This window comes from Rattus rattus, chromosome 2, assembly GCF_011064425.1.
Source record: "Rattus rattus isolate New Zealand chromosome 2, Rrattus_CSIRO_v1, whole genome shotgun sequence".
NCBI classification, from domain to species: Eukaryota; Metazoa; Chordata; class Mammalia; order Rodentia; family Muridae; genus Rattus; species Rattus rattus.
In genome coordinates, this window is record NC_046155.1 from 10677945 (window position 1) to 10749085 (window position 71141).

Below are 71141 nucleotides of genomic sequence, written 5' to 3' on the forward strand. Positions count from 1 at the left end.
GGTTCTTCATACATATTTGTTGAAAGAAGAAACTGGATTTTGAATAAGTCAGCAAATGGCATTTAGCTATGTGATTCTTCTGAAAACCTTGTTTAGAAACGAGCCCCTACCCTCCACTATATGAATCAATATTGTTTACTGAATTAATAAAACCAACACAAATGTATTCTACTCACAGTAAGTCCCCATAAAGAAGTTCCCATTTTGTAAGTTAAAGGTTCGTAAGTTCCAAATACTCCTTTAATTTGTCCCACATATAACAGCAATAGGAAATACCACATGAGTACATGATAGATACCAATCATAATCTGGATAACCTGTGAGAAGAGAGAGCCATTAATATTGAAATGATGTAATGGAAAACACAGCTTCAATAAACATAAGAAGCACATGTTTATAAAAGGTGGACGTGAACTGGTCATGCATTAACTATGGAGTTCTCATTGGTTGTACCAAACAGGATTAAGCCAAGGTTTGTGAAGAAGTTTTCTGGTGTATGAGGGACAAGCTCAAGTTTACTTATGGAAAAGCAATTCTTGTTTTTTTGTTGTTTTTGTTTTTAAATTTTTTATTAGATATATTTCTTTACTTACATTTCAAAGGTTATTCCCCTTCCTGGTTTCCTGTCCATAAGCCCCCATTCCGTCCCCTCCCCGTCTCCCTCCCCCATACATCTCCCTTATTGCCCCCCCCATATTCCCCTGCATTGGGAGTGCAACCTTGGCAGGACCAAGGGCTTCCCCTTCCCCTGATGCCCAAACAAGGCTATTCTCTGCTACATATGCAGTTGGAGCCCTGGGTCAGTCCATGTGTAGTCTTTTGGTAGTGGCTTAGTCTCTGGAAGCTCTGGTTGGTTGGCATTCTTGTTTTTATGGGGTTGCAAGCTCCTTCAACTTTTCAATACTTCCTCTAATTCCCTCCAAGGGGGTCCTATTCTCAGTTCGGAGGTTTGCTGCTATCATTGACCTCTGTATTGGACATGCTCTGAATGTGTCTTGAAGACCCAGAAATGAACCCACACACCTATAGCCACTTATCTTTGACAAAGGAGCTAAAACCACCCAATGGAAGAAAGAGAGCATTTTCAACAAATGATGCTGGTTCAACTGGTGGTCAGCATGTAGAAGAATGCAAATCGATCCATTCTTATCACCCTGTACAAAGCTGAAGTCCAAGTGGATCAAGGACCTCCACATCAAACCAGATACACTCAAACTAATAGAAGAAAGAGTGGGGAAGAGTCTCGAACACATGGGCACTGGGAAAAGCAATTCTTAATCCAGAGCTTGTCACTGGATTCTAGAAAGTCTCACTCATACCCTCCTGCTCACCAACCATGCACCAACCTGCCTGATTGCAAAGGATGGGGTATGCATGTGTTCTGGGAGAGCAGATTAAGATATTTCATTCTGTTTCCAGAGTAGTTTGTCACTATAGAGCTAAGGATTCCTGTGCAGCAGCTTTAACAGCTGGTCTGCATGGCCTAAAAATTCAAAGGAAAAGTTGGAATCCTTGAAATGGTTTTTTTCCCCTGCTAGCTATGAAATCGTGTAGTTTTCCTAACTTCTTGGTGTTTGTTAATAGCACTAGGAAAGCTTTAATCTCAGATTCATAACTGAACAGAACAGTGTGTTCATCCTACTCATTAGTACAGGGATTAAGAGAGATTGCTGATAGACCTCTTTTAAACTAGCAAATGCATGGATGCTTTTAAATTTGACAATTCATTCAGATTGCTGGATTTCCTTGGGTGTGGCAATTCAGTTGATATGCTCATATCTTGTCACATGCTTCTTTGTGAAGGGTTGGGAGACCAGGCAAAAGCTACACAACACAATCAGCATGATTTAAAAGCAAAAAACAAAACAAAACAAAACAAAATCCATTTTGCCTCTTAGCTATTCAGATCCACCCCTTTCTAGATATAAGATCACCCTTTAAGAAACTGACATCATTGAAACATTGAATTTTAGTCGATCAGAGCAGGAATGTCACTGCTATGATTTGAGAGTGGAACCTTCCACAGGATTGATCCCATGTTTGCTTGCCCTAGCTGGTGGTGCTGTTTGAGAAGATTGTTGAATCTTTAAGAGGTGGAGACTCACTGGAGCAAGTTAACTATTGGAGGTGGGCATTGAGGCTTTGTAGCCCAGCCCCTACTTCCTGTTTATGCTCTGATTTCTGAATGCAGATGCAATGTAACCAGCAAGTCCAAAGCCTCCTTTCCCCACTGCCCATGCTTCCCCTGACCACTGTCATATCCTCTCCACCACAATGGACTAAATTCCTTCAAGAATGATCTGCCAAAACAAACCCCCTTCCGTTCAGTTACTTTGAAGGAACTTTATCTCAGTAACAAGAGAGCACAACACTCACCCCTAAAACAGCGGTATTTGCTGAAGATATTTTTGAATTTTTACATCCCATACTTTCAGAATTTCCTCTGGTTGATTTTGTTTCTAATCTTTGGTGATATCTTTATTACCAAACTTCTACAAAAGAACACAAAACACACATGCATGCTCTTTTTCAGGGAAAACTCATAATTTGATTCTTGGTGTTTGACAACAACCTTAACAAACTCAGAGGCCACAGCATTTTTAAAAAGTATACATTTACTTATCGCAGTCCTAAGTGCTGCATGTCTAAACCTCCAGAATTAAAAAAATGTCTCTTTCAATGACTAGGAAGTACTGATATATTGTACATGTCATCTCTTCCTACTTAACTGTTTCTAGATGATAAGGAATAAAGGTCAACTAGAGAATAGTATTAGAGAATTTCAGTAAAGTTTCAATGATTTATTTAAATTCACAATCAACTTAATGCTAATCATACTTTGCATTTCCTTTTAAAATTTGAGAATTTCACATATGGGTAAAATATATTTTATAATTTCTATCTCTTTTTTCCTTCCACTCCTCTTGTGTCCTCATACCCTCTTGAATTCATGACCTCTTCTTCTATACTTAATGGTGGTATGTATATATGCATATATATACATACACATATGCTCCTAAAGTAAATGTTGTGTTTTCAGACACCATCTCTAAGAAGCAATCAAGAGTTAAGACGTAAAGGCAGCTAAGTTTAATTTCTCTGCCATGATCAGATATCCACAGAATCATAGAAATTGTATAGAGAAATGCTGAAATGCTATATTAAGAATATTCCTCTTTCGGAAGACAGAAACATAAGTCATGTTGTGTTTATGGATAGATTTATTCAGCATACCAGTAGAAGCACTACTACTTTGGGGAGTAAAATATTTAATGTCTCTGTAATCTCTGCAATCTCTCTGAGGTCCATAGTAAAGTCATCCAAATGAAAAATTCATAAAAATGCTAATCATAAAAAGTATGTTTGCATTGCTTAATTGCTTAAGACGCTCAGTTTAATTGCTGGAAGAAAAAATAATGAAATAACTAGTTAGAATTCTTTCCTTAAAAAAACTATATTTGACTACTCAGCAATCTAATTAAGGATCCTAATTTTGTATAAATAAATAAATAAATAACCATTACTTGTTTTTATTTTCTAGTGATCCCATTGTTAATCTAGAAGTGGGTGAAAGACAAGTCACTTAGTTATTATACCTAGCCCAACTGTCACATGCTAAAACTTGCACAGATATTCTGGAATAATGTCTATTATTTATCCTGAGCATCTTTAGCAGAGATAAAAACCCATCATATAAAGGTAAAGTAATTGAAAAATGATTTTTAAAACGTAATTAATTTTTAATTTTAGGTAGTTTCTTTTATATGTATAATGAATTTTAGTTATCTTCCTCTATTATTCTGTTTTATCTGCTCACCTTCTTTTGCTAAAACTCTTTTTCTTCACAAGTCCCTTCATTATTTTCCTTTCTCTTAATAGGGTTGCCCTGATGAACATGGGGGTATGTTAGTTCCTGAGTTCTAGGTTATACCATTGAAGAAAGTGATACCTCTTCCCTCAGACACTATTAACTGTTAATAATCCCTCAGGGTGGGGTGAACCCTCCAGAGCCCTTCCGGTCTCTGATGAAGAAGTTGATGACTCTAGTCTTGGGTAGGTGACCAAATCTGTAGTGAGTTCATGAGTGCATCACCCATGTTACATTCAGAGGACAATGTTGCATAGTCCTTTCTACAACTTCTGACTTTAAATCTTCCTACCCTCTCTTCTATAATGTTCCCTGAGCTTTGGTGTGTGTGTGTGTGTGTGTGTGTGTGTGTGTGTGTGTGTGTGTGCGCGCGCGCGCGTGTGCGCATGTATGTGTGTTCCAGAAAAATAATTTAAACCATCTAAAATTTTACTTTAAAATAATTGTGTTTCTGAATGTGTGTTTGGATACCTATGAAAAAGGATGTCACATCCCCTGGAGTTAAAGGTGGTTCTAAGATGCCTGGAATTAAACTCTGGTTCTCTGCAAAAGCAGCAAGACTCATGACCACTGAACCATATCACCAACCATATATATACATACATATATATATATTAAATACTCAGATGTTTATCTTAGCATTTTGCCCATAATTCCTGCCACAGTGTGTTCCAACTTTTGATTTTCAAGACTGACTTCAAATCACTTTGAGTCCCCAGAAATTAAAATGTTCATTTCCACGTGTTTGTGGCCAGTCCCGCTTAATTCCCTGGCCATACGCATTCAGCTATTCCCCTCTCTCCTCCCCCTTTTCTGACTGATATTTTAAGTGAATACTTTACTTAAGGCGACTGGTGGGGAACCTTGCTGTTATAACATGACTATAGTCATGTTAAATGCTTTACTTTCCACCTTACTTCACAATACACCCATAAACCAGCAGTGAGTACTAGATGAAATCTAGAAGGAGCGGGTAAGAACGAATAGCTGCTAGCAACTACTTGTGAGGTCAAGGCAGGGGGATTGCTCAGCCCAGGAATTCAAGAGCAATCTTGGCAACATAGTGAGACCCCACTCACATCTCTAAAAGTAAATAAAAATAAAGGTTTTTTTTTTTAGATCAAACAAGAGGGTATAAACGATGGAGATGGAGATGTGCCCACCCTCTCTCTCCTCATATCCCTTTCTCCAAAGAGTGTCCATTTCGATGCTTAGCAAAAGAAAGAGGCACACTGTTACCTCGCATTTCACCAGTCCCAAGGATCCAGGTTCACCCTATCAGGTCCAGGCCTAGGCTGAAGAGAAGGATCACGGTGGATGGTGCTCTCAGCGCTAGACCTGGCTGCATTGCCATCAGAGGCAGCAGCACCCAGTCTAGCTCCCAGGTGGTTGTCAAGCTCCTCAAGCCTTCCGGGTTGTCAAGGGCAACAGCCCTCCCTCTGAGTAGGGGGATGAGAACCAGCGCGCAGACTCACTGGGGCCTGCGGGCCACGCCCTGGTCCAACACCTCAATCTTGAATTTCTAGTAATGGCTTCCTTGGACATGGCTCAAACGCTGCCTCTTCCGGGATGTTTCTCCCAAGATAGAATGGTTGCAGATACCTGATCGTTTACCACACGTTTCAGAAGGTTTCAAGCTGTAAAAAGGCAAGTATCTGAGTTAAGAGTTCACTCCTCCTCCACTCTCCTCCAAATATAAATGGCTAAAGAAATTAACGAAAAGACTGTTTAGGAAACAACCAAAATGACTGCTTTGACCCACTCGTTGGGAACGTTTTACTTTGCATGGTGTGCACTGTATTGGCTTTGTATTTGATGTGGGGCAGTAGTTCAACGTTGTGAAGAGAAGTGTATAGAAGCATAGTTAGCTGTGAGAAGATAAGGAAGACTCTGATCCCGGAGGGCAAATGGGGAGACTGAGGAAAACTAGTCTTCTCTGGTGAGCACAGGCTACCTGCCGAGCACTGAGGACTTCCTGAGAGCTTAAAGACACTGGGCTGTAGAGGCTCCTTCAACATATAGCATGCTGTGAGCATTTCCTGCAGACTGCATTTGTTCTTTTTTTGCTCCTAATTCAACTATAGACATCACATTGCCACATGGTGACTGGAGAGTTTTCCTGGAAAAAAGATTTAAAATTTGACTTTTTTTTTTTTTTTTCAGGAATATGTTTTTTTTTTTTTATTAACTTGAGTTTACATTTGCAAATATTTAGTGAATGCTAGCAGGAAGGGCTTCTCCTTTTGCTCTTACTATAAGGGTCAGAGATAATCTTTAGGTAGTGGCTTAGTCCTAAGCTCTGGTTGCTTGGAAGATTTAAAATTCTGACTTACATTGCAAATATTTAGTGAATGCTAATCCTTTTATAAAGGATAATCTTTTTATAATATATTTTTATATTATTTATATTACATTATATACTTACATCGTATACGTAAAATAGATAGGTATACATGAATATATTTTAAATTATTTATTTATGTCTATTCATATTTATTATAAATTATATATTTATATAAATTATAAACATATAAATTATAAAATTATATGAATCATGTAAATTATAAATAAATATAATAAATATATTTAATTATAATGTATGTTTATATATTATATATATTTATAATATATAATATATATTTATAATATAAATATATATATAATATAAGTATATGTATATATTATATTTATATGGAGCTTTTAAAATTAATATACTATATAGTACTGTATAATATAATAGCATATAATGTATTATATATAAAAATATAAAAGGATAATCCTTTTATAAAGGTTTTTTTCCTAAGTATTTCTAGCACTCCTAAAACTTAATTACTCAAAAGAGTCAATGAGGCTTTAAAGTTACTGAGACATTTTCCATGCTTTTTATAGCATTAAAAGAATGGACTAGAAATTGAATAGCTTCGTTTTTTAACTTCATAGCTAACTTCTTTACCTTGAAATTCTGAAGACCTTTCAAATAAGAGAAAACAAAATGCCAAGGTTCTCTTACTGTTTGATTTATGTATTGGTTGGTATATCATTTAAGAGCTGTTAGTTTTATCATTTTTGCTTCAGTGTGTGTGCCATAGGTGTGTGTTGAGTTTAGAGGACCACTTGCTAGTTAGTTTTCTCCTTTCACCATGGAGGAGCCAACTCAGGCTTGGGCCAACTCAGGCTTGGGCCACCTCAGGCTTGGGCAAGTGTCTTTCCCTGCTGAGCCATCTCACAGGCCCTGGTTTGGATGTACCTTGAGTAATATAGTACATGAGCGTTTTCACAGGAGCATTAGTGCTCCTCTATGTCTTATGGGTGAGAATGAACAGTGTTAGGTACACTCTGTGCTCCAGAGAAAGCAACAAAGTTGAGTGCATCTTCAACTTGAGAGTTATGGACTTAGTAGGACTCTCAAGTAGTCAGTTCTGAAAAAGATGTACCCTTCTTGTCGCGCACTGCCAAGATTGGTGTCTCTTTTCTTTTCCTCTAAAGTATAGCCAATACTATCTGGAAATTACCTTGGATTTGATCATTTTGTTACATGGGCCCAAATGGGTATTCGATATGGGTGTTGGCAAGAAGAAGGGAACTAAAGCAACAGAAACGCTAAGTATACATCAGTACTTCTAAATCCATGTGGTCATGATCCAGGTCGGTAAAAGAACATCGATTTGTCTCTGCCTGCCACCAGTTTGGAAGTTTGTAGCTCACGTCTTTGTAATTGTTATCCTTTGGGTTTCCCTCCTTTAATGCAAAGGAGCCAGGCAGCCTAGTCTGCCCAGCACCTTTGTGACTTTAAGGATTTCTTCATTTTAACTTATCTTGAATTGGTTCCCAGGATACATAAGACATTAAGCAAGAATGTGTTGGAATCACCATGCCCTCTGTAGTGTCCTTTCTATCATTGTGTGTAGGGGTCTACCATCAGGATCCTGTTGAATGTCAGCCCTGATAAAATAAAACCTGTCCAAGTTGCTATGAGGAATTTCGTCTCACAGATACACAAGACAAGCCATATATTTTGTCTGTGTAAAAACTGGGAATCTCTCCTTAAGAAAGCAGAAATTAGCCTCTCTAGACTGGGTATTGTGCCATATGTGTGCTGTGCTTACAGAAACCGGAAGAGGGTCTCTGATTCCCGGAAACCAGTTGTCGAAGGTTGTGAACCACCGTGTAGATGCTCGGAATCCAACCTGGATACTCTGTACGAACTACGGAGCTGTATCTCTGCACCCCACGTGGTTTCATTCCTCACTTTCTTTTTATTGAACTCTACCAGCTCAGCCGTGCTCCACGTAAACTCTTTTGCTACAATACATGTTCTGAGGTGATCACCACACCTATAGTTTCTCATATTCCTTTGGCTCCTCCAAGCATTCAGCAGCACTTCAGCATCTGATGTGGACTTCTAAGCTGAGTGTTAGTTCGTACACACAGTCAGTGCTCCATGCTCCCACATCTAGGTTAAAGTCCCATTTTCACAGACGAGAAAGCTAGGCTGGAGAGTTTCCCAGTGGAATAGACACAGCCAAAACTGGTGCAGAGAACCATCCCTGGACCTTGTGATTTCTCCATAGCATTCTTTACACAATCCCAGGACTGTCACGAGCCAGAGCCTTTCCTAGGTATGGCGTGGGGGATGTAAGGGATGAGAGTGTGAATTCTGGAGCTCCATTAAGATTGCTGGAGTAAGATTCTCAACTCCACTATCGATAAACTGGGTGAGGGTGGGAAAGACCCTTAATTCTCTCAAATCTCTCACCTTCAAACATAGAAAAAAAAGTGAATGATGTGTGCATCACAAGGATACCAAAAAGCAGAAATATAAACAGCTCGCAGTATTCAACATATTTCCCTAACATTGTAGATGCCAAAAAGGAGGAAAAATGTAAGCAAGTAGTTAGTATTTCATTACAGAATAGTATTTAAGTGATGTATTTAAATGATGTAGATATGACAAGAAAACTCAAATTTTATATATATATATATATAGGCACTTACGTGAATTTAAGAATGCTTTCTTAAAATATGACAGAATGAAAATAGCAGCAATTACATAACCTCTATGTTGGGAGATATTTCTGTTCCAGTCAACTTCTCAGGTATCAGAAGGCAAAAGTTTAGAAGGCTTAAACACATTTGCATGTTTAACCTGATCTTATTGCTTATAAGTTTATGCACTACTTGTTTAATATTGCTTTATATAATATTACATGAAATTTTACATGTGGTTATTTATTTTAAAAGATTGTTTGTATATTTAGCTTTTCCTGCCTTTACTTTTCCACTTCTAGCATAACATTTGCATGATATAAGCTTCTGATGATAGGAGAGTGTTTTTCTCAAGCACAAGAAACACTTCCCTCTGGAGTAGGGGCTCAATAACTACTCAGAGTGGATGGAAGGCTGTCTAAGCGCTTTATCCTTCACCATGGTTTAATTTGCTAGACTAGGTAGCCTCGTTTATCTGAAAAATAGCAAATGCAAATCTTAGGTGTTTGAGACCCAACTTTATTAGCATCTTTTGATGATCCCGTACAAAAAGAAGTTGGTAAGTTGAGGACTGAGAGGTCATTCGACATTCTAAGGCAGTAATTCTCAACCTTCCTAATGCTGCAATACAGTTCCTTATGTGGCAGTGACCTCTAACCATAAACTTATTTTTGCTGCTACTTCATAACTGTAATTTTTGTATTGTTAGGAATCATAATGTAAATATCTGTGTTTTCTGATGGTCTTAGGTGACCTCTATGAAAGGGTAATTCAATCCCTAAGGGGTCATGACTCACAGGTTGAGAACCACTGTTTAAGGTATTTAGGCTGGAGATGCTCAAGAGTGATTCACAGGTGATGGTAGCTTTCAGAAAACAAATGTGGAAGTAGTAACATGTTACTCAATATAACTGCCCCAAAGGAGTGGGAGCGAGACCTTCCACAGTTACTACAAGTCTGCTCTAGGGAAACAGTCTTTGCCCACTTACTTGTTTCCTAGCTGTAAAACTGATTATTTCTAAATAAAAAAATTAAAGGTCAGGAGAAATGGATGTATGTAGGTGCCAGACTGCTTGTGTTCAAATCCTATTGGGTACAAAGTAATTCTCCCTTGAAATAATGCATCTTACTTCCCAGATGCAAAATTTCTCATCTGCTTCTTTTATCACTTTTATTTCTCTACCCTGATTGTCTGTCTGTCTGTCCATCCATCATGTATCTGTATTTATATCTCTCTAATCTAACCTAGTTTTACCTATATAAATCTATATAACTACATTTATATCTATTCAGGTCTATTTCCTGATGTTTTACATTTTAAAACTGCCCAAACAGGTAAGCCTCATGTTTATTCAAACTATTCCCATCTAACATTATTTCATTTGCTCTTCAACTTTTGTTTGCTACATGTGTTAGGACAAGGTCACAAACCTCTTCACCAGAGTTCTCTCATCTTAAAGACATGTTAATCATAGAACCCACATTGCTGTGTTGCTGTACCAAGCAAACTGACATAGATATGTGTTCAGAATGTGACCAGTGTATACAGAGAGCTAAATATTTGCTATTACTATTGTTACAACTATTAAAGAAACATAAAATATAAAATATATCACATGCTTATTTTGAAAGTCAATCATGCTGAAAATTTTGTTCTTTGAGGGAAGTGCTACTTTTGTAGTTATTTTATATATCTAGACATATATCATTCTCTAGATATGTGAAGTCCACCCATTTAATTACTAGATCATCAAGCTTTTACACACATTTTCCCTTTTGCTGGGTTGATGAATGTCTTCATAATGGGCACAGTATTCCTGATTACCTGTGTTGTTAAATGGCTGGCACCCAGGCAGGCTACCAACCTTGGAATCATGCAAGTCTTACCTGATGTAATGCATCTTTTTGTGATATTAATTCCTCTTCTTATCTACTTCTTCCACAATATCATTTTTTCTGTCTGTTCTTTCCTCACACATATATTTTCATAAGTATATGTGTGTTTTTCCTCATGTGACTTTAAAAATTTTTATACTTCAAATATGAGCAACTCTTGGCTATTTTCAACAAACACTCATTTGCTCCTCACAGAATTCACCCCTCAATCCTTATACAGCTCAGATCCCAGATTCCATTATTCAAATAATTTTTGACATTCCCTTAAGCTTTCTTGGTCCTTGGTTATTGTATTTATTTATTATTAAAGTTGTTATTTGACATAGTCATACATGTATACAACAGTATTCAGACTACTCCACCCCCTTACTCTCTTGCCTCTTTTCCACCTCCATCAACCCTATATCCTTCCCACAAGTCAGTTTCCATATCTTCTATGTGTCTCTGTTTTGTTTTGAGAGTCTTTTAACCAGTAAGTCTTTTAACTGGGGCCCCCTGTGTGATCGTGGGTTTGGAACTCTCCAGTAGAGCCTGGTATGCTTACCAGTATTTACTTGACTGGTGGCAGAGACTCCCCATTCCCAAATATTCATAAATGGTCACTAGTTCAGTGAGAGGAGCGAGGTCAGGGACCACTGAGCCCCTCTCCCATCCATGGTTGGCTTTTGATAGGCTTATTCTTACAGAAGGGGCTGTATAAATGTTTTGCTTCCCACTGAGTCCTCTGCTATTTTATCATACTATATAGACAAGCTCTTATTAGTAGACATTATTAGATGACATCAAATAGAGATGTTCTCAGTACCCTCACCTTAGCACCCAAGCCCAGCTGTTTGAACTGTGAAACTGTACACTCATCCTTTCCCCTCAAATATGCCCTCAGTGGAACTAACAATTCTCCCTTGGTATATATACCAATTTATTCTTCACTTTCATGGCTTTTAAACCTTACCTCATCTCAGTGGAAAGCAAAAACAGTTCAACATTCTGGTTCTATCCATGCCCTCCATCTTGATGCTGTCCATTTTGGGGCTGACTTTATTTTTCTGACAAGGATGACAGAAGCCATCATATTGGAAGCCTCCTTACGGCCACCATATGACTCTCTGCAGCAACTGCATCAACCTTTCATTCTGAGGTATTGAGAACCTACCTTTGTAGTCATTCACCACCTCTGGCTCTACACTCTTTCTGCCTTCCCTTCCATCGTGATTACTGAACCTTTGGAGAGGGTATAGCATACATGTTCCACTTATGGCTGAACATTCTGCAATCTCTTATTCCATGCACCTTAGCTAGTTGTAGGTCACCATTTACTGCAAACAGAAGTTTCTCTGAAGAGATGTCTTAATGTATGAGCAACTGGCAATTCCTAGCTGATGGGAGAGGAAGAGTCAGTTTTCTGTAAGAGTGTAGGCCCCTGATGCTCCAGTGGATGACCACACATCCAGGAATATTTGGGCAGCACAACTTGGCCTGGATAGGAACAAAAGTGCACCAAGTAGGGTGTGAAGTAGGGTGAGAAGGGAAGGAGTTATGGATCTGGGAAGAGTTGGGGGAGGGACAATGAATATGGTCAAAACATACTATATTCTCAAAGAATTAAGTTTAAATACAGGTCCTTTTAAACAGCTGCTGGCACACATTTTTCTTTAAAGGAGTGAAGTCACTGGTTCCAGATGGTTTGGAATTGACTAAGGGTCTGACCTTTGTCAGACTCTTCTCTTGTGTTCAGCTACCCCTGGCAGAGAGCTGTCAATCAACAGCCTCTCTTCTGATGATGAGTGCCCTAAATGTTAGGGACTCCCCTTGCACTTGAATGCTCTAATAACATGTTAAGGACATACTACTCCACCTGCAAGGAACATTGTATCGAAGCCACAACCCTTGTTTCTCTGGTTTCTTGTTTGGTCATGAAGCAAACATCACTCAAGAAAAGACAAGAATACCCTTTTCGTAACCCTGATCATTCTGCACTCCCAGCAGCTGTTCTTCCTTAGGCATGATGGGAGGGTTTAATTGATGCCTCCAGTCCTGTGACTCATGAAAATGGAAGCTGAGCAGTGATTGGTGGAAATTACATTGCTTCATTTGCATGTCACAACACTTTTCTGGATGTAATACTAAGATATTTGGTTCACTTTGCAAGTCAGCCCAAGGGTACCCTCTTGTGCCATACCTTTTTTTTGAAACAGTAAACCTCATTTCAGTTTCTGTTAGAATGATCTTTTCTTATCCACTTGTGATCTTTATCATGGGTGAGCATGCTAAGTTGTTAACACAAAGAGGAGGGGCCATAGGAGAGAACACAGTTAAAGAGTTACAGGGAATAACCAGAGACAGAATCAGGAGGGAACTGAGGCAGCTGAGATGATACAGGATGGTGGAAGAAAGCAAAAAGTACTCAGCAACCAAGACTGTGGAAGGCTATGAAAAGTTAAAGATTATGAGAGACTGTGGGCCCCAGTTGCTGGAAGAAGTCCAAGGAGGCAGCAAGCCATAAAGGGCCAAAGTTCTGATCTCCAAGGCCCAAGAGATATGATAGATGCTATTAGGAGCCTCAGTATCTGAAAGCCAAGACACTGGTTCTTTGTCCATTAGTGTCAATATTGGCTGCTGAGAGCCATTGATTGCTGGTCACTGAGTATGGGGTTACTGACAATGGAGACCCAGAGCCATAAGACCCTGGCATGAGTACCTAGAACTATAAGTCCATTACCTTGGATCCATATTCCTTTATTTTTCAGGACTAAAAGAGATAAGTCTCTGGATCAATTAGACCAGTTCACCGCTTCTTGGCATTCAAAGACCCAGAATTTCCTGTGCTGAAGAAGCCACCCTTTGCTTTTCCATGGCTTCCATCTGCATAGGGCAAGGGAAGCTCAGGATTTGGGCAGACCAGTAGAGACCAAAATAGGGGAGAGAAAAGTGATGAGGCAGGATGGATGTAGGCAAAGGGGCACATGGGACAGATACAAAGAGGCAAAGAGACTGAATCACTCACAAGGAGTCAAGGGTAATGGGAGGAGAAGGAGAGGGAGAAGGTGACTCTATTAAAATACCCTTTTTCCAAAATACCACATTGAGAGACTGTTTCACAGCAGACTTCTTGGTATTGTGACTCTTAACAATCTAATCACCCCCTCTTCCATCTTGTTCCCCGAGTCACGCTATGATAAAGGTGTACCTACTGGGCTTGAGAATACCCGGGATCCATTGTTCTCTGCATTGTGCTCAGGTGTGGTTCTTTGCAATGGTCTCCATTTGCTGTCAAGATAATTTTCTTTGATGAGGGATGGTAGCTACTTGGTGAGTATAAGCATATGATTCAGAATATGTTAAGGAGTTATGCTAGCCTTGTAAAGTGATAGTAGTCAGTTCTCTTCTAAGATCCATGACCTTAACATTCCTGAGAAGTTGACTGGGTTTCTAATACCAAGCATGATTTCTCCTATGTTGAGTGGGATGAAGTCCAGTTAGGCAGCTGTGGTTACCACCAAGAGTCAGTGCCATTTGCTTCACCTGTATGGGTATCATGCCATTGTTATGGTTCATAATTGTCACAGTTGGGTAGAACTGTTAAATGCTTCCCTCTTTCAGCACCTTATGCAGTGTTTTCTGATACCATGGCTACATAAACAAGATGGGAACAGTAGAAGGATTAATGGACATGTTAATATGGAAGTGGGGAAATCTCTTGAGGTCCTATTCCTAGACAAAGAATTAACTTTTCTCATGGATGGACCTCATAATTGGTTAGCCATACAAAGTGATCAGTCCTGAAACCATACACACACACACACACACACACACACACACACACACACACAAAACCCCAAATACGACTAAGCAGGTTACTGTTATGTATTTGTACACACAAATTCATATACATCATATATGTAACAACAGTAATAGAAAAAAGGCTATCTATTTGAGAGTCGGAGGGGACATAGGAAAAGTTAGATGGAGGGGACCTAGGATGGGCTGTAGTAAGGAAAGGGAAAGAGATGTAATTATATTTTAAAGATGTATTAAAAGCAATTCTCTTAATTCCATAGTGATATTTGTAGAAGAATTTTAATCCAGCAACATGGCTGCTCTGTCAGGGATTTCATCCAAAATACCTTCTAGGTCTATATAATCTGGCTGGAATGCAGATATACCACGGATTACAATAAGATCTGGCTGGAATACAGATATACTCTTAATACACACCTTTAATCCTAAACAATGAAAGTAAGGTTAGTTTATAGAAGGAAGCAGCCAGTTTGGTTTGAAAGTGACATCTAATTGAGGGAAAGACAAAGTGACAAATCAGAGAAAGATTTGACTCAATTAGTCAGAGATAGGCTATATCCAGCTCTCATGAGAGCAGCATAGGAAGGAGAGGTGACTTAAGAGAACTTCCTAGAGAGAGGGAGAGAGGCAGTTCAGTTGAATGTGGTTAGGTATGGTACAGTTCAGAGTAGAGAATAGTTGAGTTCCATTCAGTCAGTGCAGTGGAGATCTGTTCCTTTGTGAGTTTGTGCAGTCCATGAAGATCAGCAGAGGCAGTTTTACTGAAACAGTTTTACAGAGACAGGTTGTAGGTGAAAACAGAACAAGTCAGAAGATTAGAACAGATTCCCAGAGTTAGTTTGAGGCCAAACACAGCAATTGAGTGAGAAGTTGTGAGAAACCAGTTTGAATGAGTCAGCTTGGAGAGGAGTTTGGGCCAGAACAACTAGCTGAGTTGAACCAGTCAGCTAAAGTTTAGAAAGAACTAGAAAGGGTGAGCTTATTCAGTAGTAGGCCTCTGAGACGACAAGTATAATGGGTGAATAGAAGTTACTTTTAAGATACTTAATACTGTATATGGTAATTTATAAAATTAAAAAAATTAATAATAAATAATAGTCAACTGGTTGGTAACAATATTGATATATAAAATAATATGGGCCCAAAAAAGCATGATTGGACCTGTGGTTTCTGAACAGAACATGGGGGAAGATGACCCCGAATTCCAGTGATTGGACACTGTAAAAATCTTTAAGAAATATCAACCTTGCCAGTGTCTGTCAGATTTACTTTATCAGAGCATAGCACATGCAGAAAGATACCCAGAGGCTGTGTTCCCCATGACATTTTATTGTGAAAAAGATAACGAGAAAAGAATGTTTGTGATGCTGAGAACACTGCAGTTAGGTTTCGGCCCTCTTGTCTTTCCTCTGTGGTGGGGTAATGGTAAGCAGAAAGAGGCACTGATTAAAAACCCAGTGACTGTTAGCCATGAGCCTAGGAACAAATTCCAAATACAGGCACTAAATAGATTTGCACCATGGGCAGCAAAATAACAGCTTATTTTCAGAGAAGGTTTACTACATGAAATTGTACCAGTGATTCTTCATGCCTGTTACTGCCTAACAGCATAATCTGGAACGTTGTCATATATAGGAGAAGCTGGGGACGACTCTTGCATCAAGTGGTTGGCCGTATACACAGTTGGAGCAACCAGGACAGACTAGAAAGGGTAAGAGAAAACAAGCAGAGTCGTTACACAGTTCAATCACTCTCCTCTGTCCCAGCAGAGTGGAGGACAGAGAGCTCGGTAGTCAGCTCCCAGTGGGGCTTGGCAGACACTCAAGTCCACACTTCTCCAGCAAGTATTCAGATTCTTTTTACAAAGAAGAGAATCAACTCACTCTGTTGCCATGGAGGATAGTTTGGTATGCAAAGTAGGCCGTGGCCCACGCTATGCTGAATTCCAACAAGGAAAATATTGCCAGCACACCTGCAATTCCTCTCCCAGAAAGCTGAAATCATAAACAAATAGACCGTTAGGCTGAACAGGAGGCTCTCAGGGCGGACTTCAGAAACACCCTGATTCATCGAAAGTGCTATCTTGCTAATGTTCAACTTACTCTGTGAGTGACTTTCTTTTTTTTTTTTATAACAACAGTGAGACTGTTGCCGAGAAAAAAAATCATTTATATTCCATTATTCCTAAGTAGTTTATTTGCTGAAAGAAAAAGTCTTCTGCTATTTAAAAAAAATCAAAAGACATTTGTATCTCTCCAAAATAAGCATTTGATGACAATAGAGAAATAATCAGGGGTGATTGCACACGCAGACAGTCTTCCTGTTTTCATGGTAAAAAAGCCACGTAAGACATGGCTATTGTATTTATGCAGAATTTCAAATGCAGAAAAAAGAAATTCTGCTCTGTATCTATTGAGCCTATGGTGGTGATGGGGTGGTTGTTCTGACTTCATCTATCCGCAAATATAATTTTTCACTTTGTATTAACAATCACATCCCTAGGAGTAGGGTTAGAAATGGAACTTTCTCAACAGAACCACTGTTTAATGAATAGGAGACAGCAATGGATATACTCTGGTAGTGAAAAAGGAACCGTCATGTGGCTAATGGAAGGACACTTACCACCATCCAGTAGTCTTGATAATAGTGGCCATTGTTGTTCAGATCACACAGAAACAGAACCACTCCAACAAAGGCAGAAATGATGCTAAAAATGTTTATTATCAGGGTACTCTTCACCTAATAGAGGTAACAAGAACAGTAATCCATGCAAAAGGCAAACGAATTTAAAGGGAGTGGGAGTCTTTCCAAGTTAATGTTTCTTAATTATTGGCATCTTGTTTTAGTTTTGACTGTACTGAGGATTGAACTCAAGGTTTGATGCATCCTAGGCAAGTCCTTTACCACCGACCTATATCCTTACCATGAAACAATATTCGAAATTGATATAACATCTTTCTTCTGCCCTTCTGAATAGTTGTGAAAATTACACTGTATTCCAGCTATCAGTCCCCACCCCCCAAGAAGCTGTAAATATTTTAAGTAACAGAAATATAAGAGACAATATAAATGGAATTTGAAGCAGAATGCCGTCCAACACATTTATGTAATGGCATTTGTTTACAATAACATCTCCACGACATAACTGGAAAATGTGTAGGGAGTGAAAGACTTGGGAGCACTCATTTCTGCATGGAACATCTTCATCAACTTCTTAAGGCTCAAGATCTATGGGGAAGATCTTGTTATCCACCCTTCTCTCTCTCAAGACAGAAAGAACACAAAGTTGGGTGGATAGGGAGGTTGGGAAGATCTGGGAGGAGTTGGCAGAATGAAGAAAAAATATTCAAAATATATTTTATGAAAACTTTAAAGAACTGAAAAAAACTCTACTTTAAAAAAGAACAAACTTAAGGGCTTTTTTTTTTTTTTGGTTCTTTTTTTCGGAGCTGGGGACCAAACCCAGGGCCTTGCGCTTCCTAGGCAAGCGCTCTACCACTGAGCTAAATCCCCAACCCCTTAAGGGCTTTTTTTTTAAAAAAATTGATTTAATTTTATTTTTTATCTGGGTGTTTTGCCTGCATGCATATCTTTGTAGCATGAGCATGCAGTGCTCACGGAAGCCAGGAGAGAGATCGAATGCTCTCCCCTACGAATTATGGAGAATACAAGTCACTGTGTGAGTGCTGGGAATGAAACCCTGGTCCTCTAGAAGAGAACTTAAGTCTGCTCTTAACTAATGATCTACAACTGCAAGAACAAACTTTTAATTGGCATTCTGTGATAGATATTTTGTTAAATATTTAAAATGATATAATTTTTAACTCTTACAGCCACTACACATGGGATGGTCCTAGTATCTGACTTTATACATTCCTATCTAGTTGTACAATCCCAAGAGGTAGAGTCTCTTTCTACACAGCCTGTGAGGGACGGGACCTATATAGAGAAGGATGCTCTGTTTTGTTTTGGATTACAATAGATGCAACTAATCAGACTAGGCTGATTTTAATTCTAGCATAACTCACTGTTTTATCTTGAGAGCATGAAAAATATGATTCCATGTTCCTATCTCCCTCCTTTGTTCTTGTGCATGATCTCATATAATATTGAGACCATTTCTGGTCTAGGTTTATGCAAAAGATATCTTTCTCCTGGTTTGCTACTAAAGTAGGAAATTATAACATGGGGCGTGCTGAGGCTGGGAGAACGGAAGCCCAGTCTCTGTGGTCATTTCTATGTGCTCTTCCTATGCTCTAAACTGGTCGCTCTCGTGGCGATTTAAAGAACTGACAACAGAGACAGTCTGAGTAACAATAGGAGTTACACACCAGTGAAAAGTGAAAATACAAGATGGAGCTGAGGAATGGCAGTGAACACCAGAACTTTGTTGTTCAAGTGGCTTATAGGTGGTTGGTTTTTGGCTCCTAGATTCTTCCTTGGTTTTCCCTGAATGCCATGTGACCCAACAGAACCAGTGTGCCAGCACGTGAAAGCTTAAATAACACTTGCCTTTACTGATTCCCTCTCTTGTGCTTTCAAGAGCATGAAACTGAGTGCTCTGTTCCCCTTCTCCAGCACAGGCACTGCCCAGCGGCTGGCAGATATTTTGAGAAAGAACTTCTTTTCATCCATACTCTTCTAATCTATCATCTCAGGTTTTCCTTGCAAGTAAATCAAATCAATCTTTAAAGGAATTTAAGAAATTGAAATAAGTTTTCTAACTTACCAGACGGTCAGAGAACTTCTTGAATGCTGATACGGAGAGTGAGCCAGAAACAATGAACTGTAGACATAGAGAAATCCGTGAATGGTAGGTTCTCTGCTTGCACCTGGGAATGTCTCTTTGTACAAGAGATTGGTCCAGTTATGTTTGTTTGCTTGTTTCCCTCACATACAGCATACTATTTTTTCTTTAGATTAACTCTTGGGGATACATCTCTAATTCCCCACCCTCATTTTCTTGCATGTAAAGGACTTGGTAACAGATGACTCGACTTTGCATGACAGCCTCCTACTCAACCTCATCTTGTGAACGGTCTACCTTCCACATGTTTTGGATCATCCCCTTTCAAGACCCTCCATCCTATACATTGGCTTTGTATTAAGAATGAGTTTAAGCTGCAGTGGAGTTAAGTCTGAAGTGGGGAGTGGCAGCCTCCCCCCCCCTTTCTGATCAATCAGAGCTATTATTTCTAAAAACTCTCTAGCCATTAGACACAGAACTTTCCAAGAACTTGCTTTGAACAGGCTGGGGACACCTACTCCTGCACAGGGAGAGTTGTCCTAGCAATCTACTCACAAAGACTCCACCCCAAAATGGATATCCACCAATAAAAGCAGTAGAGTAATATGCCCAAGTCTTAGAGTAAGAGGTGCTCAGTAACCCAAGAACAACTCCGAAGCCAATGTGCATCAATCCAATTGTGATTTGCACTCCCTGAAAAAGAAACCAGAGAGACATTTTAAAATCACCTTTTTATTGGTAGCCTGTGAAATGTTACAACCAAAGTCATTCCTTTTTATTCACTGTTCATGTAACCAGGATCCATGAGAATTCACCTAAACAGTTAATATTTTGATGTATACTGAAACATCAGGGGAGGAAGGGCTTCAGGTGAAACCTTTGTTTGAGGGGCCAGTGAGCTGGTTCAGTGGGTAAGGACATTTGTTGTCTTGTCTGATGACCAATGTGTGATACTCAGACCCCGTGTAGTGGAGAGCACTGAGTCTTTCAAATTACCCTCTGACCTCTATCTATGTGTGCATGCATGCACACCCGCACTTGTACACATACACATACATATGTAATAAACGTTTTTAATAAATTTTGTTTGATTTCTTCATGACCTACAAAGAGGTCTTTAGGAAGTGTGACTACTTAAGCACCTCCTAGTATCCCTGATGAGTATATTTGTTCATAGACTGCTGTGACCGGAGTGACAGCGACTGTCTTGTATAAGTAAAGCAGTTCTCTGTCCAGGCAATGCTAGTCATAAGAAAAGGAATCAGTGGAAACCAAGTCACTCCTAGAATATTAAGCACATGCCGGATAACACTCTAAACATCCTGCACGTATTATTTCAACATGTCACTGTGCCAACAACTATATGGAGACACAAAGCCATAAGAAATCAAGTGCCCAAGGCACGCCCAGAATGCATGACCTGGGACTGACTCCAAAACTCATTTACAACCTGTCCTTTCCGGCTCAGCCTGGTTCCACCCATTCTGAGTTGCCCTGACTGTTATACTTGTCAAATGGATTTGCTTTTTCCTCTGTGAATTCCTCTCACATTTTAAGATGTAAAATCCATGGCATTACTTGCTTTTATATCTCATATATTTTTTAATTTCAAAAACTATTATTATTTTATTTTCTGTGCCTGGGTATTTTGCCTATATGAATGTCTGTGCATCACAAGTGTGCCTGGTGGTGTTCAAGGATGTCCAAAGGGGTTTGCGGTCAGATACCCTGAAACTGAAGTTACAAGCAATTATGAGCCACCATGTGGGTGCTGAGAATGGTAATGTCTTCTGCAAGAGCAGTGAATGCTCTCAACCACAACACGGTCTCTCCAGTCCTCATGTTGCTTGTTTTTTTTTTTTAAATGCTGGTATACAACCGTTCTCATACCAAGTAAGAGATATTTTACCAGTGCTAAGGGATAAATCTTTTACTTTGTAACTCTTATCACAACTTTTGTTGTAGAGTACACATAGATTTCTGAGAAGCAACAGTTGCTATATTGGTCCAAAGCTCAGAAATATATCCATAGTTCATTTTGTCCCAGGTTTATGATTATATCTTATTTATCCAGGAAGAGTGTAGTCACAGAAACTTCTGTGTTTATTTCCTCAGTGGATAGGTACCAAGTAAAATTAAATTGAATTAAAGGAAAAATAACAATTTCATAAATACTCTAAAACAATAATGTATTGTTGAAATACACTGAACCTTGTAAAAGCAACCTTGGGGGTGGAGTGTTTATTTTCAGCTCACAATCTCAGTTTATAGTCCATCATTGTAGAGAAGTCAAGGCAGAAACTTCCAAGAACTAATCATATCACATGAGATAGGGGTGTATGCCAACCTACTCACTGACTCATGCTCGGCTTGATTTCTCCACTCTCATACCACCCAGAACTCCCTGCCTAGGGAATGGTGTTACCCATGGTGGGTTGGATCCCCCCATATCAATTAATTTAATTAAGATAATCCCTCAAAGGGCAGCATAATGCAGGCAGTCCTTCATTGAGTCTCTCTTCTCAGGTGATTCTAGGCTGTGCCAGATTGACAATTAAAACTGACCATTCCAGTGGCTTTGAGTGGAGGGGACAGATATTTTACCCTAACCAGCTGTGGTCCCTGAAGTATTGTGACAACTAGGCATGTAGCTTCACAATCTTCATAGAAAGGACCCAGAATGGTCTAATCATGTTTTTTTAAAGCAGAACATTATCTTTTCTTTAAATATATTTTGATTGTTTATGTCTTTTCTACAAGGCAGAATGCTCCAACTGGATCATGTTCCACACAGTAAAATCCAAAGCTGTCTGCTCCAGGTATGCTTTCCTCCTCCCCCCTGGCCACCTTCCCACTGGTCCTTGCTTTAAGCATTCTGTTGCCCTTTATTGACCTTCTCCTGTTCATCAATACACATACAATACCATCCACATCTCATCTGAAGACCTTATACTGCTCATTTTCTCTTGTTCTGATATTAGGATGGCTCATTGTGAACATCATGCATTTGAAATGTCCATCTTGATCAACTTCAAGTCACTAAGTATTCACTGTCTGCTTCTTCTTCCCTGTACACTCCGTATATTACTTAATTTTTTTTACTTAATTTTTAAGTTAGTACATAAGGTACTAGGATTCGTTACACATTTCCAAATGGAATTATTGTTATGTCCTTTCTCTTTTCTCCTCATTTATTTGCCTGCACCCTCCTCATACCCTCTCACCCTCAGAAGCGTCCACTCCTCAACACCTTTTTCTGTTCTTGTGGTCTCCTTTCTAGCTTTATAGTCCATGGCTACACTCATTAACCCCCCACCCCCCACAAACAGTAAGGATGTGCATATGAGAGAGAACAGAAGATTTTTGCCTTTCTAAGTCCGGGTCTCCTCACTCAGTATCACCTTGCAACATATTCTCTAGTTTGCATCCTTATTATGTGTACATAGCTGGGTCATAGACTACCTGCAGGCAGAGAGTGTGCCTGGCTTGGGCTTCAAGATATTTCCAGCAATTGTATGGGGTTGGCTTTGTGAGCTGTGAGTTTACAGGGATTGTACTCCACTTGGAAGGGGAGGATTCAAGGAGCCATCTTTCCAGTGTAGATTGGCTGCTTGAGTGGAGCGTCGGGTACTGTTCATTTTTATTTGCCTGAAACACTGTGACTAAACTAGACTACCCAAAGCAGTAGCTGCTAAAATGGGCATCTATTGTCTACTGACTCTCGTAGCCAAGATTTTGGAGCTGGATACAGGAAGAGGCATGGCACAATTTGGTGGGAGTGTGTGAAGAGGCATGGGGAAAGCTTAACAAATGACAGTCAGTTCTGTCTAAGCATGTTGAGTCTTTACGTCATGTGTGCTTTACAATGCTTAGAGAAACAAGACTGTGTGTGTCCAGTCAAATCAACTTTTGTAAGCAAAGCAACAAAGACATAGAATTTCCAAGAGTTTAAAAAAAAAGTTGCTTCCCTCAGACTGTTTGCCAGTATCTCAATTCCCTTTAAAACAGTTATCAATGATTGCTCTAAAGTTAATTCATCTTTATAGAAGTATAGGTTAATAACCAATCCAAAGACAAAAGTAAAGTTGTCTAAAAAGACTTTCAGAGACAGTGAAATCAAGCAAGAAGTATATTGGGCTCCTGTCATGTCACCATTCTTGATCTTCCTGCTTGGGAGAGCCTTTTGTCAACTCTTAGACTTGTGTCTGAATATAAAATAAATGAACCCAGGGTGATTCATACACATATTGATCATTTCTTTTGAGAGAGACACAGTTAGCAGAATAGTCCTTACAATGTGTTTGCTCATTGGATGATATACTATTTATAACCGGCAGATGAATACAAGCCTTGCAAATGCAACATTAAAATTCTAGTGGCAAATCCACTCACCCCAAGTGCTACTGCAGCATCTTTAACATTGCTGGTTGCTGCTCTTGGTGCTGGATTTACCCTTGGCACATTTTCTCGACCCAGCTGATTGTTAGGGAAGATTCCTGGAGATGTAATGAAGGAAACTTGCCCAGTCTGTACTTGGTTTCTTACATTTGAAAAACCCAGAGGTTGTTGAGGATGAAGACCCATGGAACTTGTTGGTGGGTAAGGATTCGGAATGGTGCCACGCATTCCAGGGTAGGTAGTCTGGAAAGATGTCCTTATGTCCCCTAAGCAGTACAAAACGAACAGAAGTAACGCAATTATCAGGAAGAGAAATTAAAGGACATCTTGTCATCAGTAGGAATATGATTCTCGATTGACCTATATATTGTAATCCTATATATCCCGAGGTTCAAAAGTAAAGGAGGAGATGATGGGAAGGCATTTAGTTCTCAGTTCTTCATATTTAGTTTTGCACACGCAATGTGTGTGTGTGTGTGTGTGTGTGTGTGTGTGTGTGTGTGTGTTTTCCTGAGTTCATTGCTTCTGAAAGGCAGCAGGAGGCAGATGGTGACTGAAATGTCAGGAGTTTATGAATGCGTGGTCTGAGTGAGTGCCCCCATTAAAATGCCAATGGTTTGATGCACTAGTAGGCTGTTTATTTAATTCATGCTTTAGACAAAGGGTGAAGACATCCCTGCTCCTGGGCTCTTATGACCCCTGTGAAGTACAAGAAGATGGTTTGCAGGGAAGATCTCAAAAGTGAATCTAAGGGTACTGAACACAGTAGGCTTTGGTCAGGAGTTTTTGCCTTCCTTCTTAAAGGATTATTAATGATTTTTGTCCATATTTAATCATGGAGATTTACTTCCAACAAAATTCCCTTGGCCACATTGGACCTAAGATGCTGATCGAATAAGAATCCTCAAGAGTGATTTATTTTAAATAGAAGTAGGGAGACCTAACATGAATGACCGTATGTGAGTTAGCAACTTTCCCTAACAAATAATTTTAATCTTGGACTAAATTCCTTGCCATCTTATTGCCTGACAGACACCAGTATAGTTTTCTGTTCCTCGACAACAAACTAAGAGTGAGATTGTAATGCCTTTCCTCAGCTTCAAGTGAGCTCCTTAGAATAACAGTCGTTAAATAGCACAGGGGCTGTGTACTGTGCTTAGTTACAAATATCAATTTGGGCTTAGAATTCTGGTTCTGATACCAGCTGTGTGTTTAGCAAGTTTGTTGAACTTTCTTTGCTATTGTGTTTGCAACACAGTGTTAAAAACGATAAAAGAATAGCTTCCCCCTAGAGCTATGAGAGGCGATCCCGTGACATGCAAAGAACTGCTGAAACGGGAGCCATGCGTTCTGTAGACCCAGTTTCTGAGACTAAATTTTATTCCGCTCTTTTTAGTCTCCAACCTGGTACTTCACCAACTGTGGTACCTTGAGCAGCTTTCTCAATCAAATTTCCGTTAGTTCTTGTATCTAAGCTGTAAAAGGACAGAGGTTGCCATTTAAATGGCCCGAATAAAGGTTGAATGATGACAATTTTCATAAAGGCATTGTAAGAGTTCCCAGCACAGGTCAAGAGTCCTGTGAATGGTGTGACTATTGCATTATTAGAACCCAAAACCATCTATCGTATTTCAAGTAGAGGATGTGTGTCCATTTGGTAAAATGGGTTGAACTTCAAAGGGTCAATGCCAAGAGCAAAGAGACAGAAGATGGGTGTAGAGTAATAAGTCAGAACAAGGATTTTCCTGGGCTTTAAAAAGTACAGAATTGCTCTTTCCTGTCTTGCAAGATGGCGGGCGAAAAGGCGGAGAAGCCTGATACAGAGGAGGAAGAAACCTGCGGCCAAGAAGGCTGGAGGTGATGCTGCTGCCTCTCGTGCCCGGCCCGATGGTGCAGTCAAAAAGGGTAGCCCTAAGGTTAAAAAGCCCAAGAAGGGCAAGCCCCACTGCAGCCGAAATCCTGTCCTGGTTAGAGGAATTGGCAGGTACTCCCGATCTGCCACGTATTCCAGAAAGGCCTTGTACAAAAGGAAATACTCTGCTGCCAAGACAAAGGTTGAGAAGAAGAAAAAGGAGAAGGTCCTTGCTACTGTCACAAAAACAATTGATGGGGCCAAGAACGGAGGCACCTGGTATTATCCTACTGAGATGTGCCTCGAAAGCTGCTGAACCATGGCCAGAAGCCCTTCAGTCAGCACCTGAGGAGGCTGCGCTCCAGCATCACTTCCGGGACTGTCCTGATCATCCTCACTGGGCGACCCAGAGGCAAGAGAGTGGTTTTCCTGAAGCAGCGGGGCAGTGGCTTGCTACCTGTGACTGGAGCTCTTGCCCTCAACAGAGTTTTTCTGCGCAGGCCACACCAGAAGTTTGTCATCACCACCTCTACACAAGTTGATATCAGCGAGGTTAAAATCCCCAAACACCTGACTGATGCTTACTTCAAGAAGAAGCCACTTCACAAGCCCAGGCATCAAGAGGGCAAGATCTTCGATGTGGAGAAGGAGAAATAAGAAATTTCAGAGCAGCAAAAGGCTGATCAGAAAGCTTTGGACTCGCAGATTTTGCTTAAGATCAATGCCGTTCCTCAGCTCCAGGGCTACCTGCGGTCTCAGTTCTCCCTGACAAACGGCATGTATCCTCACAACCCGGTGTTCTAATTGTTAACAACCTAATTAAACAGCCTCATAAGTTTAAAAAGAAAGTATAGAATTAAATGATTGTCCTATAAGAGGGGAAGGAGAGGAAGGGACACGTATGCACGCACGCACGCATGCGCACACACACTGTATTTTTTTTTTTTTTTGCCTCTGATCATTTTGTTAGGAAATTTTAAGACTTTTCGATTTGTGATTTCTTATCTGCTATCTATCTTTGAACACGGAACACAGACTACTAACACCTGACTCTATAAAACCCACCTCAGGATGGATTGTGTCCAATTTGCTGAAGTTTTGGAAAATGATTAGGAAATGACCCAGTTCAACATTTTTTGGTTCCTATCAAAATGACCTAGTAGTATGTCGACGTGGGAGTGATGCCAGGGAAACAGGCTTAATTGATCCTTCAATCAAAATGAGGATCCTTAGGAAGGAAGACAGTCAGCTCAGTGCTGAGTCTATTTTCATAGTTTCTTTTTTAAAAAGGAGTTAGCACATTTTTTCCTCTTAGCAATTAATAAGCTACTTGCAACCAGTTGTTTTTATTTTTCTAAAAAATAAGAACTACCACAACTATTTTAAAGCGCATGAACACCTAAAAACACCAGAGTTCTGATGAATTATAAAGCACAGGGACCATAGCAATAGAAGAACCAGTCGGTGAGCTAATCTCAAATAAAGATGGGGAAAAATACGACTGTAGTTTCTTTCTACCCCCTTTCCTCCTTCGTCAGAACAGAACAAACACGGTACTGTTGTTTAGAATGTATTATGTAGAATATAATGAAACCTCACAGTGACTCATAGACACTTCCAATAGAATCATGCCTGAAAACATCATCTTTCAGAAAATATTTAAAAAGGTGACCTAGTGCAGGGTGATTTCCCGCCCTTATTTTCTATAAAGAGGCCTCTTTAGTGAGTCATATTCAGAAACCAAGTGTTTCAATGTCTCTGTGTGGATCCTTGGTCACCACATTATCAGCAAGGGTTCCTGCTTGGCGGTTACTATGCATGGACTTTCACACATCTGCATCCATTATTCTTAGCACCAGATTTACATATATGGGTGTTTGTCTATAGATACACTTGAAGTGCCTTTAATAACAAGCGTAGTAATTGTCTTCTTTCTCTCTGGGTTTCTCTCTCCTTCGCCAACTGTCTCAATACAGATTCAAGAATTGGCTTCACCTGTCCAACCCAGAGAGAAGAATGTCCGCAAACCCACCCAGACACATCAGCCCGGCTTCATACCCATTGAGAAAGGCGGGGTGGTCTCAGTGGACTTACGCAGCTTTCCCAACACCGCAGGGCTCTCTCTCTCTCAGCTACAATCTGATCTGCTCTTGGCCATTTATCTGGAGTTTTTAAGCACCTTTACTTCCTTGCTTCAAATGAGCCTATCCCATCTCTACATAGTTCCAAAGTCCTTTTGCTGCTCACTTTCACCCCATTTGTAAATCTGAGAATGTGCTGTTTGCATTTCGTGCTGGGAAATGTGTTCTGACTCATTCGTGCTGGGACGTGAGTTCTGATGCTTCCAGTCACTTCCTCTTCCTTTCTCCAGCCCCTTTGCGTTCTCACCCTCGCCAAAGCAGTGCCACCCCCACATCGTGCCTTTTAAATCAGACAAGCACAACTGCAAACCTCAGACAGGGAAGAGCAGAAAGAAGAGGAGCAAAAGTGCGCATGCTCCGGACACCTGGACGCTGCTACTGAGGATGATTCATCAGGATTCATTTTACATACAGACGTATATGGTTTTATAAAAACTCACTAAATCAAGGTCAGATTGAGTAGATTTTCTATAATAAACCCTTTTAACTTACCGTTTCATTAACACCTTTACATGTCAATCAACCCTTATAATTCTCAATACTGGCGTGTTATAATTTTGGAGGCATTCTAACTATTAATGTTCAATTGCATCTCAGAGGTGCAAACAAGTGTCCTAAGATCAGAGATCCAGTGTGTGCTCTTGCCTCCAAAAGCCCCAGGGCTGGCAAGTTTCACATATGGTGAGAGCCACTGAGTGTTTTCGAATAAGCAAGTGGGGTCAGGGTCAATTCTTTTCACTTACACCCCACCCCACACCCACATATGCTTGCTCACTCGTGCATACACACACCACCACTGTGTGCACACCACCACCACCGCCACCGCCACCACCACCACCACCACCACCACCACCACCACCACCACCACCACCACCACCACCATTTTTCTTAGAAAAGAATGGTTTTTGAAAATAATGTTTTTATTTATTCTTTGAGAATGTCATACAATATATGCTCACACAATATATATGGAAAAGAATATTTTATTCTTTTCTCTTTTCTCAACTCCTTCCAGATCCCCATCACCTCCCCAACCACTGGACTTCATGTTCTTTCTCTCCCTAAAAATGGACAACCAACCAACCAACTGTGGAGCCTGAGCAGGTCAACTACTCCGAGCATGGGGCCTGCCCTGGAGTGTGCTTGATGTACCCAGGGCCACTCTGTTGAGGAAAGCGTATTTCCCTTCTCCCAGCAGCATCAATCATGGAGTCGGACTTTTTAAAGTGTTTGCTTTTAAATTATCTGTGTGAATTAATGGTAGTTTCCTTTCCCTGTGGATTTGTATTTGTATGTATTTTTCTAAAGTAGACAACAGGATGCTGGAGCGTTTATGATGTTATGGACCTTAGAACGTGACAGGTTGAGTCAATGGTTTTGTTCAAAGGATGGGCATCGTTAAAGGAACAAGAGATCAGAATTGTTTTAGAAGGACAAAGGACTCGTGGTGGCTGTCTGAGAAGGAACCCTGTGGTCAGCTTGATTCATGTCAGCTGGGCAGTAAGGGAGTGAAGCAGACAATGAGCAGTGCCCTTTAAGTCTCCTGTCCCCCTCTGTTGGCCTCATAGACTTACCTCTAGCCAGAGTCTCAGCATAAGACTCAGCGGTCAAGTGTAGGAACATCTGTGTATAACAGAGTGAAACATTAAAGTGACTGGTGTCAATAAACATCAAGTTTTGACATAAAATGTGTATTTCCTTTCTGTAAAAACACACAGAGAAAACTTTTTTTTTTTTTTTTTTTGGCAAACTGTTGCATAGCTCACCATACAGAATTCTGGAACAGTCCTTAGGTCAATCAGGGTTCTAGGAAATGTTTTTCCTACATTAAAATAGTATCACTAACTAGCTTAGAAAAGTTACACTGGTGGCAGTCAGTGTCCTGTTGCTATTAGCATGCATGAATGCTGCCCCTGGCTAATGTCACTAGGAGCAGACAAGATGTAATGGGAGACTATTACAGACTTACTTTTGAGAAGCGAGTTACAGGAAGTTAACTTTCTCAGGGACTATAGCTAGTAAGTGCTGAGGAATGAGATCTCAGGATACTTCCTCCGCATATGTGGTGAGAACTTGCATTCCTTACGTGGGCTGCTTTCTGACTGGAGTGATTTTTGTGGAAAAGCAAGACGCTAGCCCGTAAGCATGCATACACTTTTGGTATTTTGACACACACCTGTAGTAACCTGGGAAGAGAGAATCTCAGCCGGAGAATCGCCTCGATCACATTGGCCTATAGCTATGTCTATGGGCAATTCCTTTATTTTATTTCTTAATTTTTAATTTTAGCTGTATGGGTGTTTTGCATGCATGTGCTTGCGCATTATGCGTGTGAGTGCTTGCAGGGGTCAGAAGAGGGCATCATATCCCCTAGGGCTGGAGTTACAGATGGTTTTGAGTTGTATTGTGGGTGCTAGGAATTGAAGCCATGTCCTCTGTAAGAACAGCCAGTGCTCTTAACCTGTGGTGCGTTTTTTGATTTGCTAATTGATATACAAGGGCTCAGCCCACAGTGGGAAGCACTATCCCTAGGCGGGTGGGCCTGGGGTGTATGAGAAAGGGAGCCAGGGAGCATGTCAGAAAGCAGTGTTTCTTTTCCATCTCTGCTTTTGTTCTCACCTACAGGATTCTGCATTGAGCTTCTGCCCTGACTTTCCTCAGTAGTGGACTGTAACCTACAAACCTTCCTCTGCTAGCTTGTTCGGTTAGTGTTTTATTACAGCAATAAAAAAACATCTCTTAATGAGGCTCATAACTTACTGAGTTAAATAAGGAAACTAATACAATTTCCTGATTCATACATGCAAATAATGTGTTTTGATTAAATCTACTCTGTTTCCTCCTGCCCTTTCTCCTACAGCTGTCCCTTCCCAAGTCCATGAACTCTTTTTCAAAACCCACTGAGCCCACTTAGTATTGCCAGTACTAATCTGTTGGCGTAGGGGCAGCCTCTCAGGGGCTGCAGACCTGAGGAAACCTGACTCTTCCTTTTCTGCAGTTACCAATAACTCCTTAGCTAGGGGTGGGGGCTTGTGAGTCCTCCCAGTCCATCATGGAACCCTTTTAGCTGGCTTGTTCTTGCACACATATGCAGGTCGCCACAGCCACTGTGAGGGTCTTCTGTGCCAAGACCCTGCCATGCGCAGAAACAATGTTCTACTGGCGATTCTGCCACCAGATATTGCTCTTCATGCGTAATCTCTGTCCCTCCTTCCACCCAACCCCACTTGCTTTGGATAGTTATACTGAGATTGATTTCTTTCCTTTTGCATCCAGGAAAGATAACTTGGAACTGTGGAGAGGCAAGGATGTGGTTGATGTCTATATGCAGGTGAGGACAGGCACAAGATAAGGCAAGGCTTGTGATTGGGCAGTGAAAAAGAAAGGCGGGGACAGAGTTTTTGTAAGGCAGGAGAGAGGAGAAAGGAAAAGGGAGAACCAAGATGGAGGAAGAGAAAGATGACCCAGATCTGTGTGGCCTGAAAGGGCCACAGGTAGTTATGAATATTTCCTAAGGGATGGACTTTTATAGGACAATTTGTCTTACCTAGGTGGGCAGTTTACACGAATATTAATTGGTTTAGAGTTTATTGTGTGGGCGTTTTGTGGGGTGAGGATTTACTGATGTAAATCTCATTGCTAAATTACAAGCTTACTGAGTTTTTATTTTAATAGATTACTGGGAGTTGGGACTACAACCACAGGCCCAGATGCTGGGAATGTGAGAAGAGTCCACAGGAAGAGAGTTGCAGGAGGGCAGCTGCTGCTGGGCTCAGAGAGAAGCTGGAAGCAGCCGGGGATGCAGATTGCGAGCTTAGTGGTTGAGATGCTTTGTTGATTGAGATGAAAATATCCCATAGATGCCACATGGCCTGATGGTGATGGCACTGGCATGAGATGGTGAGACCTTTTTTAATATTTGCAACACAAGGAAATGTCTCCTCTCTGAAACCATGTAACTTCAGAATGTGACAGGCAGTTGAGAACTCCACATCAATACTTGTCTAGTGTGTCTCTTTAGGACAAAAATTTTGGCCTTAAAGTATGAGCCTGCCGAAGAGCATAAATTCCCAACAATTAAGGATTAGTTGCTCTTGTGTCTAGCACTGATATTAAAGAGCAGAGCATGTTTGCACACTCACTAAATGCTGAGGCCCAGCTTTATGGAGGTCAAAGTATGGTAATTGAATGAACATCGGAGGACTTGCCTGCTACCCCTCAAGGCTGATTTCTTTAGGTCCTTCCCCTCCCCCTCTTTTCTGTCTGTGCATAAAACCTACATCTTCAGCCTTAGGATCTCATCATCAGAGTCCTTCCACTTCACTGGTGATCTGTATGGAAGGGTAACAGTGACAGATGCTTTTGTGTGTGTTGTGTTTATATTAGGATAGGGAATATTTCTAACACGGTAATAACTTGCATTTTACTTGCAATATGGTTGAGTTTCAAAAAAAAAGTCCGACAGCTATTATTTTAAGTACAAAGGCGTCTGATACTGCTCGGTACCAATAGCCACTAGAGAATGCGTTTCATGACCAGAAGGTTGTTTCACCATCTTCATTCCTGATCACAATGGCAGCTGGTCAGAAAGTATTTAGCATCAGCACTGTGTGCATTTAAGCACTTCGACCGCAAACATTCTCAGAGCCAATCTTCATGTACGTGTTCAGAGTAAGTGGATACAAAATGAGATCCAGAATTATGAGTTTTACATTTCACTCCTAGTTGAAGAAAGGCATCTTGCATCTTCAGAATCACTAGATTACTCTGACGGTAATGAAGCACAGGAGAGTAGAACTCTGTGAGTAGCATCAAGGCAAATTCTAGAGCTATTCAATAGAGCTACTGAAATAACAAAGAGTAATGCATGTTCTTCATACACGTATGCATCCTCATTGTACATAGTATTGGGTTTCCTAAGGATAATTTCCTCTAAGCAAATCACTTACTTAGACCATATACACCTCTATTCCTAATTCTTTATTCCTCCACCACTACTTCCTACTAGACACTCTCTCTCTCTCTCTCTCTTTCTCTCTATCTCTCTCTCTGCATATGTGTATGAATGATTTTGTGCATCTATGTAAAATACAGGGTTTACAAATGAGAAAAAGACAATGTTTATCTTTCTGGATCCCATTTATCTGCTGATGAACACCTACGCTAAACTCTAACTTGGTTCCTATGAACACTGCTTCCCTGAACCTGGGGAAAGCAGAAGGGTGTCCAGGAACTTCTTGTATTGTTTTAAAACTGCAATACATGACTCTAAATTTATTTCCATAAAATAAAATAAATAAAATAATGGAAAATCTAGACAGATGTGAGGTCATACATGGGAGGATTAAAAAGAGTGGGATCTTTTTTAGAGTAAAATGACTTTTATTTGCTCATAAAGTCTGATTTTAGGTTTCTTTAGAATAGTTCCATTTTAGTCCTCAGAGCCTGAGCCATCTTCATCTTGACTATTCTGGAAATAACGAAGTTCGTAAGTCTTGTCAGATTCAACCACACATGAAGTCCATCATGGAGATTATTCTTCTTAAGGCATTTCTTGGCAAGATACTTCAAATACCTTTTTGAGAACTGTTTATCAGAAACAACTGTGGTTTTATTCTTCAGATGTTCAATGTGGACAACATTCCCAAGATTTCCAGTTTTCCATTGACTTTAGCCTTCTCCCATAGAAACTGTTCAAAATTTCCAGAATCTTCCAAGAAGGCCATATCTCCTAATCTTTTCCAAACAGTTCTACCAACTTTTAACCAAGCATTCAAGTATATAAACCATTGGGGATCCTTCTCATTCAAACCTCCATACTCATTGATTCTTCTCTAGTTCTGAGCCCCACTTATTAAAAAGAATGAGAGCCCAGAGTCTTGGTAGTCATTTTTCTTATTCATCTTTGGGGTTGGCAGGAAAGGAATGGAGCCCTATCCTATCTTTCTGTCAGAGAATAGAAGTGAGGGATTAGACTCAGGGCATCCTTGACCTGCCTCATCAAATACCCTTTCCACTTCCCCCTACAATGCATTGTTCTCTGCCCAAGAGGTGAAGATGGTTCAGTCCCCTCTTTGGGACATTTTCCGTTATGGCCTTTCAGCAAAGTTAATATCTGTCTCTAAGTTATTATTATTATCATTAAGAACATCATTAAATATCTTTTCTAGCACCTTTTTCCAAGTGTTAATCATGTACCTAAATACTTCATTGAATCTTTAAAATAGGTTTGTTAAGATATGCCATTATTTTGCTTAACTCTAAGATAGAAAAATTTCATCTACGATATAATAGAATTTTAAACATGTTACAATGTGAGAAAAATAAGGAATTAATGCAATATAATGCATCTAGGAAAAAGATGTTCAAATTACTCTTGCAATTCTTTGTAGTGAAGGGCCTACAAATACATCCTAGAGTGAGCTTTACTTACTGTTTTTTACAAGCACCAGAATCAAATTTATTTAAAAGAAACTTCTGTGTTGGTTGGTTGAAGAAGTTTTAATAAAGTTTTGTAACATATTGCAGCACACACACTCTTCCTGTCATGCTGAGATTCACTGCAGCTGTTTCCTGTAAGATGCAAAACCCAACTTTTAACAAGTTTCATTTCCTCCAAAGATGAGGGCAGAGCTGTGCTGGCTCCAGCTGTGGGTGGGCCCTTACTGTGGGAGCTAATGAGGAGTCTGAGCTGTTCCGTGTCTGAGCTGTTCCGTGTCTGAGCTGTTCCGTGTCAGAGCTGTTCCGTGACCAAAGCTTTTGAACCTTTTGCATCCATTCACCTCTCAGCTGCTCCCTGGAGCTGTGTCCTCGCTGACTGTATAGCCATAGTGGTTATTCCTATCAAAGCTGAGGATCAAGCACATGGTGAATGCCACACACTACTGTCAGCATGCTTCTGGGATGATCAATAAACCAGGAGTGACATGACTGATCTTTAGAGCCAGGAATGCATGACATACCTTGCTTGAACCACTGTGAGGAAGATGCAGACTAACACATCTGAATTCTATAGACCCAATGGAATCTGTTGGCACTATTCACATCTGGTCTCTGCCCTCAGGATGATACCACATAGTAGCAGGCAATATATTTTATTGATTATGCTAAAAGAGTTGGCCTTGTACCTATCCATTCCAATTTCTTGCCCATCATTCCTTTAGAGTAAAGATATCTCAAAGGCAGAGTCAGCGCTTGGTGTGAATTTTCCATAGCACATTACTTTCTACAAACTGTACTCTGTCTTTTCTTATTAATGTTTTCTCAAACTTGCTTCCCCAACCCTGGATCCAATGGCCTCTGCTCAGATCTCATTCTTGACAGTCTCTCTGCAGCAGTATTCTGATTTTTCCTTGCCCCTTGAGGCTTTTTCTCCTCAGCTTCTTGTGCTGGTTTGAATAGAATGGCTACCATAGGCTCATATCTTTGAATACTGGCAACCAAGTTAGTGGAATTCTTTGGGAAGAATTAGGAGGCATGGCTTTGGTGGCCTCACTGGAATCAGACTTGGAAGTGTCAAAAGACCCTAGCTACTCCCAATGTGCTCTCCACCTCCTGCTTGTAGATGAGGTGTGAACTATCAGCTGGTGCTCTAACTTCCTGCTGTCCTACCTTCAGTTCACCATCATAAAGAGAAAAATGACTAAGACACTTCCTAGTCCTTGCCTTACTTTCTTAGGTGGCCTCAGCTGTGCCTTCATAAATTGCCCTTTTGCTGACAGGTAAATGCAGGTGTTCCTAATGAAGTGTCACTGTACCTGGGGAGACTCTCATCCATCCCATCATATCAAGTGACTAATTTATGCACTTTCATTTCCTTTTTATATATGATAGTCTTTTCTGTTTTTCTCTTTCCATGTATTTGCACCTATTTGCTAAGACTCAATTCAAATTTGAACTGAATGGAAGCAGTCTATGAAAGGCTATGGCAAGCATATGAGTTTCCTGGAGATAGCCCACCATTTTTCACTGCGATGGATATACTCTGGAGAGGCATAGCCCTAGAGACTTCATCCCAGGACTGCTTCTCACTGATGATCTGCCTTTTCTGCTATTAATACATAGCCTACTGATTCTTGGGTGTCAGCCCACTCTATTGGGCAAATTTCCTGAAGGTCAACATGAAGATGAACTTTCATGAAATGATGTTTAGATGAATTGATGACTTTATAGCATCCTTGATTTGATTCCAATAATTTTAGGAAAATAGTTTAAGGAGATTGTTTTAGTTGTTTTGCCAGAATGATCTAATAAAGTTAGAATCAAGAATAGAATGTGATCCCTCCTGATAGAATAGTAGGTAAAGGCTGCATAATAAGGAATACAATGAACTTTCGTAAATTACACTAAACAGAAGAATAGGCTTGGAAAAAATTTGTAATCAAGGAAAAACATTCATTCTAGGTCGGGCCTAAGGATAAAGCCACACTGTGATAAAGTCCTCCTTAGAAGGGGGAACAAAAATATTCATAGGAGGAGATATGGAGACAAAGTTTGGAGCAGAAACTGAAGGAATGGACATTCAAAGCCTGCCCCACCTGGGGATCCAGCCCATAGGCATACAGCCACCAAACCCAGACAATATTGCTGATGCCAAGAAGTACATGCTGACAGGAGCCTGATATAACTGTCTCCTGAGAGGCTCAGCCAGAGCATGACAAATACAGATGCAGATGCTCGCAGCAAACCATTGAACTGAGAATGGGGTCCACTTTGGAGGATTTAGAGAAAGGACTGAAGGAGTTGAAGGCGTTTGCAACCCCATAAGAACAACAATACCAACCAACCAGAGCTCCCAGGGACTAAACCACCATCCAAAGCATACACATGGACAGACCCATGGCTCCAGCTGCATGTGTAGCAGAGGATGGCCTTGTTGGGCATTAATGGGAGGAGAAGCCCTTGATCCTGCCAAGGCTGGACCTCCCAGTGTAGGGGAATGTCATGGTGGGTGGCGGGGCGGGAAGGAGTGGATGCATGGGGACAGGGAACATCCTCAAAGAAGAAGGGGCAGGGGGCATGGGATAGGGGGCTTATGGACTAGAAACCAGGAAAGGGGATAACATTTGAAATATAAATTAGAAAATCCAGTAGAAAAATGTCAAAAAAAGAATAAAATATATAGAATCCAATCTTGGAATCTAGTACCAAAACAAACAAACAAACAAACAAAACAAACAAACAAACAAAAAACACCGCAAACAAACAAACACCAAGACTGATTCAAGAGATTGAGGGAAACATCAGCACTCTATAATTCCTCAAACAATTAGTATCCATTCATGATTTTCTTCTACCTTTGGTCTCAGGAAACCACTGTGGGCATGTCACGTAAATGGAATCAAACAACGTGTGAACTTTTAAAACTGGCTACTTGTTCCTTAGCATGATGTCTTTTAAGTTAATGAGATGTGCCTTCTTTTCCTTTGGTAGATGAGTAATTTTTCATAGTTTCCCCTGTTTACCCATTAGTTGTTAGCTATTTGAGTTCTTTCCAATTTTTAGTTATTTGTCTATGGACTATTGTTCTCAAGTTTGTATGTTAACATTTCTATCCTCCTTGGGGTCTGCCTGCTAGTGAACTTCATGGGTCAAACGGAAACTTTACATTTAACATTTTAATAATGAGCACTTTGATTCCACAGATCCTTAGTAACACTTTCTTGTTTCTTGCTGTTCGTAGCCAAGCTCATGAATGTGAAGCTGTCTCACACTGAAGTTTTTATCCATATTTTCCCAGTGTATAATGGCTGTGAACAGTTTATTTGCTTATTGGCTCTTTGTACAGTTTGCTGGGAGAAGTATATGTTCAAATCATTTGCTAACTTAAAAGTCTATACTACTTTCCCCCTAAAAAATTAATTTAAGCTTTCTCTCTGAATTCTGGGGACAGCCCCTTTGTCAGATTCAGGATTTGTAAATGTTTTCCCCTTATGTGAGTTGTATTTACATTTTTAAAATTTGTGTCCTTTAAGTCATAAATTTTCAGGGCCTAAAGAGATGGCTCAATAGTTAAGACTGTTTGCTGTTCTTGCAGAGAACCTGGGTTCATTTCCTAGCACCACATAGCAGCTCAAAAGCCACTTTTATCTCTAGTTCCAGGGGATTTAGCACCCCTCCCTCTGGCCTCTGCAGGTCCCAGCACACATGTGGTCCAAATAAACTCACATAGGCTCATATAAGTGCACATAAACAAAACAGTTTTTAAAATTTTTAAAATATCATAAAATTTTAAAATTTTGATGGCATTTAATCTTCATTAGTTGCTTATCTTTTGCTATATTTAAGAAACTATTGTCTAATTCAGGGTCACAAATTTGAAGTCTGTATTTTTCTTTTAGGTATTTTTTAATGGTACCTTGTACATTTATGCTTCTGATCCATTTTGAGTTAGTTTTTTGAAGAGCTGTTGGGACCCAAACCTTTGCAGCTGTCTTTTGCTCCCGAGCTGTCACACGTGGGTAGCTTTGTGCCACCACATGCTACATGGATGTCTAGCCCATGGCTGCAACTGGTCTTATTTTTTCAAAGCTTTTGTACTTTATGATTACAAAATTGTTTCTATAAAAATAAAAATTGTGAGGAAAATCTAACTTAAAGCTAGAGAAATGCCTTCTGCTTTGATAAACATATCTGCCATTGGGTAATGCGATTTTATTCTATATCAATGGAGGTTTGGCGGGGAGGCTCATGAGAATTTTTATTCTTTTTAAATAGACACTGAAGTTATCTAATACAGAGTTACAAGAAATTGGCAAAGATTAATTATTTGAGAATCTAACAATGGCTAAAGTAAAATCCTTAAGGAAATGAGTTTCAGAGAGGGGAATATTTTCAGATTGAATACTGCATTCAAAAAATTTTCAGTTTGACACTTCCCTTCCTACCTCCTCACCTTCTCCAGGCACTGCCATGATCTTTAGTGTAGGGTATCTTCCATGTGCTGGATATGGTGAATCAAATTATGGCTTGCAAGAGTGAGCAGTAATTAGTGATGACCTACTGGATGAATAATTTCCTTGGGAGCCCGTGTCAGGTGTGTAGGAATACCTCAATATGACTGGATGTGCCACTGTTCAAACATAGATTAGTGTTATGCCTCAGAAGCATTCCATTGTTTGATGTTACAAAGCAGAAACACCCAAGGTAGAGTTATCCAGTGCAGGCACAGACACAAAGTTTTATTTACTTAGAGCTTGTTTTGAAGACCACAAGGGTAAAAATTTTACTTCCATTTTCTTTGTAATTACAAAAAATATTTCCCACCAGTAGCCTCCAATAAAGTAGAAATATTCCAAGGAGTGTGACTCAAATTGTTCATGCCTAGAAGTAGACTGGTCATGGTATCTGAATGATAGGTTATGGCGAGATCTTAGGCTAATAGTATTTCTAGGTCAGGTGCTAGCTAGCATCTCCACACACGAACAGGGGTGGGAAAGTATGGTGGCCCGAGATTTGGTATTTTAATTGTGTTGTTTCTAAGTGTGATCTTCTTTTTGTGGTCATTTATAGTGCATATAAGATGCATTTATAGTGAGTCTTAATAAATTTCCAGCTAATTGCACATTAATGCCATGACTAATTTTCCAAATGTTGTAAGATCCTAGGTATTTTTATTCATATGGTGTCAAATCCAATTCTAACTTTTGTGACTCAATGCATTGCTCTTAGAGTATGTTCTTTGACATAGCTTATGCAGACATATGAGCATAGATAATTTGGTTATTTCAAACATCACTAGAATTTGAAGAGCTGGGTCTGACTCAAGTCCCTACAACTGTCATAGAATACGTTGGCTTGCTTCTTACTTTCAACTTAATTGTAAAATAGTGATAGGGATTCTTTTGTGGTCATGAAAGACCAAATGAAACTATTTCATAAACTACTCTGTCATGTGGAAAGCATCTTGCAAGCACAGCTGTTGCTTATGATTTGACATCTGGGTACCCATTGATGACATTTCTGTCCCACCCTTCTTTCTTCTCCTGACTAAAGAATACAAGTACATACACTGTGTGACCAGAGGCCAAGAAACTGGAGCTGGACAAAGTTAAGACACAGAGACTTGCTTATGTGTAAGCTATGCTTTTTGTACAGACAGGCTTAGGAATAAGCCTTTTGCAGCTTCCCAAGTGGGATACAGAAGCTTGAAGAACAGGTCACATTTTGTGCCTTCCCCACAGGCATAAAGGCGGTTCATTTCCTCTCATTATTATTATTGTTATTTTCCTTAAAACAATAATGCAAAAGGGACTCCACTAAAAACTTAGAAGGAGTCAGAGTTCAGAGATGAACGGAACAGTCGTGTGTCTTTTCCCTCTGCTGTAACTGCTGATGGAGGAAATGGAGAAAAAGCATTACCACTACTGAGACACCCATCCAAGGAAAAGGTGAATGAGAATTGAATTCTTCAGCATTTCTGCCATTGTAAAGTTCCCTAAGCAAGAAACAAGGCAGTCTTTTATAATCACTGCATTCTTCAAATGTGAAGGAGATCTAGATGTGGCTTCTCTATGCAAGGGTAAGCTGTGGAAATATGGAGAACAGATTGTGGAAGGCCACAAGAGATGACTGTAACTACGTGTCTTGGAAGCTCTCTAGACAATAATGCTTATTAAAAAAGAGCTTAAGGAGAGATCTCACTTTCCACTGGCAAGGATTCCTGCTCTTGGGGAGGTGCTGGGAAGTTTATTTCTGCTTCTTCTTCTTCTTCCTCCTGCACTGGAATAATTTCAATTTCCTCTTCATTCTTTGGTTGGGAAGATACTCCACTTAGCTCAATGATTTCTTCTTTCATTTTAATTGTCTGCTCTTTTTTTTCTCCAGTTGACAGCAGAACCACATTCTAGAAAATAAACAAATGCCTCTTGACTTTTACCCTCCACACACCTTCCAACAATCTATGTATATCCAATGCCAAATTATTCTCAGGTTTTTTGTTTAGTTAACCTTATACTATAGATACAAGGACTGGCTGCATGGATGCTCATATTCTTGTCAAATCATCTACTTATTAAACCCCAATTCTGAGTAAATCGTTAAGTGCTTCAGGCATTTACCATTTTGCCTGGAATAATCATACAACATGAAAAAAAGAAAAATATCAAAAATAGAGGAGTTTAGATTCTAGAACTGATTTTCTTTTAGTGATTATAACCTGGGGAAGTTATTCTCATCCTGCCTTCTTCCCATATTTGTAATGAAGGAATCAGTAATTAGGTTATATAGACTATTAGGTTATAAGCTAAATCTTATAGTCTGCCACTTTGAAATAGTTTATAATAGAGGTACTATTGAAACATTAATATTTCCTAGTTTTGGGGACTCTTTGAAATACTATTGTTTTGGAAGTGGAATGAGGTGAAGGGAGTGGAAGGGAACACTGAAAAAATCCACGAACCAGTGACTTCATCAGCCTTTAGCCTTCACCACACTACGATGGGAGAGGGCACGCCATCCAGGTGTGAATACCAATGTCTACCACAGGCTTAAACTTTTCAATACTTGTTCTGCGGTTGGCAGAACTGGGAATGATCAGAAGTGTGGCCTTGTGGGAGGAGATGTATCACCGGTGGTAGGCCTTGGGGTTATAAAAGTCAAAGCCATTTCTAGTTAGAAAATGTCTCATGCTTGTGGATCAGAAGTCAGCTCTCAGCTACTTCTCCAGAGCCATGGTTGACTGCCCACTGCCATGATCCTCCCCATGATGGTCATGGACTCTAACTTATCCTCTGGGACTGTGAACCCCAAATAAGTGCTTTCTTTTATAAGTCACGTTGACCATGCCGTCTCATTACTGCATTTCAGGAGAACAGTAAGACAAAGTGGGAGTGGGAGTCCGAAGTCAAGTAGAGGGAAAGGCTGGGTGGCAGGCACACTTGTGTACCTGTGGAACTGTGTAGCATCTGTCTAACCGTAGACTCCCTTACTCTTCAAAATATTGGCTGTCACTACTGGTGTTTTCTGGGTTCCAAAAATTACAACAAAACTTTATTTTTTCCCAATGAAACTCCCAATTCCAAAATTTCACCAGATCATATTCTATGTAAACAATTCTTTGTAGATATTAATTTTCTAGCTTGTTGTGGACAGGTAACTCCAACTTACAGATTTGGGCCTGGAGCACACTCTTTTCCACTCATTCTCTACAACACCGGCTGTCACGAGCTTCTGGAAGAAGGCAGAGATCAGCATCACCGACAGAATGCCCTGGAAATCAACAGCATGGAGGCAAAGGTGAGAGAATAGCAGCTGGACACGCACAGTGCACAGTAGTGACAAATGACTGGAGCTCAAGGAGCAAAAATTGAGCTCAGTTCTTTAGGCGAGTAAGCCGAATTGCTAAGGGAAGCAGTTGCTAAGAGATAGCATCTTTTAGGCAGGCACAAGAAGGTAAGGAATAGGAAACTGAAAGATCAACTCTTTTAAAAAAAATTCTTCTAAAGAAAGACTCATGTTAAATTCTTTCAGTTTGGCCTGATCCCATAGCTCAATTGGTAGGATACACCGCTAGCATACTTGAAGTCTTAGGTTCTAGTCCCACTATGTAAACTAGGCATATTGGCACATCCCTGTCAAATCTCAGCACTAGGAGATGTAGAGTTAGGAAGATCAGAAGTTTAGTATAGTATAGTCACAGTATAGTGAAGACCAGACTGGACTACATGAGACCCTGTTTCCAAAGAAATAGTATCATCTTTAGGGGGATGTGATATCATATTGAGGAAACTCCACAACATTTGAGAGATACATTTCTTTTCCCCTTTAAACTCTGCATTCAAAATTCAATGATGACTAATATGTCAATAACATTTTAGGAATTTCCTCTATGTTTTATTAATAATGGTAATTATTAATATCATCAATGATATTAAGAATGATGAACTCATAATGCTTGGTGTAGTGGCCTGGGCAAGTAAGTCCAGCATTCAGGAAATAGAAGCGGGATTGTTGTGAATGTGAAGCGAGTCTAGGCTAAATAGACAGTATTAGACCACCCAGTACCACACAACAAGGGCATCCCTCAGAAGAAATGACAAAGTTACAGATAGAATCTCTTTTACAAATGACACTGCTCTAAGTGTGTTGCCTATGGCAACTAATTTGTTTCTCAAGCCAACAGAGGCAGTATATGAGGAGGGTTCTGGTCCAAAGCTACATACAGAAAAAATAGCAGACACAGAGTACCTGGATGTGGAGTTGATGTTCATATGGAGCATAGCACATTTCCTCCCTGAAGGCACTGCTCTCACACTTACCAGGAACACAGACTGCACGCTGTTACAGTACTGTGTAGATGGGGAGTTTTTCTCTGAGGAATTGGATGGCTCACAGTTGTAGATATCAACATACAGCTTGGGAGTCTTAATCAGTTCCAGCCTCTCCATTTTTAAAAAATGAGAAAGTGTAATGTTAAGTATGTCCATGATTGAAAGAATTATTCCAGAAATGGCAGCAAAGAGGCTTAGAGAGCTCATTATCACTTTCGCTTTGACCTGAAACAGAGGCAGGTTTGTTCATTAGATTTGATTTCTGTTTGGAAAACATAAAGCAGGATATAGGATTTCAGCCATCATTCCCCTGACTCATGAGGACACCATACCTGAGTTCTAGATCAGTGCTTGCTATGGGGTTTAGCCTCCTTCTCTCCCCTTTTCCAGTCTCCTTGTCTTAAGCCATCATCATCTATTCAATTTACAAAACCAAAATTCCAGTGATCCTTCACTCACATCTACTCACATCTCTGGACTTTTTCATTGCCGCCGACTTCCCAGACATGCACTTGATGAGCAAGTGAGGATTAATGGTATTGAGAAGATGCCTCCATAAGATCTGGCTATAATGCATTTTCTTAATTACTGATTGATGGGAGAGGGCCCATTGATTGATGATGGGTGATGCCATCCCTGGACTAGTAGTACTAGGTTTTATAAAAAGCAGACTAAGCAAGCCATGTGAAGCAAGACAGTAACCAGCACTCCTCCATGGCCTCTGTATCTCCTGCCTCCAGGTTTCTACCCTGTTTGAGCGCCTATCCAACTTCTTTGGTGATGGACAGCAATGTGGAAGTGTAAGCTGAATAAACCCTTTCTTCCCCAACTTGCTTTTTGGTCATGGCATTTTGTCACAGCAATAGAAACCCTGGCTAAGACAACCATCAAATAAATGTATCACCCATAATAATAACAACACTGCTCCCTACTGATGTTATCCATTAGGGCAAATTTCTCTTGGTAACACAGTCTAGAGGACATGGCTGTGACTACTCTGACCTGTGCGGGTGATAAAAGCTTGCTATATCATATGCCATATGGTGAGGCATTATTGATATGTTTCACTAACATATTTTACTCCTGGCTATGTGACTTATTAATGGCAATTTGGTAGTTTGGGTTGTATTTGATATTTGTAAATTCCCCTAAATTGATATTTTTCAGATAGACTATAAGTAAGAACCACCTCAATCCAAAAGTGACAAGCACTTAGTAAGTATAAGTATTATTAGAGGATTTTTTAGAGTGAAATTTGGTGGTGAGCTCTGATCAGCCACCCAGATTCAGGAATTCTATAGGTTACTTATTTTAAAAGGATATAAATAAATCTTTATGGACAAGCTCTTGTAGGCCTTATGGCCCCATCTCATCTTTATATTGATTTTCTGTGTCAAGACTAGCACTTCTGTTCATAGGGGCTTTGGGGGACTCCAGGGCACTCCTGTACTTGCTTGGGGTTCTGAGTCTCATTGTAAGGCTATGATCAGGCTGGGACCCAACTCAAGTATCATTTTCCTAAATGGTGAATCATTTCCTAAGTAACATTCTTTCAAGATATTCTAGGTCTGTCACCTCCACAGGGAACTTAGCATTGAAAAATTATCAAGTCTGGTCTTCTGACCCTGCCTTTGATTCCTCACCATCGACAGACTTAGGCAGATGTCATTTTTGAGTGTCTTGTGAAAAAAAAAAATCACATCGCAACCAGGATAGGTTCCATTGCTCAGAGAAGAGTCTGTAACTACAACGCTCTTTTTAGGGTCCCTGGGCTTGTTTTCTACTGAGAAAGTAGCTGTGTATTTCGTGTGTGGGACAGGGCATATGATTACTTGCCAAACTCTTCCTGGAGGTTTTCTCTGCTGCAGCTGCCAGGAGTGATCCTGAAATGATGTACTACAAAGAGAGAGGGGCGGGAAGGGGGGAGGGGCAGAAGGGGAGAGACAGAAAAGGTGACTTTAGTCATTGGTAACTGCTTGGGAAGGAACCATCTGCATTCTTTTGTGTGTGTCTTTCATTAAATTGTATATTAAATTTCATCACATTAAATTATTTCTTGGAAGCCATCTTTCTTTGTTATTCGGGTTCATACATGCAGTCTGTGCTGTTCAACCTTTGGGACCTCTAACTAGGAATAGAATAAGAAAAGAGACAGAATTCACACCTTTCCTCGTCAATGAGAACCCCCTGGGCCCATACCATCAAATAGAGACATAAGGAACCACCTCTAGTAACATGATTTATTCCTTATCTACACAGGCTACAATTACACTTTGTCTCTAGCTTTAAAAACACAATTACGGTGGGTGACTGGCAAGCACAGGTAGGAGAGAAAGTATGAATTAAAACATTTTCCCTCTTTTCAATAAAAATATGATATTTTTTATGTGTGTGGCTGTTTTGTCTGCATGTCTGTGCATGTTTCTGGCCAAGGAGGCCAGAAGAGAAAGTGTTGAATTCCTCTGGAACTGGCATTACAGATGGCTATGAGCTGCCATGTGGGTGCTGAGGATTGAACCTGGGTCTTCTGGGAGAGCAGCCAGTGTTCACCACTGAGCCATCTCCCCAGCCCATCTCTCTCATTGTAAATTAGTGAAAATGTTCGTGTGTGTGTGTGTGTGTGTGTGTGTGTGTGTGTGTGTGTGTATGTGTATGTGTGTGTGTGGTCACAGTGACTTAATAGCCTTGATGTGTAAAAGGCAGGACTTGAATATGATACACTTTATCACATCATTGGTTGCTACAGGAAGTAAGAGTGAATATTTCTCTCAAGTTCAAACAATGAAGTGCAGAAGTCTTACGACTAATCTACCTTGGTTTTGTGGAAGCTTCAATTCTGGACTCACTCTTAGAGGGACATAGTCATGAAAAGTGTCCAGGCAAAATAAACACTACCTAGCCTCATGTCATCCACAGAATTTATAAGGCTGGGAAACATGTACATTAAGTAGCCCAGAAGAGCGTTGCTGAACTTGTAAATACAAAAGATTATTTGAGATGAAAATAATTTCATCAGGTGCCATAGTAATTAATAGACTTGTAGAGACATGGGAGGACTTAGGGTTGTTTCCATTTCTCCTTTCCTTCCAAAGTGCCAAACATCCAGTGTCTCATACCCTGCACTAGGCAGCTATGCAGAGACCCTGCTTTGTACAGTCTTCATCGCCTGAGAACAGCTGACAGAGCTCCTTTCTGTGAATCCACATGGAACATGACCACCTTCAACTACAGGAGCCTCATAGTGTAGTCTACCCTTCTTCCTACTTAATTATGCCAACCCCATAAGATTCTTATGCCCATATTACTTTCCTCAACATAGAAACAACCTAGATCCTTTTTGGCTTTTTTTCCTCCTTCAACATCTCAAAAGTTGTTGCTGTTTATTGTAACTTACCATAATGCCTCCCCACAGAGGGTACCATACACTCAAACAAATGGGTGCAAAAACTCCTGTGGGGATCATCAGCAGTCCCCCCAGGGAAATGTGGAAAAGGCCATTCATGATCTGGACAGCCTGAGGAGAGAAGAAAGGCACTGGTGAGAATTGAACTCACTGGTAGGGGTCAAAGGCAACATGGGAGACCTGAGACCTGAGTAGACACCATGCATTGGTCCTAAAAGGAGTGGTAGCGCTGTCCAGAATTTTGCCTCCTTGTTCATATCGATCTCTCTCACCACACAGCGCATTTTCAAGGAACAGATATGTCTAGAAAAGCAATGATGTAAGATTATTCTGCAGTGATCCAGGTGTTAACTGGTGTCCTCTGGCATCGCCCACTTTGAGAACATGGTCACTTAAACCCGTCTGTGTAAGGCAAACTGAATTCCATTTACAGCCTGAAGCATCAATATTTGCCAGCTAGAGTATCTCCAGAGTGTGGAATGGAGGAAAACAGTCTTACCCCCAAAGCCTTTGATTCCCTCATGAAGAAGCTTTGTGTGGGGCCCACCAGTGAAGATGGTCTTCTAGGGATTACTCTTTGAGCAGGTTGCATGGCGAGGGGTCCTTTTGTAGGCTCTGTTGGGAAAGGTCCACTCACTGAATTTCTGGGTGTTGTCATTCTATTTTCAACCCCCTGAAAAGAAAACAGTAAGGTGAGATCAAAGACAAAGTCTTTGACAATCTTACCTTCTGACACCATCTAATACTTCTTTTAGTATTTCCTTGATGGTGCCACTGAGACTGTCCTCTTCCTAGTATCTTCAGATGTAAGACAAGGTCAACTACTACGTTATAGGAAAGAATCTTGGAGGAGATATCTCAGGCAAGGGCACATGGGCCAGGAATCTGAGTTAGAATGATAATCATGTTAATATTCAAGAAATCACAATGTAGTCGATTATCAGTGAGCTATACTATTAGAATATACCATGAATATATGTCCATATGCAATTTTTCTCTGCTGGGCCTTGAACCTAAGGCCTTGTGAATGTTAAGAAAATAACACTGAGCTTCATCTCTGCTCTATGAATTTGTCTAACTGGTCCCTCCTTGGGTGTTCTTATGATTTAATATTCCAAAACATATTTTATTGGCTTGCTCATATGTTTCGGAACAGCGTAGTGGCTCAGAGATGTCATTCCTGATTATGGTTAGGACCATCCTTAAAATTAGCAGGGATGGTCTAGGCCTCTTTTCCTCCGACTCTGAGCAGGTCACTTCAAGAATATTCTCTGATATCACACGTAAGGTCAGAGCCTGTGAGTCAGACCGCCTGGTTTTAAACATTAGTTCTAATTACTCTGAGGTGTTGGTCAAACTCTCTGGGCCTCAGATTCTCCAGCTCTAGACTGGAAATAGTAATAATAACCCTTGTCTCACAGCTTTCTACAGGAGATAGATGACAACGGTTCATGTCGGCATGGGATTTTTTTTTCCCATTCAGGTGTAGCTGAAACACCAACTATCCCCAGAGGCTTTCTCTGAACCCTCAACCTATCACACATGCTCGTGTGTGTGCTCCCTGCCTAACACATCCTGTGTGAGTCACCTCATTTCAGTTATTACTGTGGTAATTTACCTTATATGTGTGTTTATTGCAGTACTCTCTTGACAGAAACAATGTTGTTGCTTCTTGACCACTCTCTAAAACAACACTCATGTGTTGTAGTTTATTAATAAACATCAAAGGGAGGCTAGATTTGTGCAAAGCACCCATATGTGAACAAATATTAGCTGCTTTCTTGAAATTCGTGTTATGCACCTGAGCTGTAGTTTTTACTTTATGCATCTATAAAATGAGAACAGAACAGTGCCCTTCCATAGAATTATCATAAGTGAGTGGACATATGTGCCGAGGACAAGGAAAGAGGGTAGCGAAGTGATGAGACAATGAGTCACATTCCTTCCAGCTCTTTCACTTTCTTCATGTGTCTTGTGTTGGGAGTATCCATCCATTGGTTACATCAACCATGTACTTGAATTTCATTGCTATTTTCTGTACCCTGGACATCCCTCTGTAGGACCACACATCTGGCTAATTGTAAGCTGTGGAATTAAGACCTTCTACCCAGGTTGCTGAATCTTACCAAGTACATGGGAGGCTGGGCAAGTGAATCTCTTACACTTTGTCCCGTTTTATAAGTACAAAGAAATTCCTCTTGGGAGATCTTTTCTGAGCCCAGCAGAGGAGACAAGGGATGAATCACTGCCTCTGTGTTACAGAAGAGGGGACCAGGACAGACATGTTAGGTAACTATAATTACTAATTACCTGAAAAGAAGCCCCTAACTTGTCAACTGCAGTGCAGTCTCACTGCTCTGACTCCTGTGGGGAACAGTTGCATTTCTCTTCCTTTCCCTTCAAAAATATGCACACTCTTAATGACTTAAAGCAACACAGAATTTGACTTTTCTGCAACATGGGTTTTAGGGAAGCATTTCTTACTTGATTTCCCTCCTGTTCTAAATTAGCAGCTGTCACTTGGCCCAGGGGAGTCTGTTTCATGCCACAAACCATCCCACGAGACCATTAACCATAAAAATTATTTACATAGCCCACCTAAGAGTATGCAAATGAGTATTGCTCTGGAGCTAGAAAAATCTGAGAAGCCAGTTTGCTCATGTCACAAGTAAGGATCCTTCCCCTGGATATGGGGCATCCTTTGGCAAAGTCCTTATACCTCATTCTGTGTACCCGCAGGTTGGACTGCAGTGCCACAGTTGTTTACTTGAGCATGCACTATGTCCCAGGGATATTAGTTGTGCTAGTTCCAGTTTTTCTCAGACCTCCCTCTTAAGAGGCATTGTATCACCTTTAGTAGATACGTCAATAGAGTTTCACATCAGTTATTTTCCCAAGATCATTTGGCAACTAGAGAATGAGCTAGAAGTCACTTCACTCCATTCTAGGGAACGAATTTTAGTGATGGTGACTTAACAAATACAAGGTCATTAATTGTTCAGGTTGAAGGAAATGATTGGACTACCGTTATTATAATTCTGCCAGAGTTCCCAACTGCTCACTAAGTATTGGCTCTGTGTTGTTACTGAGATAAACTTTTTATTTAGGCAAAGTCTAGTGGGAGTGTCTGTATGGCCTATTGGCAGTAATAATATGGAGAGAACATCTTTCTGTTAGAATAATATCTTTGTAATAACTACATTTCTACAAAGTGTTGAATAACTATTATTACAAAATATCTTATAGTCAAAATAATTACTTTTATATGCCATCTTATGCTAATGATCTCCCTGTCCTCCCTCCCTTTCTCACACACATGAGGGCACTACAGGTTGGTGCAATAAAATTACATTTAATGGAAACAGATGAAGCTAGAGCTGGTCCACATACTCCTACAAATGTAGGTTTTTGCATCATTGCCTTATTAAAAAATCATACAAATTGTTTCAATAGACTTCAGTTCATAGCAAAGATTGTAGGGTTACTGATCACATTGGTCAAATATGACAATAGGAAATCATTTCATATTTCACAAATATTAAAATCAATACTGACACTGAAATGATGACTTAATTTGATCACACACTGTTCTATCTTATTACCCACTGCAGCTCCCACAAACCCTTTTGACTTCTAAAAGCATGGCTGTTTTTTTCCTGTATCCCGTGAAGATCTCACAGTTTCTTCTCTGGTTTGGGCTTAAAGAATGACTCTTAAGACTAATAATTCCATCATCTTCTGAGACACTTGAGCCACACCCCCAACCTTAACTTCCCCCTTTGCCCCTCAAAATAGCTTTGCATTTATTCTTCCTGCCCCATGCTTTGAGCTGCGGTTGAATCTGACATTCTTTCCTTCAGTCCATTTGCTTCCACCAGATGTTCACTTCTTCTGGAAATCCCTTCTTCCTGGGACCTACTCTCACTCCTTGTGTGTGGCAGTATGTAGTAGAAAGAGCCATCTACATTTGTGATCTCTGTGAAATTAGGATAAGTTATGGTTGTCCTGTGATTGATACGATAATAAATATCCAAAGAATAATTATTACTACTCACCTTTATTATGCTACCTTGTTTCCCAGTCCCCAAACTCTCATTTTAAAATATGGCAACGTCCCCCATTACCACTCTGTTTCCCCTTTCCTCCCTTCAGCTTTTAAAATTTTTGCTTTCTACCTTTTCCCCTAACTTCCTCCTCACGGACACAGTCCCTGATACTCTTCAACTAGATTCTGCCATTCAACTGAAACTCTGTACAAAGGTTGTGCTGTAGCCTGTGGCCTTTTCTGGGTACAGTGCCTCAGGTCACTTTATTTTGCTAATTGCTCAGACTTAAGACATTGGAACCAGGGGGTTTATGAGATGGTTCAGGTCAAGTCTTACAAGCATGAAGACTGGAGTATGGATTTCAGCTTCTATATAAAATGCTGGCTGTGGTAGCATGCACTTGTAACTTCAGTGAAGGAAGTATAGATGGATAGATCCCTTGGGTTTGCTGGCCAGCCTGTCTAGCCAAATTTGTAAGTTTCAAGTTGGGTGAGAGACCTGAAGAAGATATCTAATATTAACCTATCTTCCACATGTGTTTGCATGTGAGTGTGTGTGTGTGTGTGTGTGTGTGTGTGTGTGTGTGTGTGTGTGTGTGTGTGTGTGTGTATGCACACAAACAGAGGCTTGGAGGCAGATTTTACCCCTGCTCCTTCAGCTCCCTTATATTCAGGCAATAGCAAAATCATGACATTTCCTCTGTAATACCTCTTATACATGGACCTTTTCCCTACACCTAGTGTCATCTATGTATTGATTCTGACTTACTTTCCTGGTATAGCATAAGAAAAAATATCTTGCGGATCAGGCCAGCCAGATGGCTTAGCACTCCATTCCCAGAACTCACATGATAGGAGAGAACTGACTTCTGCAGATTGTGCTCTGACTTCCACATAGGTACACATGTGTGCAAACATACTAAATAATAAATAAGCAAATAAATGTAGGAGCTGCTAGAAGTGCTCTGGAGACCGTTTTCCTTCGATATGTTTTCTACTATATGCCCCACAAAGCAGCCAAGACACATCACCTTAAATCTCTAAGTCGTGCTCTTCCTGGGCTCTCACCAACCCACCTCACTGTCTCTAACTCTCGTTGGCTTTCTTGAGACACCCTTCTGACTCCTCATTGCAGTCCAGCTCTGGATGACTTTCAGAGCCTGTGTCCAGGTCATGCCTGTCCTGTCTCCTGCCTCTTTGCTGAATCTGCAAAACCTTCGAGCTAGTCCTTCCTGGTCTCTCTCCACATCCTGACAACGCTCCCCACCCCCAGAAGGACCATCATGTTACCTCAGGCTACTTCTTGGCTGATGGTAAGAACTTCCTCAGAGTCAACAGCACTTCATGTTTATTCCTTTTCTACAGCTACTTTATTTTAGTGTGACTCCTGAACACGGTGCCAACCCAGCAAGGGAACTGTGCGGGGTTATATGGCAAACCGGCCTCTTGTGATTCTGTGAGTTCAGGCTTAAACAGACCACCAAGCTCGGCTTCCTCCCTGGGCAGGTAAATGCTCAGGATGCTTTCTATTCACAAAGTGATAACCTCCACTTCACCTGACCATCAGTGAAACAAAACCATTATGAGGAAAACAGGGAAAGTCTCTCTGTCTCTGTCCGTCTCTCCACCCACCTTGCCCACCTCATCCACCCCCGACACACGTACTTTACCGTTTACTTTCGGGAGCGCATTAGAACCTGCTTAAAGTCAATCTCTCTACCCTGTCTCTAGCGCCCACTCACACCCTTGGCTTCTTAGATTATAGACAGAAAACAGGATTTGGGCTCAGTATTCCAATGCCAGATGGTAAGGATTAACATCATCTGCGTATGCTTACACTGAAGTTTTCTCTTTGGAGACAAACTCAGCTGAGCAAAGAGGAATGGAGTTAGATTTTTGTGGCCAGTATTATTTTCTCATTTGGTCTCAGGTAGTCCTAAAACGATTCTGTATTCTAGGTTTTATCTTCATGATGCAGAGGACCTCGTGTTATTGATCCCATTTCATGGATGAGGAAATTGAGGCATGGAGAAGTTTAGTAACTCACCCAAGGTTATGCAGCTTCTATGTGGTAGAGCCCCAGGTGGAACACAACATTCTAGAGACCTTGTCTCCATGTTTGAATCCGCTCGCCACCCACTGCCCAGAGTCGTTTTTGAGAGGGAAAGCCATTAGGAGAGGGGTGGGCACATCCAGCCTTGAAATCGCCACACTAAATCATGCTGCCATTTGAAAGTCTCACCAGCGACACCCCAGGCTGAAAGCTGACTTTCCATTCTCTAAAACCACTCTTTTCATCCAGCCTTTCTTTCTATTAGAGTTACTGAAACAGAGCAAATTCAATCCTTACCTGGGTCTCCGAGGCTTCAAGGCTCAAGGGCCAATTTAGCTGTTCACTGCTGAGATCAGCTGGCCTCTTCTATCTCAAGTTCTTGAAGATGAGTGAGATAGACCAGGCCCCGAGTGGTACCTCCGATTGACACCAGGTGACAGGAAATTAGCAGCTTCTGCTACCTTGAGATTTGCTCCAATCACTTTGCTTTGATACAAAGGATATACAAAAAAGTTTCTGCCTTACCAGGAGGTTTCACTTCTTAAAAATTACCCTGGGGACTGCCTGGAGCACTTCATGCTACCTTAATTAGAAGAACTTCTGCAGCCCCCACCCTGTAAGCAGGTGTGGATGGTGGGTCCCCAAGGGCTGGAAGAGGGCTAGAAATTCTCCAGAGATGGGCTGGTAGGGACTGGCCTTACCTTCATGCTTCACTTTTGGGGCTGAGTAGGTGTGTGTGTGGGGCACCCAGGCAAAGATTCAGAATCCGTGATCAGGTACTCTTGGGAGTATTTGTTGGTTTTTAAACAAAACCCTCATTTGCTCATGATGTAAATCTTATGTCAAATTTAGCAGAAATGGCCTGCGATCTAATTTGTCTCCGTAGAACATGCACTCAGAAGCGTGAGGCAAGACTCAGCTCCCATTTCGGGTGCTAGGCCCTGAAACAGCACATTTACATACGAGCCCCCCTTTCTCCTTCCTGCTCCCCTCCCTTTGCAGTATTGCTTGGAGCTCTGTGACTGACTTCAGTGTTAGGTCAAGTAGCGAAGTGGCAGAAGTTGGTGACATGGGGAAAGTTTATAAACATTTGGGAGGCAAAAATTAGATTTTTCTCAAGACTATTATTCTCTCTTCCCTATTTAACCTCATGTTAGACTTTTTTAAATTAATTTTATTTTGGTTTAAGCTGTTTTTGTTTTTATTTTTTTTTTACACTCCAGTCATTAACTCCTCCCTGTTCACCTGCCCACAGTTCAACATCCCATTCCTCCTACTCCCTGTCTCCAAGAGTATGTTTCCCCCACCCCACGCCTCACCCCCACCAGGCCTCCCTACTCCCAGGGGCCTTGAGTCTCTGGAGGGTTAGGTGAGTTCTCTCTCACTGAGGCCAGACCAGGCAGTCCTCTGCCGTATATGCGTCAGGGGCCTTGGACTAGCTAGTGTATGCAGCCTGGTTGGTGGTTCAGTGTCTGAGAGATCTCAGAGGTCTGGGTTACGTGAGACTGCTGGTCTTCCTATGGGGTCACGCTCCTCCTCAGCTTCTTCCAGCCTTTCCTTAATTCACCCACAGGGGCCCACGACTTCAGCACATTGGTTAGATATAAGTATCTGCTTCTGTCTTATCCAGCTACTTGTTGGGCCTCTCGGAGGACAGCCAAGCTAGGCGCCTGTCTGTATGCACACCACAGCATCAGGAATAGTGTCAGGCCTTGGAGCCTCCCTTGAGATGTATCCTAAGTTGGGCCTGTCACTGGACTTCCTTTCCCTCAGTCTCTTCTCTATTTTTTTTAATATTTTTATTGGATATTTTATTTATTTACATTTCAAATGTTATCCCCCTTCCCAGTTTCCCCTCTGGAAACCTCTTATCCCATCCTCCTACCCCCTTCCTCTATGAGGGTGCTTTTCCAACCACCACCCATTTCCCCCGGCCTCCCCACCCTGGCATTCCCCTACACTTGGGCATTGAACTTTCACAGGACCAAGGGCCTCTCCTTCCATTGATGCCTGACAAGGCCATCCTCTGCTACACATGCAGCTGGAGCCATGGGTCTGTCCATGTGTACTCATTGGTTGGTGATTTAGTCCCTGGGAGCTCTGGGATGTCTGGTTGGTTGATATTGTTGTTCTTGCAATGAGGTTGCAAACCCCTCAGCTCCTTCAGTCCTTTCTCTAACTACATTTGTCCCTGCAGTTCTTTTAGACAGGATCAATTCTGGATCAGAGTTTTGCCTGTGGGTTGGCAACCCTATCCCTCCACTTGATGCCCTGTCTTTCTACTAGAAGTGGACTCTACAAGTTCCCTCTACCCACTGTTGGGCCTTTTGTTTGTTTTTTAATTGGATATTTTATGTATTTACATTTCAAATGTTATCCCCTTTCCTAGTTTCCCCTTTTCCCATGCTCCCCCTCCCTGCTTCTATGATGATGCTCCCCCTTCCACCCACCCACTCCCACCTCAACACCCTGGCATTCCCCTACACTGAGGAAAAGAGCCTTCACAGGACCAAGGGTTTCTCCTTCTATTGATGCCAGACAAGTCCATCCTCTGCTGCATATACAGCTGGAGCCATGGGTCCCTTCATGTGTACTCTTTGGTTGGTGGTTTAGTTCCTGGGGTGTCTGGTTGGTTGATATTGTTCTTCTTCCTATGGGGTTGCAAACCTCTTCAGCTTCTACAGTCCTTTCTCTAACTCCTTCACTGGGGTCCCCATGTTATCTGATGGTTGGCTGCAAGCATCCCCATCTGTATCAGTAGGCTCTGGTAGGGCCTCTCAGGAGATACCCTTGGGTGGGAGTGGGAGCATCCTCATAGAAGCAGGGGGAGGGAGAGGAGTTAAGGGAGAAGTGGGGGAGGAACAACATTTGAAATGTAAATATATAAAATATCCAAGAAAAGTAAAATTTAAAAAAATTTAAAAAGCAGAAAAAAAACCGCTCAGGTGACAGCCAATGGTGAGGAGGATGTGGAGAAAGAGGAACACTCCTCCATTGTTGGTGGGTTTGCAAGCTGGTACCACCACTCTGGAAAGCAGTCTGGCAGTTTCTTAGAAAGTTGGACATAGTGCTACCTAAGGGCTCAGCTATACTACTCCTGGGCATACACCCAAAAGATGCTCCAACATATAACAAGGACACATGCTCCATTGTGTTCATAGCAGCCTTCTTTATAATAGCCAGAAGCTGGAAAAAACCCAGATGCCCTTCAACAGAGGAATGGATGCAGAAAATGTGGTACATCTACACAATGGAGTACTACTCAGCTATTAAAACAATGACTTCATGCAACTCTTGGCCCTTTTGTCTAAGGTCCCTCTCTTTGAATCCTGAGAGTCTCTTACCTCCCATATTTCTGGTACATTCTCCCCCTCGGTTACATATTTCCATTCATTCTACCGGCCTTCAGGGCTTCTCTTCCCCCTCCCCCAATACCTGATCATGTTCCCTTTTCCCCCTCTTCCTCCCACCCAGACCCCTCCCTCCCTCTACCCCCCCAGCCCCCATGATTGCTTTCTTCTCCCAAGTGGGATTCAAGCATCCCTTCGGCTTGTTAACCTTGAGTTCTGTGGATTGTATCCTGGGTATTCTGTGTGTTTTTAGCTAATGTCCACTTATTAGTGAGTATATACCATGCATGTCCTTTTTGGGTCTAAGGTACCTCACTCAAATGGACACTTTCTCCATTTTACCTAAATGTTGAAACACAGTAACAATACTAATATGAGGCTATTTCACCCCTCTCCCTCCTCTCTTTTCTCCTCTCTATCATTTAAGATGGTTCAGAGCCATATGATTAGGACCACTGAGCAGTAGTATTCCTGGGAAGGGTGGTTTTGGTGGAGCATCTACAAAAATGTTCAAGTTACTGAAGTTATCTGTGGAACAAGCTGCTAGTTAGTTAGAGAACTTCCTGCCACTCAGAAAACTCAGGTCAGACTTAAGGGTCACCTGTAGGAATGTTGTAGTGAGGAGGGGAGTGAAAAGGGCAGGTCCACATCCATTCAACATCCTAGTTGTGATTCTCTTTGTATCTATTGCAATGTGTTGGATATAGTGACATAATGTCAGAGTCTGTTTTGGCTCCTCAGTAGAATATCTTAGGACTTTTATAAATTTATAACTAGCAGAGACTTATTTATTAAGGTTTAGGAGTCTGGAATGTCCAGGGTTTTCATGCTCCAATATCCCAGGCAGACCAGCAAGAGAACACACACCCATGGACAGGATTGGGGATGGGTGTTAGCTAGTTGTCATGGTAACAGTGTTAGCATTATAAGGGCAGAGTCTTATGACCAATCACCACTTAAGACCCACTTTTCAGCACTGTCACACTGGGAATTAACTTTTTTAATCTAAGCTCTTTAAGAATGTATCCAACCTCATAGGTAGCAATGAATAGCCTAGTAAGGGCACCAGTGGAAGGGGAAGCCCTTGGTCCTGCCAAGGCTGGACCCCCAGTGAATGGGATTCTTGTGGGGAGGGTGGTAATGGGAGGAGGATTGAGAGGGGAACACTCATATAGAATGGGAGGGGGAGGGGTTAGGAGGATGTTGGCATGGAAACCGGAAAAGGGAATGACATTTGGAATGTAAATAAGAAATACCCAGTTTAATAAAGATAAAAAAAAAGAATATATTCAAACCAGAGCTTTCCAGCCCAGAGTGTGGATGAGACTCGTATCCAGGCATGGCGGGTGGGCTGGAGATGTACCTTTTGGTGCACTCCGTGTGGGAGCAGGGTAAGGTCTGGCAAATGTACGGTCTTTGAGAGTCCTGACCCAGAGCTACATAACCCGCTCTTCATAGCCAAGTCCCATTTCCCTCCAGTCTTAGGCTGTTTGTCCTTCCAGCCTTTCAAGCCAGTGGTCTGACTTTGGCTCAGTACAAATGCCTCTCAAACTATCCTGAATTCTGTTTATATGGCCAACTTAAGTTGTCTTTGCTGATTTGGACTGAGTGTGCTTAAATATCCACCGCAATTAGGACTTGTCACTGCCTTTGGTTCTATACTTTTTCCTGTTTTATGTTTGACATTTTATTGATTCTATAACACACTTAACAGTTTTCCTTTGAAGTATACTCATCATTATTCTGTGGCTCCAATTTTGAAAAGATGTTGTCTGACAGTGTCCTTTTATCCAGTTAGCATTTGCAGATCCACATACGCCCACCCATCCCATCTCTCAGTACCGTGTTTCCCTCTTCTGAAGAATACATTCTACATCATGATTATTTGTGTCTGTCTTTACTCAGCCTTTGGTTTCCAGGCTCTTGAAAAGCAGGGCTAGGCTTTTCTGGGTCTTATGCTTTTGCAGTGTTATGGGGCCTAAATGTTCCACTTGGCTCTTTCTCCCATAAAGATGATCACTAGCAGGCAGCTCAGAATTTGGAAGTAAAGTGAAGGCATGTCCCCAATTCCTCAGCAAAGCCCTGACACCCAGGACGCTCTGCTTCCAGAGGTATTTTGTTTCAGTGCATTGGCAAGGGAGAACTGAAGCTCAGTTTCGAAGTATAATAGAATCTGGCTACAGGCCTAAAGATACAATGTTGCACCTATAATATAAGTTTAAACATTTAATGTTTTTTTTAGTTCTTTGTGCTCTGAGGGAATACTTCATATTTTTAACAGGAAAGTAACAGTCATCAAATGCCCACTCATATGCCAAGTACTGCCTGTGTAGAAAGTTTGATAACACATACACAGTATGCACTGATTGTTTTATGATTAGAGAAACCAACGCTTTGGAAATGGAGAAACTGGTCCACAAATGCACTGTTAGAAATCAAGAAAATAATGTTTTAAAAGCAAGAAAATCCTGATTATAATCCCGTATGCCATTTATCTAGTGACTTTAAATTCCAAGAGCTGAATGCTCACAGAACTAGGTAGGTGTTGCTGAATTTTAGCCTAGGCATTTAAAGCCTGTAGTGTTGAAATATGGTCAAATCATGTGACTGTGCATGATAAAATGACATTTAATATTCGGTCTAAATTACCAGTCCTTACTGTCATGGGTCAGGTTTTCAACTTTAAATACGTCTAAAGCCTCATATATCTGGACATCACTCGCTCAGTTACCAAATATTCTTCCACCAGAACCTCTCTCCATGGGAAATAAATCTCTTGCCCTTCACCCGTATACACTTAGAGCGCGCATCAGCTCCTTCCAGTTAGAGCAGAAATCTAAAAAAGCTGTTAGTTTATTCATTTGAACAGGGTATGTTTCTCCATATACCCAAAGCAGCGGAAAACTATGAGACTTGAATGTGGTGATTTTAATTCAAATCCTGTTTTTAAATGAGATACCCTTTGTGCTCTTAGAAAAGTTGGCTGACTTGAGTTTCACTTTCATGTCTGTGACCAAAGGCACACTTCCCTCAATGGGCAGCCATATCAATTGAAATGACAAGGGAAGTGTCTCAGTGCTTAGCAATAACCAGCGCAATGCATAGAGTGTAGTGGTTCTCAGAGTGAGGGCTGGCAAGCTTCTGAAGTCCTCAAGACTCCTTTTGGGATCCATGAGTGCAGAAATGTTTTCAGTACAACACAAGGACCCTAAGTGTTATATTCTCTCTCTCTCTCTCTCTCTCTCTCTCTCTCTCTCTCTCTCTCTCTCTCTCTCTCTCTGTGTGTGTGTGTGTGTGTGTCTGCATGGGGATATGTGCACCACAACCATGCAGGTTCTCATGGGAGCCTGAAGAGTGTGTTAGAGACTCTGAAACTGAAGTCAGAGATAGTTGTATTCTGTCCAATGTGAATGCTGGGAACCAAAGTATGGAAAAATGGGAACCAATCTTAACTTGAGCCATCTTGCCAGCTCCCACATTAAAATCTTATTTAGTTCTTTCCCTAGATCATACTGGTGCATTCCACAGGTTACAGAGAATGAGATGTGACAGACCGACTACAGCCAAGAGTCCTCCCTAGTTGCCCCCCATTTCCCCCTGTCTTAAAGCAATGTCTCCCAGACATCTTATGCAATGGAATCCACCCATGAATCTCTTTGAAAACTGATCAAGTGCATGGCTCCCACCACACTCTGATGTAACTGATGTGTGCCCATTGTGCACTGGGGATTCTGGAAGTTCCTCAGATGACGTGACTGTGCAATCAAGTCTGTGACCCATTTCATTAAGTGGTCTTGGAAATAAAACCAGTGCCATTCTCCATGCTACTATACATACGTAGCAGAGGATGGCCTTGCCTAACAGCAGAGGGAGGGGAGACCCTTGGTTCTGGGAAAGCTTGATACCCCAGCAAAAGGGGTTGCTGGAGTGGTGGGGTGGGGGAGTGTGGGTGGGTGGGGGAGCACTCTCATACAGGCAAAAGGTAGGGGGGCGCAGATGTGGGATGGGGGTTGGTGGAGGGAGTAACAAGGAAATGGGATATCATTTGAGATGTAAACAAATGGAATGATTAATTAAAAAGTTGTTTTTGGGGAAAACATTCTGTCAACATGTAATGACTCTTAATTTTGAAGGGTATAAAGGGCTTAGTTCAAAGACTTGGGAAGTAGACATTGTTAGATAAGGAGTGAGACCTCTCAGGCTGTGGAACCAGACGACCTGTTGCTGTGGACCTATCACTATAAGCCTTGTGACCCTGACCAAATCTTATCCTTTTTGCACATCAGCTTCCTTGTTTGGATATAAGAATAAAATTAGCCTCAGGACTTTTGTGAGGTCAAATAAGCAGCAGCTGTATTAATTGGCACAAAGTCTGAGACATAGTGACTCCACCAATATTTGCCATCATTGATTACTGATTTGAGTATTTAGTTTGCTTCTCTGTTGCTATGGAAAAATACTACAGCCCAAAGAAATTTAGGAGACAAAAGGGGTTATTTGGCTTATACTTTCAGATAACAGTTCATCACTAAGGGAGGTCGGGTCAGAGACTCAAAGCAAGAATCTGGAGCAGAAACCATGAAGGAATACTGCTTACTCTGGTCTGTTACCCACTGTGGTAATTTGGATTGAAATGGCCCCCATAGGCCCATAAGGAGTGGCACTGTTAGGAGGTGGGACCTTGTTGGAGTATGTGTAGCCCTTTTGAAGGAAGTGTGTCTCAATCCTCCTGCTTGCTGCCTATGGATCCAAAAGTAAAACTTCTCATTCTGCCATGCTTCCCACACAGTAATGGACTATTTAACCCCTATAACCGTAAGCCAGCCCCAATGAAATGTTTTCCTTTACAAGAGTTGCCCTGGTCATGGTGTCTCTACACAGCAATAGAAACACAAACTAAGGCATCCATATAACCAGCTTACTACATGGGCCCACCCACATCAAGATCACAGTGTCCCACAAACATGATCACAGGTCATTTTATATGGGCATTTCCTCTTCCCAGGTAACTCTAGTTAGTATCAAGTTAAAAAAAAACCTAACCAGTACTTTTGTAGATGTCTGACTTGAAACATTTGATGATCTTGTGACTTCAAGGCACAATTTGCTGACCAACCCGTTCTTCTTTCCAATTCATCGTCCTGCTTCATGGAGCAGGAGCCCTTGTGTGGAGTCTCTTAGGGGAGTCATTGAGAGATTGTCACAAGTAGCAAAGACAAATGACTTGGTCACCCCTGAGTCTGAGCTTCAGTTCATATCTTTGCCTATAAAGTGGCCATGCCAATACACCCAGGTAATCATTCTATCGAAAGAGGAAATGCCATTATCAGGTAGCAGAGTGGGTTTCACCAGCCGAAATGGTCTCCTATGAGTGACTCCCAACCCATTTTGCTTCAAGTAATTGTGAACTTTAAGTGTGTACATGTGTTGACTCTTTCTCACAAGCAAGACTGGCCTCTGAGTTGTATCATTTTGCAGTTTTACTTGTACAGTGCTATTCAACAGCATCCCCCACATTCTTCTGAGTAGCACCCCAAAATCGAGGAAAAGAGGGAAATGAACAGTTCAGCAATGCTGAAGATCATCAACATAATCAAAATCCCCTGCAACAGAGAGAGACAACAGGGTCACTTTATTAGGACAGTGATGGGTTCTCTGATCACCATGAAGTCATCGCACCATTACCACATAAAGTCATCACACCATTACCACATAAAGTCATCACACCATTACCACACAATAAACCTTCCTCTCCTATTAGTGAAGGGTAATGGGAATATAAGGAGTACCAGCATGGCATAGCACATCATATCATAGGGTAACATAGCATAGCATAGGATAGTATGTCATAGCACAGCACAGTACAGCATAGTATGGCACAGCACAGCACAGTACAGCACAGCATAGCATGGCATAGCATGGCATAGGATAGCACAGCACAGCACAGCACAGCACAGCACAGCACAGCACAGCACAGCACAGCATAGCATAGCATAGCATAGCAAACTGTTTAAGGGAAGTCAAACAGCATATTTGCTAAGTTATATGCGAGAAGTTCTCCATTTCACAGGTATAACCTGCACGTAGGAGTGCATACCAGGAAAGTGGTCTCTTGAAGGACAAAGAAGAAAGTCAAGAGAGGAAAATGGCAAAGAGAAAAGTAGGAGAGGAAACTAAAAGCAGGGAAGAGAGAAAATTGCTACTCCAGAGAGAGTCACACAGAGAACAAGAGGCACGAGAGAAGCTGAGGCTAAAGGCACCACTTGTTTCTTTCTAATTGGTGCAGAAGACTTTCAAAGCAGGTTGCACCATGGTAGCTAAGAGCACACATAGCCAGCCGTACACACCTGGCCAGTCAAAGCTGGCCTCTTCCAAGAACAGATCCTTCTATTGCCATTGCAAAAGTTCGTGTTGTTAAGTCTGTTCTATGCTATATTTGCTTATTGTGTGTTAATGATAGGAATAACTATTCAAGATTACCTGTTAAAATGATATGGCCATGGTGTAAAGCATTTTGATACTTTGCACTTCTGTCACAGGAGCTGATTTCTTTCCTTCATTTTTCTGTGGTTTTCTTTCCTGTTGTTTTTGTTTTGCTTTGAATAATACTGCAGGAGTGTTCTCACAATACATGTGTTTACAGGTGACTTAAGTGCACTGGAGATAAATACTAGGCTGAGAGCTCTGTGTGCCTTTTGTGTGTGTGTATGTTGTCTCATTGCTGTGCCCCTTCAGGTAATGATGTATTTTCATCATGCCCCTGCCTGCCATCTAACTTCCTCATTAATCCTTGAATGTAGCCTGGAAGCTTCTGATTGAATCTTAGTGGATGCTGGTCTCATTGATTATTAAATTCCCAGACTCTTGATAGAGAGAAAGCAAGCTGAAGCTTTTTTTTCTTTTAAAATGGATGATGAGCTCATTTTAAAAGTTAATTAATTTATTTATATTCCCAAATAATGTCCCCAGAATTCTTACCCTCTCCCCTCACCCATTTGCTCTGAGAGGGTGCCCCCAACCCAGGCATTCCCCTTCTCTGGGGCATCAAGCCTCTACAGGATTAGGTACACCCTCTTCCACTGAGGCCAGACAATGCAGTCCTGTGCTACATATGTTCCAGGGACCTTAGACCAGCCCATGTATGCTCTTTGGTTGATGGCTTAGTCTCTGGGAGTTCCCAAGAGTCCAGGTTAGTTGACACTGTTGGTCTTCCTATAGGGTTACCATCCTCTTCAGCTCCTTAAATCTTTCCCTTAACTCTTACATAGGGGTCCCTGACTTCAGTCCAGTGCTTGGATGTAAAAGTCTGCATCTGTAGGTTATCAAACTTTAATATGCCTATTTGACTATCATTTTTATATATTGATTTATTCACACCGTTTACATTATTTTACACCAATTATAGTACTTTGGACAAGCAGAAGTGTCTATTTCAAATCTACCATACTTTATCAGAAGTCTAGCCTAAATATTAAAACCAAATAAAAACTATAGACAATTATAATGTATATTGGGAATTATGAACCATGAGGATACTTCTGAGCCTCTGTCTTTTAGAATCATTTTATATTTATATTATCCTTAGTTACTTGCATGTTTTATAGCTTTTTTAAGTTTTGAGCATTTATTGTTCTATTCCACAATGTGTGGTATAATGCTGGTCTAATACAATGGGCTCCTGAATGAGAAAAAGGAAATACACTTTTGTCTATAATACTATCTGGATGGTACTGACTGGGTGATAACCTTTTTGTTTAAATAATCTGCTTCTCTAGAAATGACACAAGATACTTACAACAAATAGAGTGGTAATAGCACCACACTGAATACCATCTGGAGAATAGCCACAGATGAATTCTCCATCTAGAAGGAAAGCAAATACGAGGAGAATGATTCCAGCTGCTGCTCCCAGGGCACTAAGTAAATTCATCGCCTGGCTCATTTTTATCTGCAACAGAACCAGAAAATACAAAAAACTTAGGCCTGCCTTGTTTCACAGACAGAGCAGTGGGGGTGGAGGACTGAGGAGTTGGATTTTCAGAATGCCAAGAAATACACATATATACCATATATACAACTCATTCTGTGCCTGGGTTAACTTCCATTCAACTAGAGGTAGCTATGACTTATTTAAATGTTCATTTAAAGACTGTGTTTAACTAAACACTGCATTTCTCCATCACTTTTACATCTCCCTAAAAATTACAAACTTTTAGGGCTGGTGAGGTGGCTCAGAGATAAAGACATCTACCACCTGACAATCTGAGTTTTAGCCTTAGGATCCACATGGTAGGAGAGAACCAAGTCCTAAAAGTTATCTTCTTATCTCCACAGGTACACTGTGCATGGAAATGTATTCCTACCCCAACATACACTTATCTAATAAATAAAGGCAAACACATTTTAAAATTACAAAATTTTATGATTTTTGATGCAAATAACTTACTGACTTATTACTATCTAATGTCTTTATTTCTTTGAGTAAGATAGAATGCTCTACTCTTTTTTGTTTTTATCTTTATTAACTTGAGTATTTCTTATTTACATTCCGGGTCAACATCCCCCTAACCCTTCCCCCTCCCCTTCTATATGGGCTTCCCCTCCCCATCCTCCCCTCATTACCACCCTCCCCCCAACAATCACGTTCACTGGGGGTTCAGTCTTGGCAGGACAAAGGGCTTCCCCTTCCACTGCTCTTACTAGGCTATTCATTGCTACCTATGCAGTTGGAGCCTTGGGTCAGTCCATGTATAGTCTTTGGGTAGTGGCTTAGTCCCTGGAAGCTCTGGTTGGTTGGCATTGTTGTTCATATGGGGTCTTGAGCCCCTTCAAGCTCTTCCAGTCCTTTCTCTGAGAATGCTCTACTCTTACAAATATACATAGATCAGCAATGTATTCTTTAGCTCTGGAATAGGCTTGTGATATTTATTTATTTATTTATTTATTTATTTATTTATTTATTTTTGCCATCTTCTGCCTGCCTGTAATGCATATTTTTTATTTTTATTTTACTTTTTTATTAGATATATTTCTTTACTTACATTTCAAATGTTATTCCCTTTCTCAGTTTCCTGTTCATAAGTCCCCATCCCCTCCTCCTCCCCCATACGGGTGTTCCCCCCATCCATCCACCTTACTGCCCCCCCATATTCCTCTGCACTGGGGGGCGTCAAACCTTGGCAGGACCAAGGGCTTCCCCTTCCACTGGTGCCCCAACAAGGCTATTCTCTGCTACATTTGCAGTTGGAGTCCTGGGTCATTCCATGTATAGTCTTTCAGTAGTGGTTTAATCCCTGGAAACTGTCTAGTTGGCATTGTTGTTCTTATGGGGTTGCAAGCTCCTTCAACTCTTTCAATACTTCCTCTAATTCCCCCAAGGGGTCCTATTATCAGATCGGTGGTTTGCTGCTAGCATTGACCCCAGTATTGGACATGCTCTGGATGTTCTCTCTGGAGAGATCTATATCCGGTCCTTTTCAGTATGCATTTTTTTAACTTCATCAATCTTATCTAGTTTTGGTGGCTGTATATATATGGGCCACATGTGGGGCAGGCTCTGAATGGCTCCTTCAGTCGCTGCTGTAAACTTTTCTGCTTGTGACTTAATTAGGTTATGTATCCTGTGCTTTTCCTGTGAGTCAAACAATAGCCTGTTAAAGCACTTGGCACCCAGTAAGCACCAAAACTACTCATCGAAAGAACAAATGAATGAATGACTAGATTACTGAGACCTACTCTGCATTAACAACAAGGGGCCGAGGACAGAGTCACTCAACATTTCTGTGCCTCAGTATTTCCTGTACAACATGAAACTCTGACAGGAGAATCTGGAAAAGTGTCCCAATATGAAAAGGCTTCTGATTCTGTGATGATTTTCAAAGCCAGGAAAAGTATTCAACAATTACAATTTTAATAAGGCAGACATAGAACTCACCAGAGTGTCTGTAGTTTTTCTTTTCAGAGCAATCAGAAAGGCCCCAGAGTTAATGAACTACAAAAAAAGAAAAATAAAGAATAAATGTCCTAATGATGGACATGATAAGATGATGCCGAGGGCCTCTCAGATCAGGCCTCCGACCACTTCCTTCCTGTGCCTTCCTTCTAGGCTCACAGAAACTCCAGGGAAATGAGGAGGGTGAACCACCCCACAGAGCAGAGGACAAAAGTCTGGACCTTTAGTCTAAGCCACTTCTTTGAACAAAAGGGTGTTTCTGCCTTACCGGGCTTTCATTCCATAGCCACTTTCCTGTTGGTGATCTGTTATGGTATCATGACTCAGCCTTCAAATGCTCAGTGTCATCAGTTTATGAGCATTGAGGCCATATAGTTCTCATAGCCCAACCAGTTTATTTGGTTGGGTGGAAATGTAAGGCACAGTTGCAGCCAGCAGACTGATAATTGGAAGAAAAGAAAGAAGACAGAAATACACACTAATGTTCATGGAGGTGGGTCAGATATGGCAGCCTCATTGTGTAGTAGAAGCTTAAAAATCTGAGTTCAGCCCAACTGTGTTTAAATTTCCTGCCCCTTCCCCCAGACCCATTAGTAGAGAATGCTCTCCCAGACCTTCTGACAGACAATGTAACCTTCCTCCCTTTTTACCCAAACACCCCCTGTTCCCATCCTTTACAGATGCTTTTCACCTCATTAGACAACTCATTCTTTAAGACATGGTCCAGCTGCAAATGACTCTGGAAGCAGCATCTGCGTCCTCTGTCACACCCTATGAGGAACTGCCACTGGGGACTGGCTTCTACTGAATCCTCACACCCTGCCCATTCTCTGATGCTGAGTAGGGACTAAACTAATAGAGATTGCATACAAGTAAATAAGTATCTCTTTGTGCTCAGACACTTGGGCTCTGTCCCTGCTCCTCCACTTTCTGCAGAGTAAAGTGCTTACCAGCATCAGAAGCAGCACCACACAGATGTAAGGAGTATGCTAATCTCCTTGCATGATTTCTTTCTTATTAGACTAATGCCTATTGGAGGACAATCACCGTACTAAAATTTGGATCTTCATTGTTTTGCTCTGTGAACACAGCCTATCATATGCTGCAAGTAATTTTGTATAAATTAATGGACTATGAAACCACCATAAAACCCAGAGGGCTATTCCTTCCAAATTTCAAGACCCAAAGATGGGCTATCATAGACTCTGGTGATTCAATAGAGCAGAGAGCTTGCTTTAATAGCCGTGACATTAATGTCTTAGTGGCATTTACTGCAGATTCACATACCCCAAATCTGTCTTGTTTCATAACTATGAGCTCATTCACTAACACCTTGCCTGGTTGACATACTGTTAATTGGACTAAAGACTATACTCACCAAAGCAGAGCCCCAGAAAGGATATCCTGAGAGAAATATAAAAGGGAACCTTGGGTATGGGTTTACCAAGGTGAAAAGGAAAACAACTCCAAATGAGAAGTTCATGATTCCAAACAGGATCTGGGTGGTCTGCAAATAGAGAGGAAAGTCAGCACTCGTGGGGGCGGGGCTAAGTCTACTTAAGTCGTTAGTTCAAAGATTTGGCAGTTACCCTCATTATAGCCAAAAGAAAGATAATGACTGTTCCTTTACGATAGCCCTTGATGGTTTCTTACTCCCACTTCCGTCTGCTAATTACTAAGAGGAAAAGTGAATCTAACCCAGTGCTCCTAACCTCAGGGTCAGCTGTGCCATGAGTGGAAGCTGCCAGCTCCTATTCCTGTCTCACTAAAATCACCAGTCATCAGCTCATATGTGTGAATGCTGACTTTTAAGTTACTAAATCAGCCTGGCCTCAACTGGACACCCAGGGGAATCCTCTCGTATAGGAGGAGGAGCTGATAACCAAAATCTGATTCCTTAATTGGTTCTTGATTGTGTCAATAAAGAAGGCAGAAGACAATTACTGGGGAGAAAGGTGGGATTTCTGGATCCTGAGAGGAAGAGAAGATACACAGGGAAGGAGGCTTTGGCTGAGATGGACATAGTAGCCATGTAAGGTCTGAGGGCAACCAGAACCGGCCCCTGCCACCTGTTATAAATAAGTTAGTTTTTAAGAGCCTAGCAATTGTGTTATCTGCCTTGTTTTAGAATAATAAAACTGTCTAGTGTTTTTCTTCTGCTGAGGTAAGGTGGGCAGCGAAAAGAGAGAAGATAAGGGGATTGCTGGCGGTTTGGAGAAGCTAACTGAGAGGGGCCTGTAGAGTGTGGACAGCAGCTCCTGGATTTCCCGGGTTGGGGGATGGTTGTGATGGAGTCGGAGTAAGGGGAACCAGGAGAGGTCAGAGCGTGCACTGCAGCCCCTGGCAAGAAGGTAGCGTGTTTTTAAAATTACACGCAACACTCTTGAATGTGAATGGTCCTCTGAGCCTTTGGAAGCAGTGCTTCATTGCTAGGCACATGGGCAGTTTTTTATTCTCTCTGTGCTATGCTTGTGAGGCCCATTCTCCACAGGCTCCTGAGGCTAGGCAGAAGGTTGATGGGCACTAGAGAAGCCTGGCGAGAATGACAAAATGAGCAGAAGACTTATAGCCGGGGGTTACGTCCTTTTCAGTACACTTACTTGGTGAGCTCTTTTGTTACTGTACTAACATTTGGTGGTAAGTCTTTATATTTATATGTATAAATAAACACATATATCTGAATACTATGTAAAACTATGAGTCCTGAGTTTTGCTTGGGAAGATGTAAAAGTGTATGTTGCAGTTTGCTAAGAGAAGGAATCTGTCCTAACTTCTACTTGGTTGTCCTTTTCCTTTTGCTCTCAGAGTTTGACTAGAAAATCCTTAAAGATAATTAGTTTGGGGGCTGTGGTTTTTAAAAGTTCAGGAGCATTGAATTTATTCATTTTGTATTTTTCTATTCACAGAATCTTGTTCGTAATTTATGTAGAAGCACAGTCCATACTTCTTGACTTGATTGGCGATGACATCTGGAGTTGATTCCTATTGGGTACTGTGTGCCACCACATATTATACACAGGGACACATTTTACTTACCCCTAAGATCTTCAATTTTCTGATAAGGATTTTCTGCACTTGGTTTTGGGAATCGTAAGCTGTGGCTGTAAATTCTGCTGCTCGGTACTCTGGAGTGATGATCTCTGGAGGAAACACCAGGAAAACGGGACTATGCACATTTTTTGAATCCATGATGGTATAGTTGGTTTTTTCAAGTGGAAGAAAAGGATGTAGCTGGTACTCCCATTTAAATCATCTTCGTTTCCTGTACTGAAGCTGTCTAGAGCACTGGCATTGTTGTACTCTGGCTTAGAATTATAGAACCATAAAGTCACAGAGTCATAGAATTTTAGGAATGGCCAAGAGCCTAAAGATAAGAATTAAAGTGCCCATGCCTGTGTATTGGTTTGATCAGAAAATACTGTGTCCTCTCTCACATATTCCTCTGTTCTTACAACTACCTCACACACACACACACACACACACACACACACATATGTATATATATATATATATTCCCAAGTTTTTAATTTTTCCATTTCAGATGTAGAGAAGAAAAAACCTCTCAGGCTTTAGAACTAATCAGTCATATTATTTGTGTTGCCTGTCACTTCAAAGATTCTTTTGTTCTTTTGTTGTCAACCTCATTTTAGCAGATTTATGTTATATATCACCCTAAAGCAGAGTGGCTTCAAAGAACTACAATTTTGTTTTGGTGGGCACTCTGCCAGTTACACTGTTAGTTTTTCTGACTAGTACTGTCCTATTAGCCCCTGCCAAGTTTTCTCACACACTGTGGTCCACTAGTGGATGATGCAGAATTAGATAGATGAGGATAGCCTCAGTCATGCATCTTCATCAGTGGATCTGCCAAATTGCAAGGACGCAGATGAGCAGAAGAAAGAATTTGTTTATTATCATTTTTAAGTGTGTGTGTGCGCACGCACGCATGCCGATGTTTTTGTTTTCATTGAAATCATTGGGTGTCTGTACAAAGCTTAAGTCCAAGTGGATCAAGAACCTCCACATCAAACCAGATACACTCAAACTAATAGAAGAAAAAGTGGGAAAGCATCTCGAACACATGGGCACTGGAGAAAATTTCCTGAATAAAACACCAGTGGCTTATGCTCTAAGATCAAGAATCGACAAATGGGATCTCATAAAATTACAAAGCTTCTGTAAGGCAAAGGACACTGTGGTTAGGACAAAACGGCAACAAACAGATTGGTAAAAGATCTTTACCAATCCTACAACAGATAGAGGGCTTATATCCAAAATATACAAAGAACTCAAGAAGTTAGACCGCAGGGAGACAAATAACCCTATTAAAAATGGGGTTCAGAGCTAAACAAAACATTCTCAGCTGAGGAATGCCGAATGGCTGAGAAACACCTAAAGAAATGTCTTTAGTCATAAGGGAAATGCAAATCAAAACAACCCTGAGATTTCACCTCACACCAGTGAGAATGGCTAAGATCAAAAACTCAGGTGACAGCAAATGCTGGCAAGGATGTGGAGAAAGAGGAACAATCCTCCATTGTTGGTGGGATTGCAGACTGGTACAACCATTCTGGAAATCAGTCTGGAGGTTCCTCAGAAAATTGGACATTGAACTACCTGAGGACCAAGCTATACCTCTCTCTGAACACCCATTCAGAGCCTGCCCCACATGTGGCCCATACATATACAACCATCCATTAGACAAGATGGATGAAGCAAAGAAGTGCAGGCCCACAGGAGCCGGATGTAGATCTCTCCTGAGAGACACAGTCAGAATACAGCAAATACATAGGCGAATGCCAGCAGCAAACCACTGAACTGAGAACGGGACCCCCATTGAAGGAATCAGAGAAAGGACTGGAAGAGCTTGAAGGAGCTCGAGACCCCTTATGAACAACAATGCCAAGCAACCAGAGCTTCCAGGGACTAAGCCACTACCTAAAGACTGTACATGGACTGACCCTGGACTCTGATCTCATAGGTAGCAATGAATATCCTAGTAAGATCATCAGTGGAAGGGGAAGCCCTTGGTCCTGCCAAGACTGAACCCCCAGTGAACGTGATTGTTGGGGGGAGGGCAATAATGGGGGGAGGAGGGGGGGGGAACACCCATATAGAAGGGGGAGGAGTTTGGGGGATGTTGGCCCGGAAACCGGGAAAGGGAATAACATTCGAAATGTAAATAAGAAATACTCAAGTTAATAAAGAAAAAAAGGAAAAAAATGTAATCATTCGGTGTTTGTTTCATTTCCTTTGATTTAAGTAATATTTGGGCCAATGTATTTTGTAAGGCCCCGAATGACCTTTATTACCCATGTTTTAACTTTGTCGAGGGCCTTTTCAATTTTATTTTTTCCCCAAGCATGGTAACATTCTCAAGACT

General features: G+C 41.1%; 4 protein-coding genes and 1 pseudogene across 7 annotated transcripts in view; 1 reads left to right on the forward strand and 4 right to left on the reverse strand.

Moving 5' to 3' along the window:
• Ms4a13 (membrane spanning 4-domains A13) overlaps positions 1-5896 on the reverse strand; it is a 41807-nt gene extending 35911 nt beyond the window's left edge. Inside the window, exons 1-3 of the mRNA XM_032892749.1 lie at positions 5108-5896; positions 2377-2492; positions 177-317 (exon numbers count right to left, since the gene is read on the reverse strand). Coding sequence (XP_032748640.1) covers positions 177-317; positions 2377-2427 — 192 coding nt within the window. The 5' untranslated portion in view covers positions 2428-2492; positions 5108-5896. The remainder of the gene's footprint in view (positions 1-176; positions 318-2376; positions 2493-5107) is intronic.
• Positions 5897-15857: 9961 nt separating this feature from the next.
• Ms4a12 (membrane spanning 4-domains A12) lies at positions 15858-27689 on the reverse strand. Of its 2 annotated transcripts, XM_032891646.1 has the most exons (8): positions 27604-27689; positions 23688-23959; positions 19851-19988; positions 19278-19334; positions 17171-17287; positions 16432-16542; positions 16124-16250; positions 15858-16024 (listed from the first exon to the last, which is right to left on the reverse strand). In XM_032891646.1, the coding sequence occupies exons 1-7, from the start codon at positions 27605-27607 to the stop codon at positions 16143-16145; spliced, it is 807 nt and encodes a 268-aa protein (XP_032747537.1). In that variant the 5' UTR covers positions 27608-27689; the 3' UTR covers positions 15858-16024; positions 16124-16142. The 2 variants fall into 2 exon arrangements, with proteins under 2 accessions (XP_032747537.1, XP_032747536.1); XM_032891645.1 differs by having other exon boundaries at positions 15858-16250.
• On the forward strand, positions 25269-26349 carry LOC116890978 (annotated as a pseudogene).
• An 11195-nt stretch (positions 27690-38884) lies between the features above and the next one.
• On the reverse strand, positions 38885-52876 carry Ms4a1 (membrane spanning 4-domains A1). 3 transcript variants are annotated; one of them, XM_032895358.1, is made up of 7 exons: positions 52754-52876; positions 46858-47031; positions 46350-46469; positions 44792-44851; positions 42944-43180; positions 41793-41894; positions 39755-40530 (listed from the first exon to the last, which is right to left on the reverse strand). In XM_032895358.1, exons 2-7 carry the CDS (start codon positions 47014-47016, stop codon positions 40312-40314), a joined length of 897 nt encoding a protein of 298 aa, XP_032751249.1. In that variant the 5' UTR covers positions 47017-47031; positions 52754-52876; the 3' UTR covers positions 39755-40311. The 3 variants fall into 3 exon arrangements, with proteins under 3 accessions (XP_032751248.1, XP_032751247.1, XP_032751249.1); XM_032895357.1 differs by lacking the exon at positions 52754-52876 and having other exon boundaries at positions 38885-40530; positions 42944-43173; positions 44788-44851; positions 46858-47028; XM_032895356.1 differs by lacking the exon at positions 52754-52876 and having other exon boundaries at positions 38885-40530; positions 46858-47016.
• A 7895-nt stretch (positions 52877-60771) lies between these two features.
• Ms4a5 (membrane spanning 4-domains A5) lies at positions 60772-69023 on the reverse strand. The gene is made up of 5 exons (XM_032895359.1): positions 68795-69023; positions 67137-67265; positions 65741-65797; positions 63602-63754; positions 60772-61409 (listed from the first exon to the last, which is right to left on the reverse strand). The coding sequence occupies exons 1-5, from the start codon at positions 68945-68947 to the stop codon at positions 61305-61307; spliced, it is 597 nt and encodes a 198-aa protein (XP_032751250.1). The 5' UTR covers positions 68948-69023; the 3' UTR covers positions 60772-61304.
• Positions 69024-71141: the final 2118 nt, after the last annotated feature.

Excerpts from the sequence above, each read along its gene's own strand:
- Ms4a1 (XM_032895356.1), bottom strand. The coding sequence starts at position 47,016 with ATGACAACACCCAGAAATTCAGTGAGTGGACCTTTCCCAACAGAGCCT. Across the intron at positions 46,470-46,857 it reads GGGAATCAAAGGCTTTGGGG|GCTGTCCAGATCATGAATGG; the intron begins GTAAGACTGTTT and ends TTCTCTCCTCAG. Across the intron at positions 43,181-44,791 it reads AAACCTCCAGGAAGAGTTTG|GTCAAAGCGAAAGTGATAAT; the intron begins GCAAGTAATCAT and ends CCTCTGTTTCAG.
- Ms4a12 (XM_032891646.1), bottom strand. Across the intron at positions 16,543-17,170 it reads ATCAAGACTACTGGATGGTG|CTTTCTGGGAGAGGAATTGC; the intron begins GTAAGTGTCCTT and ends TTATGATTTCAG. Across the intron at positions 16,251-16,431 it reads CTATCCTCCATGGCAACAGA|TCTGTCCTGGTTGCTCCAAC; the intron begins GTGAGTTGATTC and ends TACCCTTTCTAG.
- Ms4a5 (XM_032895359.1), bottom strand. The coding sequence starts at position 68,947 with ATGGATTCAAAAAATGTGCATAGTCCCGTTTTCCTGGTGTTTCCTCCA. Across the intron at positions 67,266-68,794 it reads GAAAATTGAAGATCTTAGGG|ACCACCCAGATCCTGTTTGG; the intron begins GTAAGTAAAATG and ends CTCTATTTGCAG. Across the intron at positions 65,798-67,136 it reads CTTTCTGGGGCTCTGCTTTG|TTCATTAACTCTGGGGCCTT; the intron begins GTGAGTATAGTC and ends CTTTTTTTGTAG.